This window comes from Sarcophilus harrisii, chromosome 3 (assembly GCF_902635505.1).
Source record: "Sarcophilus harrisii chromosome 3, mSarHar1.11, whole genome shotgun sequence".
Taxonomy (NCBI): domain Eukaryota; kingdom Metazoa; phylum Chordata; class Mammalia; order Dasyuromorphia; family Dasyuridae; genus Sarcophilus; species Sarcophilus harrisii.
The window spans coordinates 100,447,541-100,519,629 of NC_045428.1; positions in this window are offsets into that span (position 1 = coordinate 100,447,541).

Genomic DNA, 72,089 nt, shown 5'->3' on the forward strand with positions numbered 1-72,089 from the left:
TATTTGGAAAAATAGGGAAAGAAAAGAGTCCTACCAAATTCCTTTTATGACAGAGATATAGTGCTCATACCTAAACCAGGTAGGAATAAAACAGAGAAAGAAAATTACAGAGAAATGCAAATTAAGACAACTGCACACCTGTCAGATTGGCTAAGATGACAGAAAAAAATAATGATGAATGTATGAGGGGATGCGGGAAAACTGGGACACTGATGCATTGTTGGTGGAGTTGTGAACGAATCCAACCATTCTGGAGAGCAATCTGGAATTATGCCCAAAAAGTTATCAAACTGTGCATACCCTTTGTCCCAGCAGTGCTACTACTGGGCTTATACCCCAAGGAGATACTAAAGAAGGGAAAGGGACCTGTATGTGCCAAAATGTTTGTGGCAGCCCTGTTTGTAGTGGCTAGAAACTGGAAAATGAATGTATGCCCATCACTTGGAGAATGGTTGGGTAAATTGTGGTATATGAATGTTATGGAATATTATTGTTCTGTAAGAAATGATCAGCAGGATAAATACAGCGAGGCTTGGAGAGACTTACATGAACTGATGCTAAGTGAAATGAGCAGAACCAGGAGATCATTATATACTTCAACAATGATACTGTATGAAGATGTATTCTGATGGAAGTGGATTTCTTTGACAAAGAGACCTAATTCAGTTTCAATTGATCAAGGATTGACAGAAGCAGCTACACCCAAAGAAAGAACACTGGGAAATGAATGTAAACTGTTTGCATTTTTGTTTTTCTTCCCGGGTTATTTTTACCTTCTGAATCTAATTCTCCCTGTGCAACAAAAAAACTGTTTGGTTCTGCACACATATATTGTATCTAGAATATACTATGACATAGTCAACATAGATAGGACTGCTTGCCATCTAGGGGAGGGGATGGAGGGAGAGAGGGGAAAAATCAGAACAGAAATGAGTGCAAGGGATAATGTTGTAAAAAATTACCCTGGCATGGGTTCTGTCAATAAAAAGTTATAATAAAAAAAAAAGAAAGAAAATTACAGACCAATTTCCTTAATGAATACCGATGCAAAAATCTTACATAAAATATTAGCAAAGATATTACAGCAAGTTATCACCAGGAAAACACACCATGACCAAATAGGATTTATACCAGAAATACAAGGTTGGTTCAATTTGAGGAAAATGATTATCATGATTGACCATATCATTTACCAAATAAACAGAAATTTTATAATTATCTTAACACAGAAAAAGCATTTGACAAAATCCAACACTCTTTTCTACCAAAAACACTAGAGGGTATAGGAATTAATGGAGCTTTCCTTAAAATGACCAATAGCTTCTATTTAAAAACATCAGCAAGCATCATATGTAAGGGGGGTAAACTAGAACCATTCCCAATAAGATCAGGGGTGATACAAGGTTGTCTACTATCACCATTACTATTAAATATTGTATATCACATATTAGCTTTAGCAATAAAAGAAGAAAAATAAATTAAAATAATTAAAGTAGGTAATGGGGAAAACAAATTATCATTTTTTACAGATGATATGATAGTGTACTTAGAGCACCCTAGAGAATCAAGTAAAAACCTACTAGAAATCATTCACAACTTTAACAAACTTTCAGGATACAAAATAAATCCACATAAATCATCAGCATTTCTATTTGCTACCAACAAAGTCCAGCAGCACTTGATAGAAACAAGAATTCTATTTATAATTACTGTGGATAATATAAAATATTTGGGAGCCTACCTGACAAGACAAATTCAGGAACTCTATTACCATAATTACAAAATGCTTTCCACACAAATAAAGTCATATCTAATGAACTGGAAGAGTATCAAGTGCTTATAGGCCAAACTAATATAATAAAAGTAACAGCTCTACCTAAATTAATCTTAATCAGTGCCATAGCAATCAAATGCCAAAGAAATTATTTTACAGACATAGAAAAAATAATAACAAAGTTCATCTAGAAAAACAAAAGGTCAAGAAGTATAAGGGAATTAACGAAAAAATGCAAATGAAGGTGGTCTAACAAATAGACCTAAAACTAAAGAAGCAGTCATCGAAACCATTTGGTACTGGCTAAGAAACAGAGTGTCTGATCAGTCAATTACTATAGCAATCTAATATTTGATAAACCCAAATATGACAGCTTATAAGAACTCACTATTTGACAAAATTTACTGGGAAAACTGGAAATTTTTTGATAGAAACTAGGCATTGATCCATACCTAACAACCTAAACTAAAATAAGGTAAAAAATGAGTTCATGATTTTGATATAAAGAGTGATATTATAAACAAATTAGAAGAACAAAATATAGTCTATCTCTCAGATCTGTGGGGAAGGAAGGAACCTATGGCCAAAGAAAGTATATTATGAAATGCTAAGTGGATAATTTTGATTATATTAAGTTAAAAAGTTTTTGTACAAACAAAACTAATATAGACAAGATTAGAAAGGAAGCAGTAAACTGGGGTGGGGGGTTACCCTTAAGGGTAAATTTCTAAAATATATAGAGAATTGACTCAAATTTATAATTCAAGTCATTCTCCAATTGATACATGATCAAAGGATATGAACAATTGTCAGATGAAGAAAGTAAAACCATTTCTAGTCTTATAAAAATACTCTAAATCACTAATGATCAGAGAAATGCAAATTAAAACTATTCTGAGGTACCATTACACAGCTCTCAGATTGACTAAAATGACAGGAAAAGATAATGATGAATTTTACATGGTATGTGGTAAAACTGGAACACTAATACATTATTGGTGGAGTTGTGAACTGATCCAATCATTCTGGAGAGCAATTTGGAACTATGCCCAAAGGACCTTCAAACTGTGAACTGTGCATATTCTTTGATCCAGTTATCTCTACTGGGTCTGTATCCCAAAGAGATAATTAAAAAGGGGGAAAGGATCCACATGTGCAACAATATTTATAGCAGTCCTTATTGTAGTGGCAAGGGACTAAAAACTAAGTGGATGAGTTGTCATCAGTAGGAGAGTGGCTAAATATATTATGGTATATGACTGTTATGGAATATTATTGTTCTATAAGAAATGATTAGTAGGATGAATTTAGAGACTTATATAAACTGAAGTGAAGTGAATAGAACTAATAGATCATTGTTCATAATAATAACAAGATTATGCAATGATCAATTCTGATGAACGTGGCTCTTTTCCACAGAGAGATGAATTAGTGCAGTTCCAATGTTCTTTTGATGGAGAGAGCTGTCTGCACCAAGAGAGAGAATTGTGGGGACTGTGGATCACAACATAGTTTTTTCATTTTTTTTTTTATTGTTTGCTTGCATTTTGTTTTCTTTCTCATTTTTTTCCCTTTTTGATCTGATTTTTTTTTGTGCAGCATAATAATTATGGAAATATGCATAGAAGAATTGCACATGTTTAACATATATTGGATTACTTGGCATTTAGGGGAGAAAGTTGGGGGAAGGAATGGAGAAACAAAGTTGGAACACAAGTGTTGCAAAGGTGAATATTGAAAATTCTCTATGCCCAAGTTTTTTCTAGTGAAATCCAATCCACTGTATTTTAGTCAGCCAGGTCTGAGTAGAGGCATACCATCTTTTGTCTAGATTGCCTAGACAGGGAGATCCAGATAAGAGATAAATCTCTTGTTCCAAGGCTGAATATTATTATTATCAGAATATATTAGAATATTATTAGAATAAGCCTCACAATTTGATTTCATTCTCTGTTAATCAGAGTTGATTTTTATTTTAGGAATACCCACTCTTCCATGAGCATATATGTATTGAATGTATTCTATGAAAGGTCTTTTGACATCTTTGAAAGAGCCATTTGAAAGTAACACTGAGGGATTTTAGTAATTATCCACTATAGTAATTAAAAAAGAGAGCTTCCCAGAAACCATATCTCTTGAACTTTCTACACATCACAATACTATAGTAGATGCAATGGAATAAAAAGAAAAAAAAATCAAACAATACTTTTTTCAATGAATTTGCATGTATTAAAGTAAACAGCATTGCATACATCAATATAACCTGAAATTTTACTTTAAAGCCTTAGCTGTCTTGGTCTCATTCTTGTACCTTCCAAACATAAAGCAATAAAGTATGAAACATTTTGTTTCCCTCCTGGTTCTCTGAATAGTACTTTCTTTTATGGATATCTTCAATCAATTAAATAAGTTCCAATCAATAAACATTTATTAAGCAACTACTATGTGCCAGGCACTGTGCTAAACATTGGGGATACAGAAAGTGTCAAAAGCATCTTCTCTTCTCAATAACCTTACAATTCCCACTTCCCATTCACAACAATTTCTGCCTCTCTAAATAATCTTTATTTAATTCTCTTACCTGAAATATATTACATACATACAACATTCTTTTTGTTTTAATTTTTGTACATTTATTCTATGTATATTTAGATTCTAATGCAAGCTTCTAGGGACTAATATCCTTAGGTGACCAGTTTCCTGAGAGGAGTGAGTATGTGGATGGATAAGAAAAAGAGCATAAATTTTCTATTAAATATTTCAGGTTTACATATTCATAAAAATTAAATAAAAGCAATTTAGAATCAAGATTGAGAATCTCTGAAATAAACAACTAGAAAATTTAATGAATGGGTATAAGGAAAAAAAAACATTAAATGCTGCTATTTGGAGTCTTAGTATAAATTTCAGGGTAGGAATAAAGGAAGTTAATAAATAAAAATTAATATGAAAAAGATTTTTAGGTCTATATAGCAATTGAATAGAAACATTTTGGGGATATTAGAAACATATTTAAAATAAATTATATCTAATAAAATTTTATGGCCTCATTTTCAATTGCATCATCTTTTCCTCTGTTTCACTGAAGCTCTACTCCAATGTTTCACTGAAGTATAATGAAAAGTTGAACTATTGATATCTATGTTAGTTGAACATATTAAGTCAGTTACTTATAGAAAATTTAAAAGACAATAAGTCAAACTTACACTGTTTTAGAGCAGAAAAAAAAATCTGATCTTTGGTATGTCACTGTATACCTTAATCTTACTCAATCTTTTTGTTCTCAACATCCTACTGGTTATGATTCTTCTATTACAGGAAGAGTTATTTTTGAAGCTATCACTTCCAACTTGGTACTAGGCACATAACTCAGAAATTAAACTCTCTGAAACCATGAAATTCTGAAAATTCCATGTTTCAAGATTTCTGTTCTCTGAACTATGTTCAGAGTTACTTAGAGATGATGGGAGAATAAGTAACAAATTAAGAACCATTCAAAAGAGAAATAAATATGACTTAAAATTTTAGGAAAGAATTTCGGGCAGAAAGCAAAGTTTTCTAAGAAGAATTCAAGACACACAGAATCACATATTCTTACAAAATGTAGATTAGGTAAAATTTAACACAAGAATAATCACTCCAATAAGGTAAAAGTATGGTACTCAATCAGGAAATAATATATTTGAAATGCAAATATAATGAAATAAATAATATTATTAAAACATAATCAAAAAGAAATAAATCTAATCAAATTTAAACGCCATCCTTAAAATGAATAATTTAGGGACAGCACTTCAAAAACAACATAAGAGATCAAAACCCACAAATACTATGGTGTTGATAGTAAAAGAAACCCATTTAAGACTTCTGAGTATAGACAATAAAGATAATACATAGATTTTTGCCAGGAGAAAAAGAACAATAATGAAAATTTGTTACCAACTCCAAGTCATGTAGTAGTTAAATTTCATAATTCAAATAGGAACAATTTTTATTTTTCAAATAGTCACTAAAAATGACCTCAGTCTCCTCAATAGAAAGTAACCTACTCTTGGAAAGAGGGAAAAGGGGGAAATTTTACTACTGTGAAAAGCTTCTTACCTTGGGAAAGACTATGATTAAGTATAAAAATGCATCTGTAATGGTGTTGATAGCTTCAGGTCACAGACCCAGAGCTTTGTAGGACTTTATCCAAGACTTTGGACTACAGTATTAACAATTGATCTGCCTTAGATCCTTGAAACCTAGCTGAGATTTGATGCTGAAATTAAATGAATCACTTAGAAATTATTGCACTGTTATTCTACAGTTATTCAACACAAAGGGACGTTTACTTTCTTATACGACTGACGATATATTTTAAAAATTGCCTTCCAACACTTAGCTTGGATAAATGCAGTCCTCTCTAACTCAATATAGAAACCTCTACTCAGTATGGGAAACAGTGAAAATTTGAATGACTTTGGAAGATGTGACAATTCTCAGTAGCTTAAAATCCTGGTGAAAGTGTCTTTTTTAACCTTAGGTGACCAGGAATCCCATCAAAATGGAAAAACAATATTTGGAAGCTATTTTAAGAAATGTGCAGCATGAAGCAGTTAGGTGGCATGGTGAATAGAGTACCAGCCTTGAAGTCAGAAAGACCTGACTGTCCTCAGACATGGAACACTTGCTAGCTGTGTGACCCTGGGCAAGTCACTTAACTACAATTGCCTCAGCTAAAAAACAAAACAAAAACAAAAACATAAAACATAAACATACACACACACACACACACAACACACAGGAAATGCTCAGCTTGAGCCATGGGTTAATCAAGACTTGGGGAAATGTTTTCTGCCTGTCAGAGAAACACTAACCTAACTAATATTGCAGGTTCAGGAAGAAATCATGGTCATTATAATTCCTATCCCAGAGATTTATGATGATTACCTAATATTCCTTCCATTCAACATTTCTTTCTTTATAACTTAGTATTTCTAACTAAAATTAACTACAGAAAAAGATGAGGATAATATGAAAAAAAGTTAAATAAAATATTTATGGGAGATTGAATAATAATAAGAATTACTTCAGAAGACTAATCCTTGATAGAGAGAAAACAGGAAATAGAATAAAGATATAGTCTATGAATCAGAAACTAAAATTCAGACTATCCTTTAACAGAAGTCAATTGATGAGCAAAAAAGATGGGGAAATATTGTGAAAAGGAGTAGATTAAAGACAAATTTTAAAATTGGAATTTGGAAAGTAAAAGTGGAGGAAATATTTTGAATTATCCACAAACTGGGAAGGAAAAAAAAAAGGACAGAAAAAAAGATAAGAGGAGAAAAAAGAAAGAAACAAAAAAGAAAGGAAGGAACAAAGCAAGACAAAAAGAAAGAAAAAAGGAAGGAAGGAAGCAAAGATAAGGACAAAAGGAAGGAAAAACGAATGAAAAGAAGGAAGGTAGGAAGAATAACAAAGAAAGGAAGAAGAAAGAAATGAAAGAAAGAAGGAAAAAAGAAAGAATAGGAAGAAGAAATAAAAGAAAGAGGGAAGGAAGGAAGGAATGAAGGAAAAAAGGGAGGAAGAAAGACAGAAAGACAAAAGGAAGGAAAGGATAATGAAGAAAGGAAGAAGAAAAAGGAAGAAAATGAAGAAAGAAAAAAGATAGAAAGAAAGCAATAAAAAGAAAAGAAGAGAGGAAGAAAGGAAGAAGAAAGAAAGTAAGTAAGGAAGAAAGAAAGAAAGAAAGAAAGAAAGAAAGAAAGAAAGAAAGAAAGGAGGAAAGAAGGATAATGAAGAAAGAAAGATAGAAGCAAGAAAATGAAGAAAGAAAGGAAAAAAGAAAGAAAGGAAGAACAAAAGATGAGAGGAAGAAAGGAAGAGGAAAAAGGAAAGAAAGAAGGAAAGAAAGAAAGGAATGAATGAAGAAAGAAATAAAGGAAAAAAAGGAAGAAAGGAAAGAAGAAAAGAAAGGAATGAAGAAAGAAAGGAAGCAAGCAAGAAAGGAAGGAAGGAAAAATGAAAAGAAAGAATGTAGGAAGTATACCAAAGAAAGGGAGAAGAAAGGAAGCAAGCAAGGAAGGAAGGAAGGAAGAATGAAAAGAAGGTATGTAGGAAGTATAACAAAGAAAGGAAGTAGAAAGAAATGAAAGAAGGAAAGAAAGAAGGAAGGAAGGAAGGAAGAAAAGAAAGAAGGTAAGAAGAATAATGAAGAAAGGATGAAGAAAGAAATGAAAGAAAAAAGAAAATGAAGGAAAGTTAAGAAAGGAAGGAAGAAAGGATTCTAATGGAGGGAATTCTGCCTCTGATTTAATTAATTATAGTCACAGGAGGTCTGGAATATAATTATAAGTTATTAATGGGTTGTCCATTTAATTGTAGTACTTTTTATGGTATGAACATCCTTCTGATTGTGCCAAGTTCTGTTTTTCATCTATTTTTCAGTTGTGTCTTACTCTTTATGATTTCATTTGGGATTTTCTTGGCAATGACACTGGAATGATTTGCCTTTTCTTCTTCTAGCTCAATTTACAAAGGAACTGAGACAAATGGGGTTAAGCAACTTGTCCAGGTTCACACAGCTAGTATATACCTGAGGACACTTGAGCTAATAAAGGTGACTCTTCCTTACTCCAAGAGTAGTCCTTTGTCTACTGTGCCACTTAACTACACAGACTTTGTTAAGAAGGAAACTTGGATGAGCAAAGTTTCAAATAGTTCAATGACAAAATGTTAACACATTGATACTAGAAGAAATTCTAGGATTGAAATCATTTAACGGAGAAAATCGCTGTATGGGGCGATTACCTACTCACCTGTGCATCTGTCTACTTGTGGTCAGAATTCCAGCAACTAACTTCATATAATAGAGAAGGAAAGGAAATAAATGGAGAGAGGAATATTTTCTTCAAAAACGTTAATAGATCAAATTGCATAGCCCTTGCAAACACCCTCCTACATGTACCCTCCACATGCACACTTTGTAATGAATTACTCTTGGGAAATATGTGATAAATTGATTCATATCAAGCATCAGAGTTCTATAATGTCAATACTAATTCTCCCAATGATGGTAAAGAAGATTAACCCCATTTATATTTTTATAAAAGTATTGAACTTCTATACTCTTCTCCTTTCCTTTTCTACTTAAGTTTCTGCTTCAAAAATATTAAACTCTTTTCTTACAGATTCCTTATACCATAAATTTCACCCAGTCCCTATTTACCTTTGGGATAATTCTTTGAATAAGATTTTCTAGGTAGATGTCATGAAGGAATTATCAGTATTTTTGAATTCTGTTTTCCTTTGGAGCACAAAATTTTTTCCCATTAGACTATAGAATCACTCACCATAAGTAATATTGGTATTGTATACCAACCTGCATTCCACATGGTTTATCTATGAGGACTGTTCTGTCTGCAGACAGAAATCTGAGGTCTAGAATGACATATAGTTGATTGGGTTGTTAATTCACGGTTTATTTTGCCTGCATAAAGTAGGACATGAGGTATTAATTAACACCTATAGCCAATGAATCTCATTTCCCCTCTATAACTATAAGTCTTTTGTGTCATATATTATGAAAACTGAATTCTAACCTGATGAATTGTTGCCTCAATTCACAATCTAAAACCCATGATATATGATTTTGAATTATGCCACTCAAATATGAGTGTGAGAAAAATAAAAAATTTAGAAAGATCCAAAGGCAAAGGAGTGATGCATGATGGACATAAGTCATATATATGAATTCAGCATTAATAAATTGCATACAAGAAATAGCATAAAAATATGTAGGACATATATCAGCAAGTAAGGTGGACTAGAAATATAATAAAGATTAAAGCCAACAGATTAAGTCTAACACGGATAGCCAAAAATATAAACAAAGGCCCAAAGAAGATCTTTACTATGCTAGTTAGATAGATTCTCAATGGATCCTCTAACTGGATTTATAGAAAAATATAGTGAATATTCAAATTTCTGATTTGTATCATGTTCTGCAAGGGTGATGCTAATATCCATATCATGACATAGTTGATTTATGGGACTATACATGTATAACTATGTAAATTTTATCCCTGTATTCATTCAATGTCTTATGCAATACTTATGCCATAGCATTATATATATGAATATGTATGTGTATTGTTTACATATATGTTTACACATGTATATATGCACACAGATACACATTAATTTAAATATTTTCACCATATTTTTGTGTATGTGGGGGCATATATGTTGTTTCCCTGATAGAATAAAATATAAGCATCATGATTACAATCTTTATATAATTTTTGTCATTGAAACCCCAATGTCTAGCAGAGAATCTTACAATAATAAGGACCTGAAAAATGTTGTTGAATATTGATAGAGATAGTAACCTTAACAAAATATATTTAATCTTATTTTTAATGATCATACAAAAGTTAAATATTAATTTTATTTAATAACTATTCATAGTTATTGACTAACTAGAGTCATTAATCTCTGTTCCCACATCAACTTCTTAGAATTTATGTGCATTATGTCAGCCAGTAAGATTGGATTGAGCAAGTCATATCATAACAGTTTAAGGCTCTCTTGGGGAAAATTAGCACAACCACCTGAGATTAAGTAGGCATCAGACATAAGGGACTTTTCAAACAAAACCAAAGGAAAGTAAATCCATCTGTTACATTATTTCAGGCTTTCTCATTTTTAAAATGTAAAAATATTTCCAACTGCTTTTTGATTAAAACCCGAGGGTTTGCATATTGATTTGTATTAGACATATTTGAAATCTTTAATCAGCTTCAGTATTATCATTACACTTGCCTTCTTATTGAAAGAGTTTGTTTTAACTACTTTACACCACTTGGTGGTGCTAATGGATAACTTAAAAAGTCTTTCTTTCCAGGAACATATGCTAGCTGAGTGGTTATGGTGAGTTAAATAAAATTAAAGAAAGGACAGCTTCATTCACCTCTGTCATTCTCAATTTTTCATTTCTCCTTTTGACACAAAGAGTTTAAATTAGGCAGAATGGTTACTCTTGATAGCTTGGGTTCTTGATAACTAGCACAGGGAACACAGATCTTTAACACAAATTTCATGCCCTGGAGATTGACAATTAATGAGGCTATTATTTTCATTTTAAAATTGTCCCAGCTGAAGAATGGGAGATTGCTATAGTTACATTCTTTACTGTCGCCTTTCCCCAAGAATTAAATTACTCATCTTTTTTTAAATTTTTTAAACTATATTTTACAGCTATCTTGATGACTCCTGGATGGTTTAATATCATCCTTGATAGAAGTGCAAGTATATCAGTATATCCAGCCTTGTTTATACAGAAATAAAAAATAAATGTGATAACCAATTTTAATATCTGTTCTTTTAGTTTAGATGATGAGCTATCCTCCCAAAGAAAGACCTTTATTATTTATAAACACAATTTGAACATTCCCTTTCATAAAGTATTACATTCTCAAAAGCAACATGCATTGGAGCTCTAAACAGTTTCTTATATTATTTGTATTTTTTTAACTTAGCTCAGCATTAAGTTTTAAATTTTTAAAAATGTATATATTATGCAATTTTTATGAGACATTCATCCTGATCTCTATAACACAAACACTGGAGATGAATCATATAGGATATTGTATGTGTGTGTATTTTTTCCTACTATTATCTGTTAACTGAGGTCTCCTCCATGAATTTCTTATGCCAAAAGTCAGCCTAGATTGTCATACCCTACATGGGGTGCAAGATGGGAGAGTTACATGCACAGGATTTTTGATGACAAAATGAAAGTTTTCGGTTTTCACTTCACTTCAAAGAAATGCACTCAGCAGACACATATTCTCTGTCACATTGGTAGGCAGATACATTATTAACATCTTTGACATGGAAGAATAGGCAGCCAGAGGCCCTAAACTTTGTGTCTGTATAAATAAAAGAGGAAGAACTTAAACCATGTTCTTGAGCAACAAATTTATTTACTTATCTATTTTTATAAGGGGGAAGGATGAGTCCATAGCATATTTACTGCTGTAAGTGTTCCTTCCAACATGGGGTCTCATATTTCATTTGATTTTTTTAGTTTCATCCTAATTCTTTTATTTTACTTCAGATATATTTGATTAGAAGAGTAGATTTGGGGGCTGTAGGATATGTATGGATTACTCCAAAACACATATATAAGATACTAGACTTTACTCACTGTCCACTCATAAATTGATAACAGTCCACTATCACAAATGTAATTTAATAATGTCTTCATATTCAATACATGATAGTGAAATATATCTGCACATATATATGTGAATGTATATATCATATGTGCATGTGTATATATGTATACAATTAAAAATATCTTATTTATGACATTTTAATATTTTATTTGATGCTTTAATTAATTGAAAAGTATAGATACATATATGTACATATTTATCACACACATTTATGTACATATAATAAAGATGATTTCTCATTGCTTCACTATTGGTATACATTGAATTCCTGTTATTCTATATATCAGCCATTGTGCAAAAATAAAAATTGCTCAAAACCTAAAGAAGCATGTAATCTAATCAAGGAAACCAGATACAGAAAAACAGAGAGAAAGAGAGAGAGAGAGAGAGAGAGAGAGAGAGAGAGAGAGAGAGATTCACACACATACAAAAATACATACATATATAAATTTACATTATGCAAGTGTATATAGATTATATATTTTTATTTTTTATTTTTATTTTTATTTTTAAAAGATAAAAAGGGATAAATACAATGATTAATATCTATATATCTATGGAGAGATGGACACATACACAGACTTAGAGAGACAGAGATTCAAAAATAGACAAAAGACATAAAGAATAATTATCATGAACAACAGTTTTTGGATGGAGATGCTAATGCCACATCCACTAGTCTTCCACTGATTTGAGTGGAGAATTTTCAATTTTATTTGTAATACATTTATAAAGAATAGATTTTAAGTTATATTAAATTTCTCTAAAAATGCTCCGGAGCTTTAGGGGAAGGTTTGCATTTAGACTTTGGGGTTTTCTAGCTGAAAAAGCAATTTGACATCACCATAAAGAATTCTGTATTCTTAACTGAAAAAATATATATACATATCATTATTTGAGGGTGGGTTTGATTTTCCTTTTTAGTGATTTCACTAATCTAACTTTTCAAGTCATCTCTAAGTTAGATCTCTCTCTCTCTCTCTCTCTCTCTCTCTCTCTCTCTCTCTCTCTCTTTTTTGTTCACTGGTTGATTTGTTTTCAACTGATCAGACTAATGTAAGTAATTTGAAATTTTTGGGTATACCTGTTTTTTCCTTTTGGCCAATTATGCTTTTCAAGGAATTCTTCTCTTCATTAAAGCTTTATTCATCTTTTAACATTTGAACTATTCTATTTTTAAGGTATTTTCTTCAGTATTTTTGTGCCTTCTTTACCAAAGTGTTGACTTGTCTTTTTAGGATTTTCTTGTACCACTTTCATTTTTCTTTCCAACTGGTCCTGTAACTCTTTTACTTGATTTTTAAAATCCTTTTTTCTATCTCTTCCCTAGTCTGAAACAGTTCATATTTTCCTTTGAGGCTTTGGATGGAAGAATTTTTACTTTTTCTTTTCTTATGAGGGTGTGTTTTGATATTTTCTGTTACCATAATCAAAATTTCTTTATTCAGATTTTTTTCTGTTTTCTCATTTTTCAGTTTATTTCTTGACTTTTAACTTTATGCTAAAGTGGGATTTGCTTCCCCAGAACAGTGCACATTGTCAAAATGTTGAGTTTTTTGTGCAGTTCTTTTCACAAATATTTCTGGGTCATGTAAGTTTTGGGTTCTTCCAAGGAGGTATGATCTAGGGAGAACTTTCTCGCTACTCTTCTGTTCTCTGCATTAATTTATGAGTGACTACAAATACTCTTTACAAACCTGGAATTGTCACCTGAGTCTCTGCTCCTCTGTGGCTCCAAGCTTTGCTGTACTAGTGCTTCTCCTCACACTAGAATTAAGACCTGGTACTTCAACCAGATGCAAATATAGACAATGCAATAGAATCGTGCCCCTAGTACCAACAGAGACCCCTGTAAATGTCATTCTGACATGTTGTCCACTCACCTTACGAATATTATGCTTATGTTTACTGCATCTTGTTAAAAAGAATCATTTATATAATTCTTTCATCCATTCTATTATCCTAAAACTTTTTTGCCCTTTGTGGCTAACCTTTATGAGATGCTCTCTCTGTTTTTCTATCTCTGTCTCTCTCTGTGTGTCTCTGTTTCTGTATCTCTGTCTCTGTCTCTGTCTCTCTCTTTGTGTATCTCTATCTTTCTGTGTCTGTCTCTCTCTCTGCCTCTCTGTCTCTTTCTCTATCTCTCTCTGTCTCTGTCTTTCTGTTTCTATCTCTCTGTCTCTCTGTGTCTGTCTGTCTCTCTCTGTCTCTGTGTGTGTGTGTCTTTCTCTCTTTCTGTCCCCCATCTCCATATGTTTTCCAAAACCCATCCTTCCATTTGAACTGCTCTCTCCAAAAACACCGATAATATTTTAGTTGCCAAAGTCCAATGGCCTTTTTTTCAATCCTCAATCCTTTTTCTCTTTGACCTCTCTGCCACTTGGAAATCTTTGGCAAGCTTCTCCTCCTTAATATTCTCTTCTCTTTAGGTTTTCAGGACACTACTCTCTCCTGCTTCCCTTCTACCATTCTGACAACTTCTCAGTAATACTTTGCTGAATTCTCATTCTGATCACATTTTCCAAATTACAGAGTTCTGCCCTGACCATCTTTACTTCTCCCTATATAATAATTCACTTAGTGATCTAATCAGCTTCATATTTCTGTGCTTACAATTCCCAAATTTCTCTCTCCTATGAAAACCTCTAAGCCAGCTTTCAGTTTCATAACTCCATTTACACTTCAGACATCCTCAACTAAATATCCAAGGGCCATCTTAAAGTAAACATGTCTATGCATTATCTTTTCCCTAAACGTTCCTATCTTCTCTATTATAGTAGAAGGCACATCATCTTACCAGTCCCTCATGTTTACAAGCTAAGAATAATACTGTGTCCCTTATTTTCTCTAACGTCCCATATCTAATCTGTTGCCACAGTTTGTCCATTTCACCTTTGCAATATTTCTCACATATTTCTTTTTTTCTCTCTTTCTACTACCACTCCAGTGCAGGCCCATATCACCTCATACTAGAATTCTTCCAATAGTTTGCTGTACTGTATCTGCCTCTCTCAGGTCTTTCTCCAGATCAATTCATCCACCACTGAGCCAATAAAGTGATTTTCCTAAAGCACAGGTCTGGCCACATCATCTCCTTATTCAATAAACTGTGGGGGTTTCCTTATATAGCCAGAACAGAAACAAATACCAAAAGGCCTCTTTTTAAAATCTAAAAATAACATAGTCTCTTTTGGTTATTCCCCATGTCTAGAATCTTATTTCTTTATGCATGTTAGCTTCCCTGGCTTCTTTTAAGTCCCATATAGAAGCTCATCTTCTATGGAAACCTTTCCCAACCTTGTCAAATTCAAATATATTTTCTTTTCTAATTATTTATTTATAGTGAAAAGAACATTTGGTTATACATTTGTGTTGGTGTTGTTGCTGCTGTTGTTACTGTTATTATCTTTCTTATTTGATTGTGATGTCATTGAGGACTATATTTTGCCCCTTTTGGTGTATTCTATGCTAAGCACAATTCCTGACATGTAGAGAGTGCTTAACAAATTTTGATTGATTTTTTAGTCAAGAAAAATGTATTTTAGGCTTATTAAGTGCCAGGCACTGCTCATGTCTCTGTGGATACAAATACAAACAGAAACAGAAAATCTCTGCCCTCAAGAATCTTAAATTATTCTAGGAAAAGACAATACATAAAAGAGAGTTATGTAGGAAAAAAAATTGATAACAAGGCCAGGGGATGATTTTGATATCCAGAAAATAAAGAAGAAGGAAAAGAGGAAGGGAAAACTAAATTATTATGGCTTGTAAATTAATAGTGATTTTTTTTCTCTTGAAAACTGTTCAGTTTTTCTTTGCTTGGAGAGAACAACAATTATTAAAAAATACATATGCAATCAATGTCTTGGTTAATTTTGTCTTCATGCCTCTCTCTCTCTCTCTCTCTCTCTCTCTCTCTCTCTCTCTTTCTCTCTCTCTCTCTCATCACCAGTGATTGGCACAGTGCCTGGCATATAATGCTACATGAAATACAAAACTCCTATATGACTTTCATTACTTACTTTATCAAATTATTTTGAACAAAAAACCAAAACAAAACAATGATAAAAATCAGGGTTCTAAAGTAACATAGCAATATTATTCATTCATAAATAGATAAGGAAAGGAGAAACACTAAAGTTGATAGAAAAAGGATAGGTTTGTAGTCCTGTCTTTGTCATTTTGTGTTTATGAGCAAGTCACTATAATCTTTTATTTCTCCAAGCTTAAAACAACAAAAAATAAATTGTAGGTATTTTTTTCACTTCAAGTATTATTTCAAATATTATATTTAAATATTTTAGCTAATTTTTCTTTTATGTTTTTAGTGTATTCACCTAACTTTCATTGTGATTTATCTTTTGTTGTTCTGGTTTTGATTAAATTGTATTTACATATGCTTTCACACTTTTCTACAGGCATCATTTTTACTTAAGATCAGATTTCTTATCAGTTCATCAATGTGAATTTGCTTGTAACTATTTCCAATAAACTATATATGGTGGCTTTAATTTTTAATCTATCTAAAAGTACAGCAAGATGTAATATATTTTTTAAAGAGAAGGTCCATAAAACATACAACATTATATTTTAAGAATTAACTGCTTCACATAAACTAGTGTAGTAAGATTATTAAGACAAACCCTTAGGCATAACAGAATTACAAGGCTCATTCCTCAGCCTGCTACTTGACTTGCTGCCTTATTTAATTTTATCATATTGAGTTATAGGTTAATCCAAAGATATATCCCAAGGTATAAGTTAATCCAAAATTTATTTCCTCAGTAATTATGTAAATTTCAACATGTTCATTCAATTAAGAGGTAAGCACAAAGGCTTCACCCCATTTAATCCAATATTGTTTACTTAATAAAATTAGAAACTTCTTTTATCATAAGAAGCTTTTTACAATTCCATCTTTCTCTTATATACATGTATACATGACTTACATTTATACATGAAGACTTTATATAACTATGCATGTATATATATATGTAAAATCTCAATATTAATGATACTAGATATAAAACAACAAAAATGAAATCAATAATAAAAATAAAAAGTTATATCTAACTAATTATGATATTTTGGCTATGATAAAAATATAAGAACCATTGATTCTTTTAATGTTTGCTGTAATTGAAAATCACATTTCCCTAAGTCTGAAATAACAGTTCCACTACTGATTGCACCCTAAACATCATAGATACTTACATTTAGACGCAAGAATTTTCAAATTCTTCTCAAGATAGAAGTTAAAACAGTTCAATCAAGAAAGAAGATATCTCCACTCTCTTTCTCTTTATATTTTGTTTCTCTCAATCATTCTATAAATGCTTAAATCTACCATTCACAGCATTCTGTTTGACTCATAAAGCTACAATAGCTACAGTGACAATATGAAAGTTTATGAAATATTAGTTATACTGTGTGAAGGAGGGGGATTAATTAAGCCATTCCTCACATTTTGTTTGCGTTATTTTTGTCCTTACTACAAAGCTGTCCATTCTGTTATCATGATATGGACTTCTATAATAATTTGTGCTAGTTTAGAAATTATCATAGGCTATCCTATTTTCTTCAATAAGAGGTTGCGTTTTTAATATCAATGAATGTTTCATCTTTTATACACACCATTTAGTTCAGTGACTGGGACTTAAGAGATAATAAAACTTGTTGATTGATTAAGGGTTAAAAGCAAAGGAAAATATTTATTTATGTATGAAGAGAAAAGAATATCACAATAATCTATGCAAAGTGAGTATCTATTTTTCCTGCATTATCAGTCAACAATTTGAAATTAGAAAGACAAACTTCATTATTACTTTGAATGTGAATAGGTTAATGTGGTAATTTTTTCTTCATTCCAAGTATCCAAATATTAAGCCATAATATATATATAGACAATGAATGGCTACATTACTCTTGCCATTGCAAATGCTAATTTTCTGGTTTGTTTTTACTTATCATGTTGAGGGCAAATGCTGAACAAGAACTGGTAGCTTTTGCCCTTCCATAAATTTCCTTCCTTCTTTCTCTCTTTCCTTCCTTCCTTCTTTCTTTCCTTCCTTCCTTCCTTCTTTCCATTCTTTTATTTGATTTCCTTATAGCTGAAAATAAAACATGTTTTAATTACTGCTGTTACCAGTCTCTACTACTGAGATAGTTCTGTATCTCAGATACCATATTTGTTAAAAGTGATCAGAATAAAACTTTATTTTTTCTGAAGTTATTGGGGTAGATACAGATTTTCTTTTGAGATTCCCTTATAATTCTAATACTTGAATAGAAATAACAAGAAGTCATAGATACTTATATTTATTTTTAATTTTTATGGTGCCCACAATAAATCTCTTGTTTAGTAGATGATAAAAAAAAAAAGCCTGATTGCTAGAAAATGAAACATGGGAAAGAAATACAATGATAAAAGTAACCAAATGTCATGAAACCAGATGAAAGAAGTGCAAAGAAATAAAAATGAATGAAAATCAGCCTTAGTACAAAAAGGTGTAACTTCCATTATAAAACTACAAATGCTATCAATGATCTGAAATGGAATTTTATTTTTAAATGGAAATGTTTGAGTACTGTGTACTTCCATAAATATTATTACCTCAATTATTTGTTTATAGTTATATAGTATTTTGTGTTTTACAAATTTCTTTAAATGAATTGTCTATTTTTTTTCTTATATTACTGAGAAAGAAGTAGCACATTATTATCCCACTGTACAGATGAGGATGCTAAATTTTTTAATAAAAGTTGTAAGGTAAGCAATATTATATACCAAGGAAGAAATAGATTTACTGTAATGACTATGCTAGCACCCAGGACACCCCAGAATCAGCCGGAGTCAGGATGAGCAAAAGTCCTTAGTCTTTTTTTTTTATTATTATTTATTTATTTATTTAATAGCCTTTTATTTACAGGATATATACATGGGTAACTTTACAGCATTAACAATTGCCAAACCTCTTCTTCCAATTTTTCACCTCTTATCCTCCCCCCACCCCCTCCCCTAGATGGCAGGATGACCAGTAGATGTTAAATATATTAAAATATAAATTAGATACACAATAAGTATACCTGACCAAAACGTTATTTTGCTGTAGAAAAAGAATCAGACTCTGAAATATTGTACAATTAGCTTGTGAAGGAAATCAAAAATGCAGGTGGGCATAAATATAGGGATTGGGAATTCAATGTCCTGGTTTTTAGTCATCTCCCAGAGTTCTTTTTCTGGGCATAGCTAGTTCAGTTCATTACTGCTCCATTAGAAATGATTTGGTTGATCTCGTTGCTGAGGATGGCCTGATCCATCAGAACTGGTCATCATATAGTATTGTTGTTGAAGTATATAATGATCTCCTGGTCCTGCTCATTTCACTCAGCATCAGTTCGTGTAAGTCTCTCCAGGCCTTTCTGAAATTATCCTGTTGGTCATTTCTTACAGAACAGTAATATTCCATAATTTTCATATACCACAATTTATTCAACCATTCTCCAACTGATGGACATCCATTCAGTTTCCAGTTTTTAGCCACTACAAAAAGGGCTGCCACAAACATTCGTGTACATACAGGTCCCTTTCCCAGTCCTTAGTCTTTATTCTTGGTCCTTAGACACAAGATTGAACAGGATGGAAGCAGAATCTCCACAACCGCCTTCTCCCTCGTCTACCGCCCAAGTGTGACTCTGGCTCATCTTACTCCACCCCCAGTCCCTCCTACAATCCTCTGTATACACCAATCATTGAGCCAGCACAGGACAGTGGGAAGGACCATTGTCCAAGCATATGTTCATAGAGTATTGTTCAATCTGTAGTTAGCCTCAAGTGCTCGGCAGTCCTGATCTCAGTGCATCGACTCAATAGTTTCAGCCCTCTACAATTTTGGATTCAAAATTACTGACTCCTAATATAGTATTATTTCTAGGAAACATTAAATTTATCCCCTCTATTATATAGTCAGTTGAGGTCAACATGAGGTCAGATAAATCATAATAAGAGCTTTGAGTTACTTATCTAGGATCAAATAACCAGGGATTCAGAGGAAGAGTAGGAAAGACAGTATTCCTTACTTTAGTTCCAGGAACATGTTTACTATACTAACATAAGGGATTGTTTTTCCTCTTGATTTTTTAAAAACAAGTACTGATTTTTCTCTCCCTGTAATCCACCCCAATGAAAAACTTGGAAAAAAAAAAGTATTCAAGAAATAGCCTTCAATTGAAGAGGCCTTTATCAGAACCCTTGAATGTAAAAATATTTTCCCAGTTCATTGATTCCTTTCTAATCTTCTTTGCATTAATTTTGTTTCTCCAAAACTTTTAAATTAATATAATCAAAATTATCTATTTTGTGATCAATAATAGGCTCCAGTTCTTCTTTGGTCACAAAATTTCTTCTTCCAACTTACACGAACTGATGCCGAGTGAAAAGAGCAGGGCCAGGAGATCCTTATATACTTCAATAACAATACTATATGATGATCAATTCTGATGGACCAGGCCATATTCAGCAGTGAGATGAACCAAATCAGTTCCAATGGAGCAGTAATGAACTGAACAGCTACGCCCAGCGAAAGAACTCTGGGAAATGACTAAGAACCATACATTACATTGAATTCCCAATCCCTATATTTTTGCCTGCCTGCATTTTGGATTTCCTTCACAGGCTAATTGTACAATATTTCAGAGTCCGATTCTTTTTGTAGAGCAAAATAACTATTTGACCATGTATACTTATTGTGTATCTAATTTGTACTCTAATATAGTTAACATCTACTGGTCATTCTGCCATGTAGGGGACGGGGTGGGAGGAATGAGAGGGGAAATTGGAACAAAAGGTTTGGCAATTGTCAATGTTGTAAAATTTCCCATACATATAACTTGTAAATAAAAAGCTATGAAAGAATAATTTTTTTTTAAATTTCTTCTTCCTTCACAGATCTGAAAAGGTAAATTATCCTATGTTCTTCTCATTTGTTTATGATATCATTCTTTCTGTCTAGATCCTGAAGCATTTTGATCTAATCTTTATACACTATGTTAGGTGTTGGTCAATGTTTAGTTTCTGCCATATTAGGTTCTAATTTTCCAAACAGTTCTTGTCAAATAGTGAATTCTTAATGATTTTTTTATTGATTTCTTTGAAATTCTTGATCTTTTGCTCTTCCAGACAAATTTTGTTGTTATTTTTTCTAGGTTTGTAAAATAATTTCTTTGGAATTTGATTGGTATAGCACTAAATAAATATATTAAATTAGGCAGTATTGTCATTTTATTATATTTGCTAAACCTATCCAAGACTGTTTGATATTTTTCCAGTTATTTAGATCTGACTTTATTTGTATAGAATGTATTTTGTAATTGTGTTAATATAGTTCCTGACTTTTTCTTGGCATATAGATTACCAAACATTTTATACTATTGACAGTTATTTTAAATAAAATTTCTATTTGTATCTCTTGCTGTTTTTTTGGTGATGTATAAAAATGCTGATAGTTTATGTAGATTTATTTTTAACCTGAAACTTTGCTAAAGTTATGAATTAATTATAATAGATTTTTAGTTGATTCTCTAGGGTTCTCTATACCATCATATCATCTGCAAAGAGTAATAATTTGGTTTCCTTGTTATCTACTTTAACTCCTTTAGTTTCTGTTTCTTCTCTTTTTACCAAAGCTCATCTTTCTATACAATATTGAATAGTAATGGTAATGCTGAGCAACCTTGTTTCACCCCTGATCTTATTGGGAAAGGTTCTAGGTAATCTGCATTACATATGATGCTTGTTTGTGGTTGTAAATAGATGCCAGTGATTATTTTAAGGAAAAATCCATATATTCCTCTGCTCTAGTGTTTTTAACAGGAATGGTTTTGGGATTTTATCAAATGCTTTTTTTTGCATCTATTGAGAGAAACATATGAATTTTGTTAGTTTGGTTATTGATATAGTTAATTATGCTAATATTTTTTCTAATACTGAACCAGCCCTGCATTCTTGGTATAAATCCTACTTAGTCATGGTGTATTGTCCTGGGGATGACTTTCTGTGTTCTCTTTGCTAGTATTTTATTTGAGATTTTTGCTCCACTATCCATCAGGGAAATTGGTCTATAATTTTCTTTCTCTGTTATCATTGTACCTGGATTTGGTATCATTATCAGATCTATATACATATATATGGTGGGAGTCCTTTTTCTCTATTTTTGTAGTTAATTTTTTTTTTAATGTCTGGTAGAATTCATCTGTAAATCCATATGGCCTGGAGATTTTTTTCTTAGGCAGTTGATTAATAACTTGTTCTATTTCTTTTTCTAAAATCTGATTATTTAAGTGATTTATTTCCTCTTCTGTTAATCTGGGCAATCTATATTTTTGTAGGTATTCCACCATTTCACTTAGGTTATCAAATTTATAGCACAAAATTAGGCAAAATAACTCCTAATTATTTACTCAAATTTCCTCCTCATTGGTTTGGATGTTCTCCCTTTTCATTTTTGAGAGTAACTGTTTGATTTTCCTCTTTCCTTTTTCTAATCAAATTAACTAAAGGTTTCTCTATTTTTTTTTTTTCCATAAAAGCAACTCTCAGTGTTGTTAATTAATTCAATTTTTTTTACTTTCAATTTTATTAATTTCCCCTTTTATTTGTAGAATTTCAAGATTGGTATTTCATTGGAAGGTTTTAATTTGTTCTTTTCCTAGCATTTTTCAGGAAGTTTCCAATTAGTTTCCAATTACTTTTTCATCTATTTTAACTTGGCCTTTTATTAAATGTGATTTTTATTGCATTGTGATCTGAAAAAAAATGCATTTACTATTTCTGTCTTTCTGCATTTGATTTTGAGGTCTTTTTTTTCTTAATATTTAGTCAATTTTTGTTTAGGTTCTATGAACTGCCAAGAAGAAAGTCTACTCCTTTCTGGCTCCATTCAATTTTCTCCGAAGAGCTATCATACCTAACTTTTCTAGTGTTCTATTTACTTCTTTAACTTCTTTCTTATTTATTTTATTATTTGTTTTATCTAATTCTGACAGAGCATGGTTGAGATCTCCCACTATTATAAGTTTACTGTCTATTTCTTCTTGCAGCTCTTTTAACTTCTCTTTTAGGAATATAGACGCTATACCACTTGGTGCATATATGTTTAGTATTGATATGGCTTCATTGTCTATGCTACCCTTTAGCAAGATATAGTTTCCTTCCTTATCTCTTTTAATTATATCAATTTTTTCTTTTGCTTGATCTGAGATAAGGATGGCTACCCCTGCTTTTTTGACTTCACCTGAAGCATAATAGATTGTGCTCCAACCTTTTACCTTTACTGCACATATACCTCCCTGTTTTAAATGTATTTCCTGTAAACAACATATTGTAGGGTTCTGGCTTTTGATCCAGTTTGCTATCCACTTCTATTTTATGGGAGAGTTTATCCCATTCACATTTACAGTTAAACCCACTAATTCTATATTTCTCAACATTTTATTTACCCCAAATTATGCTTTAATTTTTCCTTTTCCCCTTTCCATCCTCCCTAGTATGTTGTTTGTGAGCACCATTTGCCTCAAGCAGCTCTTCCCCCTTATAGCCCCTCCCCCTTTCTTATACTATTTCTATTTTCTCTTCTTTTAGCCTACCTCTTCCCTTTCCTTTTTTCCCTTACCAGTTTCCTATAAGGTGAGAGAAGTTTCTTGGTGAAACCATATATGTCTGATATTCCCTCTTTAAGCTAAATGTGATGAGAGTAAGATTTACACAAGTTTATCCTTCTCTCTTCTTTCCTTCATTTATAATAGATTTTCTTTGCCTCTTTGAGAGAAAATTTCCATCATTTTATCTCCACTTTCCCCTTTTACTATTAAAATCCCCTTTCCACCTCTAGTTTATTTTTATAACAGTAAAATCAAATTATACATGCACCATGTATACCAATAAGAGAGATACAATTCTCATGTTGCACAAGAAAAATTGGATTCAGAAGGTAAAAATAACCTGAGAAGAAAAACAAAAATACAAGGAGTCCACATTCATTTCCAAGTGTTCCTTCTCTGGGTGTAGTTGATTTTGTCCATCATTGATCAATTGGAACTGAACTGGATCTTCTCTTTGTCGAAAATATCCACTTCCATCAGAATACTTCCTCATACAGTATTGTTCTTGAAGTGTATAATGATCTCCTGGTTCTGCTCATTTCACTTAGCATCAGTTCATGTAAGTCTCTCCAAGCCTCTCTGTATTCATCCTTCTGATAATTTCTCACAGAACAATAATATTCCATAACATTTATATACCAAAGTTTATCCAACCATTCTCCAATTGATGGACATCCATTCAAATTCCAGTTTCTAGGCACTACGAAAAGGGATGCCACAAACATTTTGGCCCATACAGGTCCCTCTCCCTTCTTTAATAACAGAGATACAATTCTCAAGAGTTCTTTTCTTATTACCTTTTAAGTTTCTCTTGAGTTCTATATTTGGAGGTCAAATATTTTGTTCAGCTCTGGTCTTTTCAATAGAAATAAATGGAATTCACCTGTTTTGCTGAATGGACATCTTCTATCCAGAAAGAAATGCTCAGTTTAGCAGGATAGTTTATACTTGGCTTCATTCCAAGTTCCTTTCTTTTTGGAATATGAGGTTCCAGGCCCTTCAATACTTTAAAGTGGAAGCTGATAGATCCCGGATGATCCTTATTGTGGCTCCTTCGTATTTGTATTGTTTCTTTCTGGTTGCTTGCAATATTTTTTCCTTGGTCCAATAGTTCTGAAATTCAGCCATGATACACCTTGCAGTATTCATTTTAGGGTCCCTTTCAGGAGGTGTTTAGTGAATTTTTTCAATGACTATTTTGCCTTCTGATTCTATGACATCAGGGCAGTGCTCTTTGATGATTTCCTGAAAAAAATGTGTAGGCTCTTTTTTTCATCATGTTTTTGAGGAAGTCTAGTTATCCTTAGATTGTATCTCTTAGATCTATTTTCCAAGTCAGTTGTTTTACCAAGTAGGTATTTTACATTTTCTTCTAATTTTTTTTTGGTTTGCTTTATGATTCTTGATGTCTCATTGAGTCATTCATTTCCACTTTTTCAATGAATTATTTTCTTCATTTACATTTTTAGGTTTTTTTTTTTTTTTTTTTTTTTTTTTTTTTTTTTTTTTTTTTTTTTTTTTTTTTGTATTTGCCCAATTGAATTTTTGTTCTGTGTATTTTTTCCGTTTCACTAATTTTGTTTTTAAGGAGTTATTTTCTTTTTCCATTTCACAAACTGTTTTTCAGGGGGTTGTTTTCTTTTTCCATTTTGTCAAATCTATTCTGTAAAGGAGTTATATGCTTTTTTTCTATTTCTCTAAGTCTATTTTCTAAGGAATTTTCTTCAGATTACTTCTATGTTTCCTTTTCCAAACCCTCTTGCAAAGTTCTCATTTCCTTTCCCCATTTTTTCCTAGCTCTCTTTTAAGATGCTTTATACTTTCTTCTAAGAGAGCTTTGTGTGCTGGGGACCAATTTATACCATCTTTTGGGGCTTCATTTGGAGAGGATCTGATTTTAGTCTCCTCAGGGTTGGAAGTTTCTTCTTCTCTTTCAACATAAAACTAACTATGGTCAGAGATTTTTTGATGTTTTACTCATTTTTTTATTGAGATCTGCTTTTAGGCTAAGGGAGATTGTTCATGTTTTCTTTCCAAGTGACAGAGCCAGGCACTGAGTCTGTGTTGCCTGACTTCAGGTGCTGGGTGGTGTGGCCAAGTTCCATGCAATTCTGACATTTTTGGGGTTTACTATTTACCTTTTGTGTTTGTGCTGAATGTTTTATAATTTCTCTGCTGATCTACTGGCTTGCATCCAGGGCAGAGTAGCCATCACTGTTGTATATTCCTCCCCATAGATTCTCCAGCACATGAAACCCATACCAAAGCAAACCATGGGATTGTGCACTGCCCGCACTCTGCATCCATGCTCAGCCTTTTTGAGATTGGCCTGCCTCCCTCCATGCCTAATTAAAACACACCTTTTCTGGAGATCTTCAAGATTATCTTCTGCTGGTAATTTCTTACATGTCCAATATTCATGGATTCTGTAACGCCAAAACTAATTTAGAGCCTGGTTTTGCTAGTTAGTCTGAAAGCCATGTGAAGAGGTCAGAAAAATTGTATACTCTCCACCTTCTTGGCTCCAATCCTCAAATGCTTTTTATTGTTATTTTCTGATATCTGCCTTGGGTGCTTCTCTTCACTCTTAAGACTTGATTTGAACTCCTGGTAATGTTGTATATCATCTTATTCCTTTGTGTCTTTCAGGTGACTGCAAATTATATTTGTCCTCTCTTCCCTGGAATTGATACCTGCAAGTGCCCACAGCCAGAAAGGTCAGGGGCCCTCTCTCACTGTATTCCACAGGTATATGTTGCCTCCTCCTCAGCAGCACAGCATAGCTCAGGCCAGGTTGTATCTAATCAGCACAACTGTATTTAGTGTCCATCAACAGTGAAAGAGCCTTCAATTTTCTCCTACTCAGTCTGCATACATTCAGTGAGGAAAGTTTCTAAGACTGAGGCAGTCTTCAAACCCCGGGGCCTACAGACCTTTTTGCTTGTTGTCTGCAGTGTTGGCCTAGAGGTGTTTGTACTTAACCAAGGCTGAATTTCTGCCCAAGAGGCCAGTTCTTTTCTGGGGTCTTCTTAGGTTGTCTTAAGTGAACAATTGTTTTGCCTTAAATTTTGTTTATTTCAGCTGTTCTACATTTCCGCTGAAGCCACATTCATTCTTTTTCTTTGGAGTGCCAATTTTCTAATCTACTCCACCATCTTCCCAGAATCCTCTGATAGAGAAAATTTTAAAATTCATTGAAAAGATACTAAATTAAATCCAGGTACATATTACAACCAGCTTGATCTCTGTTTTTATGGCAGTCTTTAATGTTATTTAGTTTTAACTAATCTTAATGCTAAAATGAATGGGAAAAAAATCTTGTCAATTAATCCCCAAGTTAGCTATTATTTTCTGTGTTAAGCAAAACATTTGGAAGAAAAGGGATTGATATGTTAAACAAGCTTCATTCTTAAACATTGCTAACACTTAAGCTTTGCCTAATGGCAGTGGATCGCTACTGTCCCCAAAATAATTGCATTTCAAATATATTTTTAAAAAAGGAAGACAAATCAGCTTCAAAATGCTTAAATTTTACAACTAAATTACTACAGAGGCTGTCAATAAACAAGCATGTTAGCTATGGTTTTCGTACTCTACAATGGATTTAAAAAATAAATACACATAACACTTTGTCATGCTAAAGTTTAGTTCTTTGTGAAAACAATGACATGACAGAAAATGAAAGACAAGAAAAAGAAAGGAAATGGATTAGGCTTATTTTGGTTGTTCCAATATGAGAATTTGTGAATGGATCTGTGATTTCATACTGGATTATTTTTACATCTTCAACATCATTCAATTCATGAGATTCATATATCATTTATAAATTTATTGGAGACAATAGTACATGTATTCTGGATGGAAAATATTTTATTAAGGCAAGGCACATGAAAGTATCTTAAATTCTCAGAAAAGATGGAAATATTTTACTATTTTTTTTAATCAAGGCCTTGGAAAAAACAATAATAATCACTGACATAGTCATTTCAGTCATTCCCTATAGTATCTTAACATGTATCTGTTTGGTGTCTTTTCCTTTCAAAACCTTGTCCTTTGCTCTTTTTTCTCTATAGATAAACAAATCATGCACTTTTTATGCAAAAAAAAAATCATTCAACATATTAAACACAAAATATTAATAACTTGCACTGAGTTATCATTTCTAGTGTTTAAATCATTTTCTATACACCCCCCCTGTGAAATAATCTAAAGTACAGAATATTCTCAAAATGAGAGGAAGTTCAGCAGTCATATAATCCAAGCCATATCTCAAAAAAAAAAAAAAATCAGATAAACAGTACAATATACAAGATAAGTGCATATACAAGCTCTGCATAAAGCAGTCCACTGAAGGAGAAGTATTAGTGAATAACCAATTCAAATACATAAGGATAAAATAAATTTATCAACTGCTAAATGATGTAAGGGTATGTACATTTAGATCTCCAGGGAAGAAGACCAGAGTATCTGTAGTCATATGAAGAAATGTTCCAAATAATTATTAAAGAAATAAAAATTAAAGCAATTCTTAGATTTTAACTCATGTGCATCAAAAAAGAAGAGAAAAATGATAAATATTGGATGATTTCTGGAAAAACAATTACACCAGTTCACTGTTGGTGGATTGATAAATGTGGTGACCACACTAGCACCCAGGATACCTTAGAATTAACCAGAGTCAGGATAAGTAAAAGTCCTTAGTCTTTATTCTTGGTCTTTAGGGATAGAAGTGAAGGAGGTGGAAGTAGGATCTCCGCAACCTCCTTCTTCCTCTTCCATGGCCAAAGTAACTCTGGATAGTCTTACTCCACCCCTCCAGTACCTCCTACAATTCTCTGTATACACCAATCATTGAGCCAGCACAGGATAGTGGGAAGGGTCATTTTCCAAACATATGCCCATAGAGTATTGTCCGTCCAATCAGTAGTTAGTCTCAAGGGCTCAGCTGTCCTGACCTCAGTACATCAACTCAAGAGTTTCAGCCCTCTACAGATAAATGGTATAAACATTCTTGAGAGTAATTTAGAATTATACACAATAAATTACTAAATAATGAGTGCTTTTTAAATTCCACTATATCACCATTATCCCTATACTCAAAAGAGATAAAATAAAAAGCAACAAGTCTTCTACTTAGCAAAAGTATGTATAGCATCTTTCTGTTGTGACAAAATTATATTCATTACTTATGGAACAGGTGAATAATTTGTTTCATATGAATTTTATTATTATCATTACATATAAATGAGTAAATAGATATTTAATAAAGATATGGAAATACTTTTTTATAAAATTATTAAGAATGAAATGAGCAGAACCAGTGCGGCAATTTATAAAAAATAAGAATATAAAAACAACAATTTTGAAAGTGGAAAGCAATATAATCAATACCATGAGTATTCATGATTCCAAAATAATTATAATAAAATATGCTATCCAATAGAGACATATAGATTTAGAAGTCAGAATTATGCATGTATTATTGTAAGCAAATATTGAGCTGATTCTTTGCTTAACTGAATATTTGTTATAAAATATATCTTTTATTTTTTTCACAATAGGATGATGATAGGAGGGAGAAAATTGTTATTAAAAAACACAAATGCTATGGATTTAAAATGTTACATGCATTTATAAACTATTGTTTATTTTACTTACCCATTTTCTTTATTAGAGCAGATGTCTAATAATGTAAGATTAATTTGTAAAGGCATATAGTATAAAAGCAAAACATAAACTGTAAAAACAAATTTATATATGTATTAGACACACACACACACACACACACACACACACACACTACCTTACCATTCTACTTTTTTATTGTTCTAGTTAGGATGAAAATTAACCTGATGTCAAACCTAAATTTGGCTTTTTGAAATTTACATTGTAGTTCTGTTATGTGGGACCAAATACAATCTATTAAATTTCTCATTCACACAAACAATCATTCTACTACTTCACCAGAACTATTGATTTTCCTCTGGGTCTTCTTTTCAAGAGAAAGATACATGTCTGTTTCAACTCATCCTTATATAACACAAAGTAAAGGACATCCATGCTCTAGTTTATTAATATTTATTAATTTATTTTATCTTTCATTTATAATATCCCTTTACTTATTACAGCCCCCTCATGAGGAATAGCATAGATATGTAAATTTTGTATACCTGCAAGTTACATCTCTTTTAATGAAATCTTCTGTGAAGGCCGTATATTTTTAAATCAGCAGGAGTCAGGAATTCAGGTTAGGGGAAAATCGTCAGTCTTTATTCTCAGTGAAGAAGGATCAGAGGTGGAAGATAATCAGCAATAGCAATGTGTGCAGCTGAGTCAAGAAGCTAGCTAGATCAGCAGCCACACGACTAGCAGCTAGGAGTATGGAACCAAGGTCAATCTCTCCTAGCTTCCCTTCCTGTCTCTCTGTCTCCACCCACCAAAATCATCATTTCCTATACAACACATCAGGACTTGCACAGAGAGTGGGCAGGGACCATTCTTTATCCAATCATGTATATTAATAGAGTATAGTCCAATTACTATTGAGCCTCATGTACTTGGGACCTCAGTGCATCAACTCAAACCTCAGCCCATTACAATCTTCTTCTTCTTCTTCTTTTTCTTCTTCTTCTTCTTCCTTCTTCTTCCTTCTTCTTCTTCCTCTTCTTTCTGCTGCTTCTTCATCTTCTTACTAAATTCTTCTTACTAAGTTACTAAATACTGAGTACTTTTTAAATTCTTCTTTTTCTTCTTCTTCTTCTTCCTGAAGCAATTGAAATGACTTGCCCAGAATTACAAAGCTAGGATATGTTACATGTCTGAAGCTAGATGTTAACTCAGGTCCTCCTGACTTCAGGATTGTTGTTCTATTCATTGCACTAACTAGCTGCTCCCTTGGATGAATTTCTTATTATTAATTGTTCTCTTTTTTCTCCATCTTAGACTTATCAGGGTAACTGTAATATAATAGTAAAAGCTCTGGTCTTTGAATCAAAAGGCTTGGATTCAAATTCAGGTTCATTTATCATTTATATTTCACTGTGTTAGATGGAGCACAATAGCTTCTGGGGGTAAAAATGAAAATGAGTATTAAATAGAGGACAGTGAAGAAATACATGGTACTTGTGACCAAGGTAGAGCAAAGGTGTGTCGGGGTAATGGACTTTCTAAAACAAAGAAACAAAGGATGCTTTTCATCAGAGAAATTTTTGAATAGGGGAAAATGTGCTAGCTAGGAAAGGGGGAAAGAAAAAAATCAACAGCTACAGATAACAAGTATATAATCTGTGTAATATATTAATCCTTACATAATTAAAAAAAATCCAAAACACCAATTATGGGATGCTTTGTCACAAATAAGACATGAATAAAGCAACATAAAATCACAAGCATAGATAATTTTAACTCTATAAAATTGAATGAAATAGCAAAATAAATTAACTCCTAGATCAACTTGAATATTTTATAAATATTTATGCAACTGTGGATTATTCAGCTTAACTCCCTAAATCTGAATTTAGTCATAAGTTAAAAGGAAATGATAATTATAATGTCATTTTTTGTAATCTTATTACGCATAAAATAATTTGTAAACTCAATGTCTCATTAAAATATGTAAAGATTCAATTTTATCTTTTATCATGTATCCATAATCCAAAAAGAGTTTTAATAAAGATCCAAATTACCAAAAAAAAAAAAAAAAACGAGAAAGTTTAAGAGGGAATCACATTTTTTTCTATTTACTGGTTTCAAAGAAATATGAACATATAGTAATTTTTGCATTTCTTAGAGATTGAATCAAGGTACCTGTATTATCTTCCTTTGTGACTTTTAATATTCATAATTTTGCTGAAATTTGGTAAACAAAAGTCATTCAAAAACGTATATATATATTAATCCTTCAGGTGCCTAGAGTAAATGTAAAGATTAAATGAAATTCTAGGGGAACAATTTAGGGTTAACAACAAAGAGAAGAAAACGATTAATCATAAATCTATTTGATAGAAAACTAATTTAATTAAAAACCAATGGCAAATAACACAAAGATAACTATTGAAACTAAAAAGTAATAAGGAATATTCAAAATGACCTATCCAGTAATTATTTAGAATGCTTGAAAAAAATTGGTTGTATATATGTAGAAAAATTATCATCTTTAAAAACGCCTAACGATCTATGTATATAGCAAATGAGTGAAGATTATAATCAAACATGAAATCAGATGTGTCTATGTCCACAGGAAAAAAAAGAGAAAAAGTAAAGGATTGAGTATATAATAAAGTTTGTTGTTTGTTCTTCATTCTCCAAGAGGACATGCCATCAGGGAAGTGATGCCAGGATATGCAATGATTTGGATTTAAGTGAGGGAGGGCTGTGCAATTGACCTTGACCTTAAGACTAGGTAGCAATTAAGGCAAAGAATCTCCTCTTTCTTCTAATCCAAAAAATTCTAAATACATAAATAAATCAATTAATTAATTTGGGAGGGGATTGAAGGTCAAACAACAACTTCTATGAATAAAGATGCCCCACAAATTCAAACTGATCAATTGAAAGACTCCTTCCTCCCTTCCTTCCTTCTTCCTTTCCTCCTCCTCCCTTCCTTTTTTCTTTACTTCCCCTCTCTCTCCCTTCTTCCTTCCCTTCCTTCTTGCTTTCCTTCTTTCCTTCCTTCCTTTCTATCTTCCTCCCTTATTTCCTACCTTTCTTTCTTCCTCTTTTCTTCCCTCCCACATCCCCTTTTTCCTTCTTTTTTCTTCCTTCCTTTTTCCTTGCTTCCTTTTTTCCTTCCTTCCTCTCTTCCTTCCTTCCTTCCTCCCTTCCTTCCTTCCTTCATCCCTTCCATCCTTCTTTTCTTCTTTCCTTCCTTCCTCTCTCCTTCTTTCCTTTCTCCCTGTCTTTCATCCTTTCTTCCTTCTTTTTATCTCTCCCTGTTTCCTTTGTCCACAAAGGGTATCCCACAGATGCTCTTAAAAAGCAGTTTTTTTTTTTTTTCTTCTTTTGTACCTCTGGACCTTCCTAAGATATCTTGGGACTTGCTGGCTAGATCTTAATGATCATGTCTTAAACCAAAACTAATCTGATTCTCATTGGTCACAGATAAATTCTAGATCAAACCCCATTTGATCTTTGGTTGGTTCCTGATTGACTCTGATTGAATATAAATAGCATTAAATTATCTTTTTCTCACAATATAATAAAGAAAATGAGGTTGCTAGAAAGACATGTCAACAGAATTGACATTATTTGAGTTATAAAATTTCCTGAAAATTCTAGACCTAAATTGAAATCAGTAATTGACATGGATATAACAAAATTATAAAGAATAATTTGAAATTCACTATCAATTGAAATTCTTATGATACCTTCTATGGTATTAAAAAGAGTCAAAGCTTTGTATCTAACCATTTAATAGTGATACTTCAAAAAAACAAAAACAAAATCAGGACTATGTGCTACTTGGATTTTTCAATATTATATATATATATATATATATATATATATATATATATATAATTTTAAATTCATAATGTCCAAATATGACAGAGACTTACAATATGGCAATCTGAAGATATGACCTTTATAAAAACTGCCATGCCAACATGCTCTAGTTCCATTTTCAAAGACTTTTTTTGGTATTTGTTATCAATGAAACTTGTTCTTACATGCTCCTTTTAGTCAGCCTGAATCCATTTTAAGAAGTGCTGTTCTTGTTGTTCTTGTAATGTGCCAGCATTATGACCATGAAAGATGTCTAGAGAATAAATGCCATCATTAGCTCAGCTGCCTGTTAGTATCCCTTGTATTGGAAGGCATACAATATTCAGAGGGAACAAGCAGGGATCAGTCTTATTTTGATGTCACAGGCACTGTCCTTCTAACAGAGGCAAAATGCTTAATCAACCCACAGGTTTCATTTATGAAGGGCGATATCCCAGGGGACATGAGGTTGGATCATTTTTAGACATATAACAAAATGGTCATTCAGAAGGTTGCACTCTATGTGCAAGATACAACTGATATCCCAGCAGGGATGTATTCTTTTAGAACAAGGGACCCAGTGGGTGTTTTGCAACAAACGCTATTTGCTAGTCCTTTTTCACAATGGATCACAGTGTAAGTCTTCTCACTCCAGGCTTCAAAATTGGAAACATCAGCCCTCTGAGAGTTCTTTCATGTATTCCTTCTAATCCAAGTTAGAAAAATAATGAGCAATTAGCTCTTGTAATGATGGGCTGCTGTTTAGATGAAGACTTGTGGCTATTTTGAGTAGTCCATACTGATCCAGGAGAAAAGAAAAGAAGTCAACCTGCGATGATCCTTCCTATTTAGCTTTCAAAGTCCTAGGTTACTTATCATCAAGCTGAGATTGAATAAAGTGGTTACTTTTAGCCCCCATGAAACCTGGATGTGCTATCAGAAGGATATTTTTTTCAAGTTTAGTTTCCCAGGGCCAAATTTTCATCCTATGTAACTCTATGGGAGGCCTCCAAAAAAAGCAAAAGCTTTAACATAGAGGGGGGGAAATCCTGTTAGCCTTCTCTCCCTGTCTCGTTTTTATTCTAATAACTATCAGAAATAGTTTTGCTTTGACCTTATTCAGGTCTTTCATGATAAAAACAGAGATCTCCTTCCCCTAGAAACCAGATAGGACACAGTTGTCAAGCTTTTTTTTTTTTTTTTTTTTTTTTTTTTAATTCAACCTATCAATAAAATAATAATGAAAAAAGAAATGGATTAGAGATCATATGAGATTTCCAATGCCCTGCAAAGTCTGTCCCTTGATTTCGACCCAGATTTGTGCACTCTGCCTTACTATGGCAACTGAAACTAAATCCATTTTTATTTCATTGTTTTTTATTTTTTTTAATCTGAGGCCTAGATTTCTAAGGGGTAGAAAATGTCATATTAAATGTAGATCTTTTATAGAACTCTACAACTCCTAGATCAGCATTTAACCAAACAATATTTAGGGGCTTCTCTAAAGGATAAAATGATTTTTAGGCTGAAATATTTAAATTAGTTATAAGAAAGCATATTTTCTCTTAATGACTATTAGAGAGCTATTTGATTGGATTTTTGAGATTGACTTTTTTACCAGAATTCTTTTATAAGTTGTCTAGATTCTCATCTTCTAGGGACAATATAAAGCACAGGTAGCTTTCCAAAGCTAGTCTTATGCAAAGTGGGTAAAAAGAAATACTCTTTTGCAACTCTTACTCACATTCCCACTGACTCATGGTATCAGAAACTTCTTTGTAATTTCTCAACCTTTATTATTTATTATTTTGTTTCAAAACATTAAACTATATTGTTAAATTAAAATATTAACTAAAAGAATAGAAAGGCAGCATTGCTGAGGGGATGGGAAATATTACTTGGATAGAGAAAGATCTGCTTTATGTTCTGCTTTTGATAGATAGTGGTTATGGAATTCAAGTATAAATCTCTCAGTAAGGCAGACAACTCTCCTAAAACTGTAAGTGTTTTAATGGATGATTTGATATTTAACTGCTTAAATATTTTCTTCATCTGATATCCCCTTAACCAATAAACTAATAACTTCCATTTAAGATATAGGAAGAATAGTTTTTATTTAGCATGTATACTAATTTAACAGCTAATTAAATCAATACATAGAGAACTTGAGGATTGGGATAAAGAAGAGTAGCATTTTGATAGGGAGAAAATTAAATGGAGCATACAGCTCCTGGTACCTGGAATGATGATTTAAGCATCTAGAGCAGGCAGGAAGTAAAATTTTGCTATGGACTCCATGAATAATGAAAAACAAATAGGCTGATTGATGCAAGGGTGAAATTGAGAGTGGCAAGGAGCAGTTTAGGACCAGCATTGTAAACAAATTTGTTTGAATTCACAAACTTTCTTTTGATTGTCTGAGCCTAATTTGCAAAGATTGTCCTGACCATGTTTTTATTTTTTACTTGCCCTATTACTATCACTTGCCACACCTGGACTAAAAGGATATTTTGCCACTTGCATTAGATATTATCCTAAGGTCGGTTTTGGCACACATCACTGTGACAGAGGTTAGAAATAGTTTAATTCAATTTAATCCAAAAAGCATTTATTAAAAAGTCATTATATGAAAAACATTAATAATATAAATGTTGATTTTATAGAGAAAAATGTTTTTCAAGGCCATAAATGTCTAAAATTATAGGCATCCTTATTTATTTGTTAATTGTTTCCATTAAAAAAAATAGGTATCATGTTTTGGTTGAGAATAATGCAAATTGAGGTGAAGCCATGACAGCAGACTAATAATAAGCATTAAACAGAGCAGCCCATAAAAATTTTCTCAAAGAAATTTAGAAAATGCATTAAAGTAAATCTTGATGGGGAAATCTTAAAAAGTCACAATGAATCATTTTATGAACCTTTTGATAGAGAGAAACACAAACACAAAAATAAGTCCACAAACACAAGTGCAGGAATGGATTGAGTAGCCTTCCTACACAAGATGATTCTAAGCAACAGAATAAGAGGTGGTCCAAGAGTCATAGTGGGACATGAACTCATCAAGGTGGAGGAAAGGTACCAACTGGAAGGTTTGACACCTATTGTTCAAGTTACAAATCTAAGGCTGACTAAAGATGGAACCTGCTTCTAATTAGTCTAGGCACATCAGGACAAGAATCATTTAAAGGTTTTAGATTTTTTTTCCATTGAGAGAGAATTAATTTAGTCTGTCATCTTTGAAACATGCAAGCACATGGGTGCATGTGCACCTACAGAAAAGGAGGAGGAGAAAGTTCTGCCTTATACTTTCTCACACAAGTAAGAGGTGTCCACTTGACTCATGGGTAGAATCTTCAAGTACTTCGGTCTCAGTTTTGGGTACACCTTCTTCTCCACTCACCCTGCCCCACACATCTGCTGCACTGCAAGGCCCTATAATTTCACTGAAAAACAAGAAAATGTAAAACATATTCATGAATATGTAATTGAGACATCAGAAGCAGAGCAGGAAAATTGTTTTAACATTAACCCCAGCCTGAAGACTACAGAGTAATAAACAGTGCAGTATTCCTTGACCGATGGTGAGCCAGAGATTTGATCACTCTAAAAGAGCAAACAGTTTTCTAGCTATCTGATAGCATTTTAGTTCAGCAGTAGTCTGTCATTGCTCAGACCAAAATTAGGTCAGAGTTTAGACTAAGTGGTAGAATAACCATCAGACTTTGTCCTCATTCAAACCACTTTGGGAGAACTAAAAAATTGCAGGTCATTATCCTGAGTTATCCTGAAATCCTAGAATAAAACAGTACTAAATAATCCAAGAAAAAAGCAAGACCTTTCCTCCAACATTACATAGAGTCCTGTTCCAATATCAAGCTAGAAGTTAAGAAGTAAGCTGCAAAAATGAACAAATAAATAAAAGAGTCCCACCATTAAAAACTATTATGGTGATAGGAGTGCTCAATATGCAAACTCAGAAGAAGAGAATGATTGTAAAACATGAACAAGCAATGTCTCTGAATAAAATATAACTATCTAACTTGGATTCAAATTCAATTTGAATGGGAAAAGATGAAGTAATATTTTTTTCAAGTGGTAAAAATGTTTTATAAATGAGGTTAAAGTTTGAGTGAAAATAGGAAAGAATGGAAACTAAATAAGAAAGGGAATTAACAGTTTGGCAGAAGAAGTACAAAATCTTACCTAAACAACAACAACAACAACAACAACAACAACAACAACAACAAAAAAAAAAAGGACTCAATAGCGACTTACAATTCTGTAAGCCAAAAAATATTAAAATGAATTAAAAGACTAATAACACAGAAAATATTACAAGGATCTCATGATTTAAAAAAGACGTGGAAAAAATAAAGAGTAAAATAAATAAGAATTATTAGACCACTTGAATGTCATGACAAGATAAATGAAAAATCTAGCCATCATATGTAAAGGAATGTTAAAAAATAAATACTAGAGATTTCTGAAAATTTAAAGGCAATATAGAAAAATAAAAATTCCACCAAGCATTTTCTGAAAGACATCATAAGATGAAAACATTCATGAACATTGTGTCCAAAATCCAGAACTTCAAGATTAAATTAAAAATAGTGTAAATAGCAACAAAGAAATTATTTCACTAATTAGGAGTCACAATTAGGATCACACGATCAGCAGCCCACTTCTATTTTGTAATGTCATAATCTAGAAGGCAAAAATATAGACTTAAAACAAAAAAGATAACCAGTAAAATTGAGTATAATTCTACAAGAGCATGTAACAAAGCCTTCAGATGACTTGTAGCTGTTTCTTAAGCATAACATGTCTGATGTGGACACAGCTAAAATCACAAACATAATTAATCAAATAAAAGGGGGCTACTAGTACTCTTTTTATGCAAGGTCTTTAATATTAGAAGTTTACCTAAGTGTATATGAAAACCAAAGGCTTCTTGAATTACTTCAAGTGTTAATCACACATACCCAATAAGTCTAGAAAGCTAATAGATCATAATATCTACACTTTGCAAATAATCTTCTTGGTTCCATACAGCCTTTCCAAAGCAAAAATTCTTTTTTAAAATTTATTTTTATTATTATAGCTTTTTTTTTTTTATTACAAGATATATACATAGGTAATTTTTCAGTATTGACAGTTGCAAATCCTTTTGTTCCAACTTTTGCCCTCCTTCTCCCCACCTCTTACCCCAGATGGCAAGTTAACAAATACATGTTAAATATGTTAAAGTATAAGTTAAATACAATATATGTATACATGTACAAACAGTTATTTTGCTGTATAAAAAGAGTCGGACTTTGAAATAGTGTACAATTAGCCTGTGAAGGAAATCAAAAATGCAGGCGGACAAAAATAGAGGGATTGGGAATTCTATGTAGTGGTTCATAGTCATCTTGTAGAATTCTTTCTTTGGGTGTAGTTTGTTCAGTTCATTACTGATATATTGGAACTTATTTGGTTCATCTCATTGTTGAAGAGGGCCACGTTCATCAGAATTGATCATCATATAGTATTGTTGTTGAAGTATATAATGATCTTCTGGTCCTGCTCATTTCACTCACCATCAGTTCATGTAAGTCTTTCCAGGCCTTTCTGAAATCATCCTGCTGGTCATTTCTTACAGAACAATAATATACCATGACATTCATATACCACAATTTATTCAGTCATTCTCCAATTGACGGGCATCAACTCAGTTTCCAGTTTTTGGCAACTACAAAGAGAGCTGCCACAAACATTCTTACACATACAGGTCCCTTTCCCTTCTTTATGATATCTTTGAGATATAAGCCCAATAGTAACACTTTTGGATCAAAAGGTATACATAGTTTGGTAAGTTTTTGAGCATAGTTCCAAATTGCTCTCCAGAATGGCTGGATGTATTCACAATTCCATCAACAATGTATCAGTGTCCCAGTTTTCCTACCACCCCTCCAGCATTCCGCATTATCTTTCCCTCTTACTCTAGTCAATCTGACAGGTGTGTAGTGGTATCTCAGAGTTGTCTTAATTTGCATTTCTCAGGTTAATAATGACTTGGAGCATCTATTCATATGGCTAGAAATAGTTTCAATTTCTTCATCTGAGAATTGTCTGTTCATATCCTTTGACCATTTATCAATTGAAGAATGGTTTGATTTCTTATAAATTAGAGTCAATTCTCTATATATTTTGGAAATGAGTCCTGTTTCAGAACCTTTGACTGTAAAAAATGTTTTCCCAGTTTATTGCTTCCCTTTTAATCTTGTCTGCATTAGTTTTGTTTGTACAAAAACTTTTCAATTTGATATAATCAAATTTTTCTATTTTGTGATCAATAATGATCTCTATTTCTTCTTTGGTCATAAATTCCTTCCTTTTCCATAGGACTGAGAGGTAGACTATCCTATGTTCTTCCAATTTATTTATAATCTCATTCTTTATGTCTAAGTCATGACCCTACTTTTTTTGGTGTATGGTGTTACGTATGGGTCAATGCCTAGTTTCTGCCATACTATTTTCCAATTTTCCCAGCAATTTTTGTCAAACAGTGAGTTCTTATCCCAAAAACTGGGGTCTTTGAATTTGTCAAACACTAGATTATTAAAGTTATTGGCTGTTTTGTCCTCTGAACCTAACCTATTCTACTGATCAACTAATCTATTACTTAGCCAATTCCAAGTGGTTTTGGTAACTGCAGCTTTATAATATAATTCTAGATCTGGTACAGCTAAGCCACTTCATTTGATTATTTTTTCATTAATTCTTTTGAAATTCTTGACCTTTTGTTTTTCCATATGAACTTTGTTGTTATTTTTTCTAGGTCATTAAAATAGTTTTTTGGGAGTCTGATTGGTATAGCACCAAATAAATAGATTAGTTTAGGTAGTATTGTCATCTTTATTATATGTGCTTGCCCAATCCAAGAGCATTTAATATTTTCCCAATTGCTTAGATCAGATTTAATTTGGGTGAAAAGTGGTTTGTAGTTTTGCTCATATACTTTCTGATTTTCCTTTGGCAGATAGATTCCTGAGTATTTTATACTGTCACTAGTTATTTTAAATTGAATTTTTCTTTGTAACTCTAACTGTTGGATTTTGTTAGTGATATATAAGAATGTTGATGGCTTATGTGGGTTTATTTTGTGTTCTGCAACTTTGCTAAAAGTGTGGATTTTTTCTAATAGCTTTTTAGTAGACTCTCTGGGGGTCTTTAAGTATACCATCATATCATCAGCAAAGAATGATAATTTGGTATCCTCATTACCTACTCTAATTCCTTTAATCACTTTCTCAGTTCTTATTGCCAAAGCTAGCATTTCTAATACAATATTGAAAAGAAATGGTGATAGAGGGCAACCTTGTTTTACTCCTGATCTTATTGGGAATGGTTGCAGTTTATCCCCATTATATCTGATGCTTGCTGATGGTTTTAAATAGATGCTACTGATTATTTTAAGGAAAGACCATTTATTCCTTTTTTTTTATTTAATAGCCTTTTATTTACAGGATATATGCATGGGTAACTTTACATCATTAACAATTGCCAAACCTCTTGTTCCAAATTTTCACCTTTTACCCCCCCACCCCTTCCCCCAGATGGCAGGATGACCAGTAGATGTTAAGTACATTAAAATATAAATTAGATACACAATAAGTATACATGACCAAAATGTTATTTTGCTGCACAAAAAGAATCAGACTCTGAAATATTGTACAATTAGCTTGTGAAGGAAATCAAAAATGCAGGTGGGCATAAATATAGGGATTGGGAATTCAATGTGATGGTTTTTAGTCATCTCCCAGAGTTCTTTCTCTGGGCATAGCTGGTTCAGTTCATTATTGCTCCACTGGAAATGATTTGGTTGATCTCGTTGCTGAGGATGGCCAGGTCCATCAGAACTGAAGACCATTTATTCCTATACTCTCAAGTGTTTTTAATAGGAATGGATGTTGGATTTTATCAAATGCTTTTTCTGCATCTATTGAGATGATCATACGGTTTTTGTTAGTTTGGTTATTAATATGGCCAATTATACTAATAGTTTTCCTAATATTGAACGAGCCTTGCATTTTCGGTATAAATCCTATTTGATCATGGTGTATTATCCTGGGGATGATTTTCTGTAGTCTTTTTGCTAATATCTTGTTTAAGATTTTAGCATCAATATTCATTAGGGAGATTGATCTATAATTTTCTTTCTCTGTTTTCAACCTACCTGGTTTAGGTATCAGTACTATATCTGTGTCATAAAAGGAATTTTGTAGGACTCTTTCATTCCATATTTTTTCAAATAGTTTATATAGCATTGGGGCTAATTATTCTTAAATGTTTAGTAGAATTCACATGTAAATCCATCTGGTCCTGGGGATTTTTTCTTAGGGAGTTGATTAATAGCTTGTTCTATTTCTTTTTCTGAAATGAGAATATTTAAGCAATTTACTTCCTCCTCTGTTAATTTGAGAAGCCTATATTTTTGGAGGTAGTTATCCATTTCACTTAGGTTATCAAATTTATTGCCATAAAGTTGGGCAAAGTAACTCCTTATTATTTCTCTAATTTCTTCTTCATTGGTAGAAAGTTCCCCCTTTTCATTTTTAAGACTAACAATTTGATTTTCCTCTTTCCTTTTTCTAATCAAACTTACCAAAGGTTTATCTATTTTATTGTTTTTTTTCATAAAACCAACTCTTAGTTTATTTATTAATTCAATAGTTATTTTTTTACTTTCAATATTATTAATTTCTTCTTTTAATTTTAGAATTTCAAGTTTAATATTTGATTGGGAGTTTTTAATTTGGTCTTTTTCTAGCTTTTTAAGTTGTAAGCCCAATGCATTGATCTTCTCTTTCTCTATTTTATTCAAGTAAGCCTCTAAAGATATAAAATCTCCCCTTATTACTTCTTTGGCTGTATCCCACAAATTTTGGTGTGATGTCTCATCATTGTCATTATCTTGAGTGAAATTATTAATTTTGTCTATAATTTACTGTTTCATCCAAACATTATTTAAGATGAGATTATTTAGTTTCCAATTACTTTTTGGTCTATTTACCCCTAACTTTTTTTTGAGTGTAGTTTTTATTGCATCATGATCTGAAAAGAAAGCTTTTACTATTTCTGCCTTCCTGCATTTAATTTTGAGGTCTTTATGTCCTAATATATGGTCAATTTTTGTATAGGTTCCATGAACTGCAAAGCAAAAATTCTTGAATTAACTAGATGGTAGTCTGGGTACATTTGTTAACATCACTTAGATGATTGTAATATTTAAGAGTAAATCATATAAGGATTTTTTTTTGTTTTTATCTTAGAAAATATATCTTCTTCAGTGTACTATAATTTTCTAAAAATAGCAGAAAAAATGTTATTTATATTGTGAGCACCATGAATATTTTTTTTAGAACTCCACATTATGCTTCTCAAAACTTGGAGTGCCAGCTTTTGATTTCCCAAGAGATGCAGGCAAAGATTCCACCTTATTCTTTTTACAACTTGCTACTTTTTATGAATAATTTTAATGTCTTATGTGACTCTCAGAATTTTTTCTTCAAATATATTCTTTCTATTTTATCACTTTTTGCTTTCCACTTATTTTATACTCCTTTCTTACTCAATAAGAAACTTGTATACTTCCTAAATAATAGAAAACAAAGTTGAAATATTCTTTCCATAAGAATTATCATTTGAACTTATGAATTTGATATCCTCTGTTAATATTAATATTCCTTAAATTAACACCAATTTTCCTTCAATCTTCATACCAGTAATCTTTTGAAAGAGTTCTCTATTGCTATTGATAGGACTAACACTTGAAGCAAACATACTTGTCAAATAGTAAACTTAGAGAACATGAGTCAATGAGGGCATCATCTCCAATTAAGTAACTTTTATGTAATTATGTTTTTCATTATAAAAGCCTTCATTTTTGCCTATGTAAGTTTACAAGATGAGGACAAAAATATTTTTTCATTATCCCTAATTATGACTAAAACCCTTGCATTAATGAATCAGCTCTACATAGGACAATATAGGATAGATTAGAGAATGGTAAGTAATGCCATTTGACCGCAAGATATAATAGAAAAAAAGTTATAGACTGCAATTTGACTATGATAGATTAAGCACATCTTTATTTTATCTTATGTTAAAAATAAAAACACTGCCAATTTTTTTTATCACAGCAGTGATATGGTCAGATTTCCTTAACAGGAAAATAACTGGCAATAATATGACTGGATTGCAAAAGGGAAAGACTGGAGGCAGGTATATAAGTTAAGAAATATTAAAATAGTTAAGGTATGAAGAAAGAAAGCGTTTCAAATAAAATTGTGACTGTGGTAATAGAAAAGATTGGGCAGATTTATGTGAATTAATATTAATATTATATTAGACAAATTATTATATCATTATTTATAATTTATTAAATTATTATATTACATATATAAATTTTAGCATGATTTTTTTAAAATTTGATGCAAGAAGTTAGGCTCTATAACTTCAAGCAGTTGAAGTCTATTTGTTGCTAAGGGAAAGAAAATCATTTTCCAATAAAATAATTCTCATTTGAAAGGGTAAATTAGAAAAAAAAAAAAGCAATAATTTTATATTCTTAACTGAAAACAAAGGGAATTATTCAATCAAGATGAAATCTAAAGATAACTTTCTGTTGCTGATCTAGTCCTTGGGAGCGGACGCTAGGAATGAGACCAATGCAAGGTAGAACAACATAGTCTTGTCAGGACAAGCTGGGATGTCTAGAAGAATCAGTAGAGTAATGCATTTCATCAGTTCTCCATCTACCAACTCTTCCATGGCTTTTCAAGTATCCAAAAATCTCTATTACTGGAAACTTCATTACCCTTAGCATCCACTGAGAGAAAAACTCCTTTCCAGCCTTAAATTCTGCAGGATAATGAATAAAGTAGAGATCCCAGGATAATGAATAAAGTAAAGATCCATGTGGCAACTTTCTCCTTATGCTTTTCTCAAAAAGCCCTCACCTACCTGATTTTCAGCAAGAAATAAAAGTACACAGCCAATGTGATAGTATCTAACATTGACTGAAGTCTTCACTCTATCAGTCCCTTTATCTAGTAGGATTTCCAAGTGTGAGATTCATGATTTTCCCCTTGTAATTCAATATATCTAAAAGATAGTTGTGATATTCCAGCCTTGCAGATATTGACTTTGGTTGATCCAGACACAACTTAACATCTAAAACTGATAAGATATTAACAGGGTGGCAACAAAAATAGAAGGAAGACTTGAATATGATACTAAGATTTTGAATCTTGATGACAGAAAAAAGAAATAAGAGTTGTTAGATGGAAACTGGGTTTTACAAGGCAGAAATTGAACATAGTTTTTGACATATTTAGCTTGAGGTGTTAATGAGACAGAAATAAGAATACTTTATAGGCAGTTAGAAATGTGAATCAGGAGAGACACTAAAACTAAAATGCCCTTCTTCCTCTTTGCCTTCTAAATATGCTCCTACTTTCAAGGTCCCACTTCATCATTTCCCCTCCTCTTCTCAACTTGACATATCACTTATTGCTTTCTCAACATGTGTGATACATAGTAATATGCTACCCTTTATTGCCCATAAATAGATGCATCATTTATATGAAGTGTCTTCCTTGTAGTTGTGAAAAAAAGGAACCTATAAAGGATGTAATCAAGCTAAAATTAGATCACACTGGACACCTACAGTTGAAATCTGAGCCCAATTCATTGACTATTTGTAATATCTTTAATATAATTTTTTGGTACATTTAACTAAATATTGCAAAATAGCCAAGAGGCATTCTTCATCCATTTGATTTTTTCACAAATGGATTACTAGGCTAAACTCTTCTGAATGACTTCAGGAAATGAAGGCTAAAAAAGCTTAAATAAGTTTTTTCAGGATAACACAACTGAGGCAGAATTTGAACTCAAATTTTCTTGATTCAACATGCAACACTTACTCTACTGGTAACAAGTTCAACTTGTTACTTCTCAAATGGGAGGTTCTAATGTATTCTGTGGCCTAAATCAATAAAAAATATATCCATGATCAGGAATATTTGGGATGCACAAAGAATTATAATATAAGCTCTATCAGTCTATCTTTCAAATAATATTGTATAATTTGGTCATTTACTGGTGAAAAATCTTGCTAAAGGAGACTTCAAGTTAAGTGTTTCTCTGTCATTTAAAATACTTTTTTTTTTCAGTAAAAGAAATAAACAGCATGAGATTTTACTTCATTTTCATTTTTCCCAGTCTCTTGTGTGATATTAAAGATATAGTTTGCTCTGGTTTATCATTTACAAATGTTTTGTTCTATTCCTAATATTCTTTGTCATATAGTTAGGTAGTTACTGATGTTCCCTTGATCATTTATTAAGTTATAATAAGGTCTCAGGTTTTAAAAAATGCATTTAATAACATTAACACTTTTTTTACCCCCATTCATTTAAATAATAATATTCTTCTCATGATGTTATGTGATTCTGTCAGGGAACTCAGTAATTTAGAAATAAGAGTAGTACATAGTTGGTGTGAGTAGGCTACAACAATTATAAACAATGGAATATGAAGTGACAAAGTATCAAAAATTTGTTTTCAGAAAAGAGGGTCAGATGCTAAAATGGATAGTCTTCTGTGCAACATTAGTATCCTCGGAATATCAACAGAAATCTATGAAAACTCCCAATATTCTGGGTGAATATGGAGTATTAACTTTAAAGGAGAATATAAACAATAATTGAAAGTATTGTGTAACACTTAACACCATATACCAAGATAAGATCAAAATGGGTCCATGATTTAGACATAAAGAACGAGATTATAAACAAATTGGAGGAACATAGGATAGTTTCTCTCTCAGACTTGTGGAGGAGAAAGACATTTATGACTAAAGACAAACTAGAGACCATTATTGATCACAAAATAGAAAATTTTGTTTACATCAAATTAAAAAGCTTCTGTACAAACAAAACTAATGTAAACAAGATTAGAAGGGAAGCAACAAACTGGGAAAACATCTTCACAGTTAAAGGTTCTGATAAAGGCCTCATTTCCAAAATATATAGAGAACTGACTCTAATTTATAAGAAACCAAGCCATTCCCCAATTGATAAATGGTCAAAGGATATGAACAGACAATTTTCAGATGATGAAATTGAAATTATTACCACTCATATGAAAGAGTGTTCCAAATCATTATTAATCAGAGAAATGCAAATTAAGACAACTCTGAGATACCACTACACACCTGTCAGATTCTAAGATGACAGGAAAAATAATGGTGATTGTTGAGGGATGTGGGAAAACTGGGACACTGACATTGTTGGTGGAGTTGTGAATGAATCCAACCATTCTGAGAGCAACTGAATTATGCCCAAAAGTTATCAAACTGTGTATACCCTTTGATCCAGCAGTGTTTCTACTGGGCTTATACCCCAAGGAGATACTAAAGAAGGGAAAGGGACCAGTATGTGCCAAAATGTTTGTGGCAGCCCTGTTTGTAGTGGCTAAAAGCTAGAAACTGAGTGGATGCCCATCAATTGGAGAATGGTTGGGTAAATTGTGGTATATGAATGTTGTGGAATATTATTGTTCTGCAAGAAATGACCAGCAGGATGAATACAGAGAGGCTTGGAGAGAATTACCTGAACTGATGCTAAGTGAAATGAGCAGAACCAAGAGATCATTATATACGTCAACAACGATACTGTATGAAGATGCAATCTGATGGAAGTGGATTTCTTTGACAAAGAGACCTAATTCAGTTTCAATTGATCAATGATGGACAGAAGCAGCTATACCCAAAGAAAAAACACTGGGAAATGAATGTAAATTGTTTGCATTTTTGTTTTTCTTCCCGGGTTATTTTTACCTTCTGAATCCAATTCTCCCTGAGCAACAAGAAAACTGTTTGGATCTGCATACATACATTGTATCTAGGATATACTAGGACATATTCAACATATATAGGACTGCTTGCTATCTAGGGGAGGGGGTGGAGGCCGGGAGGGAAAAATCAGAACAAAAGTGAGTGCAAGGGATAATGTTGTAAAAAAAATTACCCTGGCATGGATTCTGTCAATAAAAAGTTACTATAATAATAATAATAATAATAAAAAAGAAAGTATTGTGTAACCATAATGAAAGGTGATTTGTACCATTAGAACACCCACATGCATGAGATCACAGAATCATTGAACCACTGGAATGCTGGAGTATTTCTGTATTTAAAAGGTTTGTAGGTCTTTCTTTGGAATATAAAGTTGATGGAAAAAATAATATATTAAATCACTATCCACTAGTATTTTATTAGTATATAAGATTTTTTTAAAAACTCACTATCAGTAAAGAGATGAACAGAAAGGAACAAGAACAAGAACAAGATAAATGCATTTGTGGTAAGTGAGAGTAGGAATTTGGATTATGAGATTTTGACAATATATATAAGGAATTGAGGGATTGGTGTAAAGATATTTTAGGAACCTGGGCATTTTTGAGACCACAAAAGTATACTTGTTTAAAGCATTGTAGATATCATATGAATAGGGCTGCAGCCTGTGAACGGAATATAGAATGGCCACAAACAACAAAATTAATTAATTGTGTGTGCTGGCATTTAGGGAAAATCTGATCTAGGATTAAACATTTCCCAATGCTCATTGAAAAGACAAACAATTTACATATCAATACCATGAAATGATCGATTTTAGCTAAGATATTTTTGGTTGACTGGATATATTCATGATTTCTTTGCAAAATTCTCAGAAAAATAATGGCTCTTTGTTATTTTAACTTGTAGAAACTTGAACACAAACATTACTTTTCTTTTCTCCCACTTCTTCCTTCTTTCTTCTTGTGTTTCCCAACTTTCCTTAAAAAAAAAAAAAAAAAAAACTAATATATATGTATATACATATATATCATATAATATAAATCTCATAAAATATGATATAATATAGTTATCCTTTCCATATCATGGGGTTGGTAGCATGGTGTCCCTGGAAAATTTATAGAAACATTTTTATTCTCCCCTCATACCAGAGAAGATTAAATTATTATGATATTAAAAGATAAATATGTTAATATTATATGATGCTAATTTACATTTATGCAGTTTTGAGTTTCTGAACATTTTCTGTGACATCTGCTGGCCTTTGTGTGTCATTAGCAGCTTCCACAAAACTCCCTCTTAAATAACTCTTAATATATTTTATTATGCTGACCACAATACATCAAAAGTACATTGAAGAAATTTATGATTTGCAAAGGAAAATTGCAAGCAGTATTGAGAGAGGCAGAGAAAATTGCTACTTCCGGCTACAGAAGTCTCTTAGATAAACTGTAATTGTCTTAACAGATTTTTTTTCTTCAAATTCAACCTTTCTCTTCTAAACTTAATTCTATATACCCAAAGAAATCATAAAAAATTTAAATATATGTAACACAAAAATGTATTTCTGAAGTCAAAGTTTTGTTATTGAGATGAATGCTCTTTCCAGATTGCCATTTAACCACAGGCTTTAATGGTGGACAAAGGGAAAAGTAGTCTAAGTCTTGTCCATTCATAGTATTTTAAAAGGAAAAAATATAAAGCATATTTCCTCATTTCTAGTGGAATACTATTTTTGTTTAGTTCTCTTTTGCATTTTAGTATTTTTGTTAATAAAGGGGAAAGAGATGTAAAGAATAGTAACACATAAAGAAGAATTATAATGTAGGGGATAGAAGGGCATCTTTAAAGTTACGAAAGCCAGATTTCAAATTTTGCTGCTGACATATTGGCTATATTACCTTGGAAAAGTCACTCAGTCTCCCAATAACCCTCTAAAATTTGTTAAAGATGACTTTGTATTCCTGAAGGGCTCAGGGAGATCACTATAATGATGAAACCATGGTGAGGGAAGGGGGAAGACAAATGGACACTGTATCCCTACCTATCATATTATCACCTATCAAGGGCTTCAAGTTTATCTAGTTACTTTACCTTTCTTTCTATTCAGACTCTTGGGGAGAAAATCCTATTTCAGTTCCTGTCAGTCTATAGCAAGAGAAGGCAATGAAGAATTTTGCAAAGCTTCCTTTGCCCTGAGAAACAAATGAAACATTGCAAAGAAATGCAGTGCTTAAGACTGGCCATGTAACAGCTCAGATGTAATTTCTGTGAATGGTCCCATTTGCTCTCTCTAGGAGATGTCACTGCAGACATGGGTAAATCTTTGTTTCACCTGTTTATGGGGAAAATATAATGAGCATGGAGGTGGGGTTAGAAGGAGGAGGAGTGGGAAAGTCATAAAGCCTCTCTCATGCTAAAAATACCTTTATCTATTTTATCTGGATTCCTCCTCTGAGTAAAAATACGGGGTTGCAGAAAGCGTGTCATACTTTCTCTTCCACCCATTTTTATTTGTACCTGTCCATTTAGAAAGGCCAGGGCAAGTTGCTCTCCTAAAGTCACTGCGAATACCTAACAGCAGTATGGTCTTCCACTCTAAATTGATGCCTAAGGATCAGCTCTTCCTTCCTACAGCTTCTACTTTTTACATGAAGCCCTCACTTGGAGTCAGCTATAGCAGTGAAGTAACTCCCTCCCCACTCCTATGAACTTTGAGTAAGAAAATCACCTTCTCTCTCATGAAAGCATTTAACATTAAGTACCTACTTAAAGCACAAGTTAAAAGAAAAAGAAAAAAAAAAAGAAAGAAAGAAAGAAACAATCCTTGGCTTGTTCATTACCATACAATCTAAAGTGAGATTTCAAGCTATATCTTTCTCTGCCTTATCATGTTAAAGGGCCCATAGTACTGATATTGCTACTTCTACTTTGCTATTTCTATCGCTGGTCCACTATTAATTTCTTAAAAGTTTTCTGTAGACTTCTTTGATTACTATTTGCACTGGATATAATTAGTAGAATTAGATAGGGTTTTATCCCATGTTGAGAGATAGAGACAGAGAGACAAAGACAAAAAGAGACAGGGACAAACACAGAGACAGACAAAAACACACAGTAAGAAAAAGACAGAGACAGAGCAAAAACAAAAAGCTGAAATGGGAGCAGGGCACCAAGGATTAAGCTGTAACAAGTAGAGGAGCAGATAGAAGAATTAGCATGAAATTTCTATACTATCAACAAAAGAAGCTTAGGGATGAGGGAATTAAATCCTTCAATTCTAAAAAAACAGAAGTAGAGGAGGAGAATTTGTATATCAAAAGCTGAGTCAATCAGTTTGGTGATAAGATTTCAAGTGATCTGCTTATCCTTTAGATCTTTCAAGTTCTGCATTCAAAATCATGCAAAACTGCTGATTTCCACTTCTTTACCTTTTCCTATTCCTTCCTATGGGTTTTACTACTTGCAAAGCTATTCTCTCTAACTGATTTATATGTACAATTGAACTATGACTGTACTAAGTATAAATATGACACTAATAAAACTTCCTGTAATGACTCCTATCTTTGTCTCTTCCTGTCAGAATCTAATCAAACCAGCTGATCAAACCTCTAGTACTTCTCTTTACCTCATAAACCAGTGACCATGGCTATAAGCAGAACAATTGGATCCAATACTAATGACAGTTATAGTCTATAAGACTATATAATGGATTGACAGAAGTTCCTCACCAAAAGAAAATTACAACAATGAAATGACATACAGACAAAAGTAGAGAAAAAATACATCCTCCCCCCCATATAAACACATATCAATATTACATATGTTTATATATGCATATGCATATACATATACACTGACACATTGCACATTTAAACTCTGAACTCTTTTATAAGTATTTTACATATAAAGGAAAGAAAGAGCCTCTCCCTTATATGACATAATACTGAGATCATTCATCATCTTGGTTTTCTTCCTTTGAAAATGATCTTTAATATCCTATTTTTAGACATTGAGACTTGAACCTACTTAGCAATAGAAAATCATAAATGTAATTCAGTTGGTAGAAATTTGGAATATGACCTGGGGGAACGGGGGTGGGGGGTGGGGGGTGAGGGGGAGGGAACTTAGCAACAACTGTGAAAGAGAAAGAAAAGAGATTCTATATAGTTCCAAAGGTCTGAATTCAGAGCACTGAATTATTGGGATGAAAATTTTGGTACAACATAATGCACACTTTACTAAAAATGTGAACAATTTCAAAATAAAAGAGCCTTCCTTGTAGGATCAAAAGATCTTTTTTCTTGAAAGTGATCAATCAGAAACTAGATGACAACTTGTCAAGGATTTTAAGAGAGAACTGATGTATCTGTCAAGTATTCTATAAATGTATAATTTAATTTCAAATTTACATAATAACAAAACGATATATAAGTATTCCCTTTGAATGTTTCCTAGAGTATGCCCTATGACCTAGGCATGGTAGTCCAAATGATCATGCCGATGATCTGTACATCCTGTCTTTTGGTGATCCATCAGCTTCCTAGGATGTAACAATTGTCTCTATGAAAATGATACCAAGATTTATATATCCTGCCAAAATGTCTCCTGAAATTTTATGTACAACTGTCAGTTGGACATCCCAAATAGTTACTAACATGAAGGATTTTTTATTCTATTATAGCAAATATGTAACTAAGCAAAGAAATTTGGAATCTATATGTAGTCACATACATATGCATATATACATACACAAGTCCATGTGTATATGTATAGTCATACCCACACATGTCAGATGTAGGATTGTATTTGATCTACGTTTTATGCAGTCTATTAAAAGACTTCTTTCTTTATCATCTTGCCTATTGTCACATCAGAAACTTATATTGAGTCAACTATGTTCTCTCTTTCATTTCCCCTTTTGATGACTTCAACACATTTATCTGTAAGATACCTGGTAAGAGATGGGGTGCAATGAAAGGCCAGAAAATTGAATTTCATTTAGTATGAATCTATATATACATTAGCTATGAACTGCATTAACCTTGGTTCTTCCTGTTAAGGAAATCTCCTCAAACAAGGCAAGTTACCCATCTTATAGTAATAAGGAATTTCCTGGTTCACTAAGTAGCTGAATGACTTGGCTAGGGGAATAAAACCTCAGTCATAACATATTTTATGTAATATTGCCTAATAATATATATATATGATATAATATGTATAACAATTTTAAGAGTCAGTACATGATGTATATATCATAAATAAAGGAATATTTATTTTCTAGAATTTTGCAACTTTTAGTTAAGTTTTTTAAGTGTTGTAACATATTAAACATTTTTTTCAGACAATATAGAGGAATATTAATTGAAAAATTAATGGGGGGAAATCTGCATAGTGATTTCCAATGTGCATAGCATGATGTTGGCACAGAACTTTGTCATTCTATCTAGAATTCTAAAGCTTAGCAACATTTATGCCACTATAAATTTTAATTTATTTAGATTAGTTTCATTACTCTTTGTCCATGAAGAAGATGCCAAAACATAACAAACAACAAAATCAAGCAAACTCAAAACAGTAAAATCCTCTGGAGAGGCAATTATCAAGTATGACAGACTAGCTTGGCAAGGTACAAAGGGAAAAGTAAAGTTTAAGCCTGTGTAGTTACCCTTTTCTACAATGCAAGTCAAACTATGGGCTCTCATAATAATAACCATTTAGTTGAAATCCCTGAATGCATACTTGCTAGTCATATATTTATAATAATGTTAAGGATGGTAGCCATTGCAAATAATAAATAAAACAAAACCAAACCAAACAGTTTATTGGAAGTCAGTAAATGAAAAATAAATCTAGGGAACACTCTTATAGGAAAGAAATGTATTAGATGTAAGCTCCTTGAAGGTAGGAACAGTCTTTTTAAAATTTGTTTCCCATGCTCTTAACATAATATCTGACATATAGTAGATATCTAATAAATGTTAATCATATTGTATTATTGTAGCCACACAACTATTTTCTTTAAATTTTATTTTTCTGTGTTATAAGTTTAAAGAAAAGATAGGATATTTCATCTGTGCATATGTGTAGGTATTATTTGCTGAGATTGGAATTGCATTCAATAGTTGAAAATCTAAACTGTTTGGCATCATCAAGATATAAGGTATTGTGCAAAATTAAGGATTTTTTAAAAGCTCATTTTGTTTAAGATTCATTTTTTTCTCATTTTAAATATATGAGGAATAGTTTAAAGTTTCAGTGAACCTATCAGCTCATTCATATAGATGCTTTTTCAGTGATGCTGACCACAACCCAAAAATCCTCAGCTTTTTTTTTTTTTTTTTTTTTTTTGCTGAGGCAATTGGAGTTAAATGACTTTGCCCAGGGTCACATAGCTAGGAAATGTTAAATGTCTGAAGTCAGATTTGAATTCAAGTCCTCCTGAATTCAGGGCTGGTGCTCTATCCACTGTATTACCTAGCTGCCCCCAATTCCAGCTTTTTAAAAAATTATGTGTTTTTTTTTTTTTTTTAATACTCTTGCTCACATTCCTACATGTGCACCTTTCAGATCCTCCCCAACACTGAGCTAGCTTTTGTAATGTGTGTGCTAGTCTCATCATCTGTATGTACATCTCTGGAGAGAATACTGCCAAGGTAAATGAACTTATGCATAACATCCAAAATCTCTCCATTTTGCTATAGCCCATAGTATGTATGGCACAGTGATGGCTGGTGGAGATTCTCTTTTTTCATGGTGGTAATTAGCAGGTCAAAATTAGGACAAGCAACTAAAAGTCAATCCATATTTTGATACATTTCAGTCTCAGAGATTCCATTGATCACCCAACAATCTGTGAAGAAAAAATCATACAAAAACTCTTTCCTTCACTTTATTTTGGGCTTGGAGCTTTCTCTGTTAAATAGTTTACCATCAGTGTGGGAGCTGACCTGTTGTCATTTTCATGCTTATTGAAGCTGGCCAAAATCATTGTTGAAAATATAATAATAAAAAACATGGGTGCAAGCATGCATCCCTGCTTCAAAGAGTGAAAGCATCATCCATTGTCAGAATCCATGCAGACATGCTATAGTGAAACTGGCATATAATGATGAAAAATTTATAAAATATATAGAGAATAAATCGGAGATAATCATTGGAGGGAAAGCACCAGCATCAAGGAGGATCCTGAATGACTTCTTATAAAATTTTCATTGAAAATTAAAGGAAAGCAGGAAAACTAAGAGGTAGAGATAAGAAAGGAGAGCATTCCAGGGTGGGACAGTGAGTGAAATTCCATGGAGGTTGAAGATGTGATATACACAAAAGAGACAAATGTCATGTATTATAGAGTATGTCAGTGTAAATAAGGTACAAAAAGTAAGTAAGGTCAGGCTATCAAACATTCTGAATACCAATCAGTGGATTTTATACTTGTCTCTAGAGATGAAAGGAAGTGACTGAAGCTTACTGAATAAGGAATTTGATAGTTGGATCAATAGAAACATGTAGGTTTTCCATTTACCATTCCCTGTTTTTGTTTTATTACCACCCTTCTCTTATTCTAATTATATAACTTTAATGATAACTTCTCTGTCCCATTTTTTGCAATTAGTCATTGATAATATTCTGTGGTCTGTTTACATTTAGCATTAGTGTTTTCATGGAGGTAGTAATTATATAAAATGTGCAAATATTTCTAAGTTTTAAATTCTTCCCAGAGATCATTAAAGGCTAGGATTCAGAGAAAATCATATCTTCTTATAACTGAGTAATGTTGAAGAGATCAGTTCAGTTATATGGAGCAAAAAAAAAAAAAATGATTATTTGAAATACTCAATTGGAAATTGGAAATACAGTATTGCCTGAGGAGAATTAAGAAGGGTAGATTTGTAGAGAAAGAAAATATAATTGTTTTCTCAATACAAATTACAATCTACCCATGCCTATTAATTTTGTTGTAGTTATTTATTGTCTTGAGGAAAAAATGCACTCTCTGAGGTGTCATTCATCATCAATTACCCTGTAGTATAGAATAGAAATACTTAATGACACTCATGTTAATAAGAAAATGTGAGAGAATGGGAATGTTCAGGTATGGGGTTACTACAAAAAAGTAAACTTTCCAATTCCAGCTTCATTAGGTTTCTCAGTTTTCATTACATTTTAACATCACTACCAAAGCAGAGCTAGAGATCATTACTGATCACAAAATAGAAAATTTCGATTATACCAAACTGAAAAGTTTTTGTACAAACAAAACTAATGCAGACAAGATTAGAAGGGAAGCAATAAGCTGGGAAAATATTTTTACAGTCAAAGGTTCTGATAAAGGCCTCATTTCCAAAATATATAGAGAATTAACTCTAATTTATAAAAAATCAAGCCATTCTCCAATTGAAAAATGGTCAAAGGATATGAACAGACAATTCTCAGATGAAGAAATTGAAACTATTTCTAGTCATATGAAAAGATGCTCCAAGTCATTATTAATCAGAAAAATGCAAATTAAGACAACTCTAAGATACCACTACACACCTGTCACATTGTCTAAGATGACAGGAAAAAATAATGATGATTGTTAGAGGGGATGCGGGAAAACTGGGACATTGATGCATTGTTGGTGGAGTTGTGAACGGGTCCAGCCATTTTGGAGAGTAGTTTGGAACTATGCTCAAAAAGTTATCAAACTGTGCATACCCTTTGATCCAGCAGTGTTACTACTGGGATTATATCCCAAAGAGATTATAAAGAAGGGAAAGGGACCTGTATGTGCACGAATGTTTGTGGCAGCCCTTTTTGTAGTGGCTAGAAACTGGAAACTGAATGGATGTCCATCAGTTGGAGAATGGCTGAATAAATTGTGGTATATGAAAATTATGGAATATTACTGTTCTGTAAGAAATGACCAACAGGATGATTTCAGAAAGGCCTGGAGAGACTTACACGAACTGATGCTGAGTGAAATGAGCAGGACCAGGAGATCATTATATACTTCAACAACAATACTAGTATGATGACCAGTTCTGATGGATCAGGCCATCCTCAGCAACGAGATCAACCAAATCATTTCTAATGGAGCAGTAATGAACTGAACTAGCTATGCCCAGAAAAATAACTCTGGGAGATGACTAAAAACCATTACATTAAATTCCCAATCCCTATATTTATGCACACATGCATTTTTGATTTCCTTCACAAGCTAATTGTACAATAATTCAGAGTCTGATTCTTTTTGTACAGCAAAATAATGTTTTGGTCATGTATACTTATTGTGTATCTAAGTTATATTTTAATATATTTAACATCTACTGGTCATCCTGCCATCTAGGGGAGGGGGAGGGGGGGGTAAAGAGGTGAAAAATTGGAACAAGAGGTTTGGCAATTGTTAATGCTGTAAAGTTACCCATGTATATATCCTGTAAATAAAAGGCTATTAAATAAAAAAACAAAACAAAACAAAAAAAAAAAAAAAAAAACATTTTAACATCACTGAGAGGGTTCTCTTTGAGATGAAAGACACGGGATGTATTAAAAAGTCAAATTGTTGATCTATAAGAACACATGATTATTTAATTGTGCTGAAAACAGCTTACAATTGCCTATAACAGAGCCCTAGTGGATGAGACATAATTACCTAACAACTCACCATTTATTCATACACATCCTTTGGGATCATAGATTGAAGGGACCTTATAAATTCCCACTTCAGAATTGGGTACTATGGCTCACAAAAATCCTATTGTATATAAATAGCTTCTCAATATAGATGACTTTAACATTTTAATCTAATTGGGAATTGATTTTGATCTTTCATCTAAAGTGTCATTTGTCTAACTTTACATAGATTGATAATATAGAAATCACAGCCTTTTGGGCATTCAATCTTTTCCTGTTCTTTAAGACACAGAAACTAATTTTTTTTCTGTTTTTTGGGGTGATTTTGAACATCTCCCTACATTTAGTGCCTTTTGGTTCCCTTCTTAAGAAAACATTCATAATAGATAGTCTTGAGCTTTCTCTATTGTCTACAAGCCTTTTGTTTCTTTTTAAATTAAATTTTTCAACACATTTTTTCTCCTCCCTCCCTTATGTCCACCTTTTCAGTGCACTCATCAGATACCAAAATATATCCTGATCAAATGTGAGGGTCTTATTGAGTTTTTTATAGCATTTTACCACCTCTTTGTCATATATAATAGATATTGATACATAATTTTCAATTAGTCTTTAATGAAACTTTGCTTACTTTCTTCATGAATGGTGATGTTCAATCATTTCTTTTTTTCAGTTATATCTTACTCATTGTAACTTCTTTTTTTTTTTTTTTTTTTTTTTTAGCAAAGACACTGGAGTAGTTTGCAGTTTAATTCTCTACTTCATTTTACAGATGAGGAACTGAGGTGAAAAAAAAAAAAATTAAGTGATTTCCCCGGGGTCATGCAAGTTAATTAATATCTGAGGCTACATTTGCACTCAGGAAGATAAAAGTTTCCTGACTTCAGAACTGGCATTCTATCTGCTGAGCCATCTTGCTATCCAAATAAACTTCTCTCTGCTGTTGTCCAGTCATGCCCGACTCTTTGTAACACTATGGACCCCATATTTTCTTGGCAAGAAGCTTGAGATAGTTTTGCACTTCCTTCTTCAGTAGACTAAAGCAAACAAAGCTTAAATTTAAACTAGTAAATGTCTGAGACTGGATTTGAACTTAGATTTTTCTCACATCTGATACAGAGTTCTATCCATTGAATTATCTAGCTGTTGCCTTAGGACTATTGAAATGATAAATGACCAAATTTACTTCAAAAGGATGAAGATATTTTTGTTCATTTTTCTGCCTCATGTTTTCTTACCTCATATTTAAAATACAAATAATTGTTAAAGTTTAGGAATATTCTAAAAAGTATGTGATTCTTGTTCTCTGCTCTGTGTCTCCTTGTCCATTACTCCATCAACAACTGTAGAAGCTGAAAGGAGCCTGGTTTGGGCTGGAGACCATTTTGCATGGTTCTTATGTGTTTCTCAATTGTCTCATTGCAATTCTTTTCTTCTTGAGGGCCATGAGGTTGATTATGAGTTTTCTATATTTACTCTTTATCACATTCTGACAATATTTTTCTAGTATAGCAATATCTCCCATAGCCTATGTTCTGTCATAACCTAACACATAAAGACATCAGAATAAAATATTTGCACATTCTATCCTAAAATTAATTGCTCCTTTTCCTTACCATATTGAACAATGTTAACAACATCATTTAATATTCTCCTAAATTCCCTGGAAAATTTTAAATTATGAAAAGCCACTACTCTGCATAGCAAATGATCTGCATAGCTTCTTTTAGTTAATTCAGTTGACTCAGTTACCAAATCAGAAAATCTGAGATTTGGAAAGGAATTCAGCAATCCTACATATACATTGACTAAATAGCATGTTTAACATTTGGTCATTCAACCTCTGCTCAAAGAGTTATATAAAAGGATACCCCATTACCTCACAAGGCAGCTTTCTTCACTTTTGGATGATTCCAAAACATTGGGAAGATTTTACTCCAGACATGTTCATTTTGAACTGATTACAATGACTTTTCAGTTTGATCATTCAACCCCTTCTGAATCTACCACATTGTGTTATAACCTAATTTTTATTTCTTGAGCCTAAATGGTGCATGGATAAAGTACTGTTCCTGGAATCATGATGACCTGAATTCAAATCTGGCCTCAGACATTTTATAGCTGTGTAACCCTGGACAAGTTACATAACTTTATTTGCTTCAATTCTTCATCTGTAAAATGGGGATTCCAGAAAAGAAAATGGTATAGAATTGTGATGTTTGGCAAGAAAACCCCACTGAGGTCATGAGGAGTTAGACATGACTAAAACATACTTAACCACAAAATAAGGGATTCAAAGGAATCTGATATTCAACCAGACTGAATCTTGTTTGTAAAAATTTGTCACTTTGCAAATAGTCTCTCATTCTCTTCTCAAAGACCTTTCTTTTAAAGAGAACTCTACAGGTTTAATAGAAATTGAAAGAGTCCTCAGATTATCTCCTGAAAGAGATCACAAAACGAAAATTCCCAGAAATATTATAGCCAAAATTTGGAACTTCCTGGTTAAGGAGAAAATATTGCAAGCATCCAGAAAGAAACAATTCAGTTGTAGTAGAACTATAGTCAGGATGACATAAGATTTAGCAGCTTCTACATTAAAGGATTCGAGGGCTTGATATATGATATTCTGGAGAGCTTGGTTCTCAACCAAGAATCACTTACCCAGCAAAACGGAATATAATCCTTCAGAGGAGAAAATGGATATTCAGTAAAATCAAGGACGTTCAAGCATTCATGATAAAAAATCATAGCTGAATAGAAAATTGGACTTTCAAACATGAGTCTCAGAAAAAGCATAAGGGAATAATCAAAAAGGGGAAATCATAAGAGACTTAATAAAGTCAATCTGTTTATATTCCCAAATGGCAGGATTATTCCTGTAATTCATAAGAATTTTCTCATTATTAAGACAGTTAGAAAGAATATATATACAGGGGGCAGAGGTATGAGTTGAATACAAAGAGATAGTATCTAAAAAAATAAATTTAAAAGTTAGAGAGAAATGTATTTGAAGAAAGTCAAATTGAAAGGTGGAATGGCATAAGATATCTGTCATAAAAGAGACCAAAAAAAGATTCTACAGTGGAGGGGAAAACCTTACTCTCATCAGAATTAGCTCAAAGTGGAAAAAATACATACTCAATAGGGGTATAGAAATTTATCTTACCCTTCACAAAAGTAGGAGAGGAAGGAGATACAAGAAGGGAAGAGGTGATAGAAGAGGGTTTTTTTGTTGGAAAAGCAAAATACTTTTGAGAAGGGATAAGGTAAAGGGAGAGAAAATAGAAAATGAGAGGAAATACAATTATCAATAGTAATTGTGAAAAGAATTTTGAAGCAAATTTCTCTGATGAAGTCCTCATTTCATTTTGGGACAATCTAATTGTTAGAAAATCTTTCCTTATGTCAAACAAACTATATTTGAAATTTTCTTGCAAAAAGTATGTAGTAGTTTCATTCTCTAGCTGATTTTACAGATTAAGAAGTATGTAACTTATCTAGCACACAGTTATTAAATCTTTGCAGATGAACTTATACTCAGGAGAATCAATACTTAAAATCAGGAAAGATATCCTGATTCTAAGCCCATTTTTCTAACCACTCTGTCCTACCTGTCCAAAATTGACATATTGCATACCTAAAACCTCTGTAATTCCTACACATAGTATTTCTGGTAACAGGCCTGGAGACTGAGATAATTTTTGCTTGCTTTATTATCACAGTGACATATATATATAACTTGTAGACTAATGAAAATGCAGATCCTTTTCTCAAGAACTGTTACCTAATAACTTCTTTTTTATTCTGCTCTTGAACTCCAAGTAAAGGATCTTGTCCATGAATAAATCTCACAGAACACTTTATTCTTTAACTCTTTTAGGTAATTTTCATCTAATATTGCACATTATAAACAAATGTATTCATATAATTTTCCTTTGAGTACACAGATAATGCCTTGTTTAAACTTTCTCTCCTGATAGCTCCTGTCACAGTGTACTTCATACAATAAGTATATAATATGTATTTTTCTCTTTATTTCATTTATCTTTATTAATTGTAAACATTTAATATTAATAGATAAGCTTTATGACATTAAATTTCTAGACATCTGGTAAACTAATTCCTGGGTCTTTGATAGCTCTATTTCAAGGTTATTTTGAAGTAACAAAAATTAATAACCACAAATATTTATATTAATGAAATTATAATATACCATAATAACTACATATTTATATATATATATATTATATTATAATTATTATACTAACATAATTTATTTTTTATTTAATTATTTATTAATTTTTCTTCATTATTTTGTTTTTCCAGTAACCAGACTTTTGTTCCACTAGTATAATCTATAAGAAATTAGGTCATTTTCATACTATCTAGAAGCCATATATGCATATACATCTATGGGTATAGCTATAAATCTATGCATATCTACCTACTTTTTATATCTATATTTCTCTACATATAATATTATTAATATTTTAGTGTTTATGGTTTAATCCAAATATTTGTATTATTTCTCTATTATATCTTATATTCTTAATATCTGAAATAATTGACAAGGTCATGACTTCAGCGGATTTAGAATCAATCTCACTTCAAATTTTCTTTTTGGAGATTTAATTTCTTTATAATTTGTCTGGAAAAAGCAGAATTGCATATACAGTATTGTTAATTGCAAATAAGATAACTCAGATACTCTGAGTAATACAAATGATCTTTAAGTGCCATAGGCTAGCTTCATTAGTTTAATGAGCCAATGATTCCCACTTTGATGCTTTTTCTAATTATGCATGATGTGCCATTTCCTTCAAAAGAAAGGCAACTAATTAATTAGGTAAAAAATGTCATCCATAGGTCATTGACACTCAGGAAGATCACTGCTGATACACTCTAATCTTTGGGGAAAAATATTACTCCTTTGGGATTTCCACCAAATGTTATTAAGTAAAAAAGATCTTCTATGGCTAAAGGATTGCTGGAAAGGGATAAGTCCTATTCCATACCTTGCTTGTACACAGTTACCTTTGTTTGACTGGAACTCAATAAATATATCTCTTCAGAAATTCATATATTTCCAGATTTCCTATTACTTACATTGAAAGGAATTTCAAAAGCCAAAATATATAGTAAAGGATGTATTTATATAAGAAAGACTCTTTAATGGGTACAAGTTTAAAATGTGACTTTTTTTCAACAAAAGAAATTTAACAATAAAACTAATAACAAGAAGTAGCTTTTGAAAACTTAGGAGTTCACCATCAATTATTCTTTTTTACCTGTGGACATTATCCCTATGCAAACATCTTATAAATAGCATAAAAAACACATTTGTAAATCTGTGTTTAAACCTATTATAGGAAAGTTGCTTCAATGCATGCTTTTTTTCCCCCAGTCTATTATTAAAATAATCTAAAATGTTCAAGTGAGAGAGATTTCAAGTAGTGTATGATTATATCCAATCTGAAAGTAATTTTTCAACTCCAATTATTAACTATGAATCATAAACATATCATGTGCATTGTTTTTCATTTTAAATGATGGTAATATTTGAATCAATTGGCGAGAAATAAACACATATGGCATTCTATGATTCAATAATCAAAGTAAATTCCCTAATAATTTTGTGTATAGTCATTGTCCAAACCCCACCATCTCAAATAATCAGTATAAGGTTTAAATAATTAGTTTTTCACTTCACTAGCCTAGTTAGGAAAACCATTGCAGCATTTTTTCAGTCTTGAAGTATACATGTATTATCATTTCCTGAATGTCAGTACACATAAGTTTCCTTTTTATGAAAGTTAAGAATTTGGGAAGGGGAATGTTGTAAACCTATAGAGACATCTATTTTATGGAAGTCCAAAAAGCATAGATTTATATTTTACTATAATGGAAAAGAAAGAGACCTTAGGGATCATATAGTCCAATTCTTTTTCTATCACTTTATTATAGTCACTTTGTATATAAGAAAATTAAAGTTCAAAGTAATTAGTCCAAGGTCAAGCTTTCATATGTAAACTAATTTAAAGGTATATTAAAAAGAGGAAGAAGTGAAAAGATGACAAGGCCAGACCTGTAATTTCAAAAATTAAAAAAAAAAAGGATTTTTAATATGAAAATTCTCTACTGACATATTGACACTTGACTAAGTTATAAAATATTTTCAGACCCTAATGGTATAGATTATTTATTCACAATGATGAATAGGTATGATATATTAGAGGCAAGTCTTCCTGATTTCAACTATGGCCCACAAACACTATTCCAAGTGATATCCTTTTTAAAAGAAAATATAATAATAGCTAATAAAAAAGGTAACAACTATATAGAGCTTATTATATCCCAGACACTATGCTAAGTGCTTTGTGATTACTATCACATGTGATAATTACAAAAGTCCTGAGATATAGATACCATCATTATCTTCATTTTACAGATGAATAAATAAAGATAAATGGAAATTAAATACTTGCCCTATGGCAAAGACCTATTAATGTCTTACGCTGAATGTGAGCTAAAATGCAAGATTTATATGAAGATTTAATAATATAATCATCTAATTTCTCCACTTTCAAATATATTATAATGGGAGTTTTGTTCTGATAAATAAATTTGGGACTTAATTATGCACTCCAAACAAACTAAATTACTAATTATCCTCAAACATATTCTATATTTCCCCATTTCTATACCTTTCATTATTCATTTCCTAATTCTTGGAATAAGCATTCATCTCATCTCTTCTTGTACTGCTTAGAAGAAGTTATTAATTTTTTTACTCAGGTTTTTTTTTTTTTTTTTATTCTTTGGGCTTTCCTCATTAAATCAGCAAGTTTTAACAAGTAAAAGGATAATTTTGTCTCCTTTTCACCAAGTAAATGATTTTGATTTCATTCTCTTAAGTCATTTCTGTTCCTGGAACTTTCAGAATTATGTGAAATCAGAGGGAAGTAATCCTTTCAGTCTCTATTAACTTCCTGCTCACAATACTAAATCCTATCCTAATTCTAAGTGATCAATGAAACCAATCTGTAGTATTACCTCTAGAATATATAGTATTCATGAATATAACAATTTAATTTTAATAAATGCACGTAATGGGCTAAAACTGAGTTGATGTACAGAAATCCAAGCACTTAAGGCCAATTACCAATTGGACAATACTCTATTAGCATATGCTTGGAGAAAGAGTAGCCCTACTCACTACTCTGTGCAGGCTTGATCTGTTGGCATATGGAGAGACTGGGCAGAGGATTTAGAGGGTGTAGTGAGAAAGCCAGAGTCATTCCTGGCAGGATTGGTGTTGTGATTCCTCTCACTTCTTGTGGCCATTCCATTCACATCCACAAAGAATAAAGATCAAGGACTTTTGCTGATCCTGACTCCGCCTGATTCTAAAGTATCCAGGGTGTTAATGCAGTCTTCACAAATGCATGTAATTGTATACTTCTAAAGGGCAATTTTATCTTTATATATCCAATATCTAAAACAATGTTGTTGTATTGTTTTTAATAAAAGAAATGGAGTAAATGCTTATGTAGTTGAATTGTTGTTATTTAAAAACATGTGTTGTCTCTTATGATCTAATAAAGATAACTAAAAAGCAGAAACCATGTGTCATTTAATTCTCTTTCTCAAAGAGCTCAATACAGTGTTGTATATACTAAGATGTAAATAGGCATTTATAGGAGGAATTAATTTAAAATAATATCAAAAAGAAAGGCTCATCAAATATATACCATCAGTTCTCCAAATTGAGTACTATTATTAAGCAATGAAAATGAATTTTTTCATTATGGATAATGTTTGCTAACAATATTAGTATTTTCCCACCTTCCATATTTCACTGTGAGGAGGATAGATGGAGAGGAAAAGAATACATAGTTATTCCAAAAAGTTGTTTTTTCCATTTTTTATATTTGTCTTTGTCTGCATTTGATTATTCAGAAGACACTACAGATTTATTCTTTTAAGTAGATATATCAAGGGTTGGTTATTTTCCATTTAATTAAACAAATTTTAATAATTATCCCTACATAGAGTCCAGATCTAAATATGCATGCTTGGGGATAAGAAGAAACACTTATATTTTAAAAGATAATTACCTTTGTAAAAATGCTATTGTCAAGGAGATAGACATGTCAAGAATGTGTACAACCTGTTCTCAACATTTAATAAGTCTCAATCTGGGATGAATTTGGAGTAGACAAAGTGATCTAGAAATAAGCAAAGTGAGAAGAAAAATTAATCGGTATTCACAAATGATAGTGAATAAAAAACAACTCTGTGGTTAAGGATAATTATAATTTATATAATCTGAGATGGTATATTTTTATTAAATCAACAATAAAAGGATATAATTTCACAATATCTTTTAAATTTGTATACTTATATGAATATATATTTACCTATCTTTCTATATATCTATGTGTTTCTATCTATCTAAACATACACATAAATACATTTAATAGCAGGTAATTAATTCATTCTTTCATATGCTTACTTTTAAAATTCAGATTCTGGATTTTGCATAGTTTTTTTTGAGATGTATTAATTAATATTCATTTTTCTTTGAAGTAAATTCTGCTGCATATTCATTTTCCACTTTCAGGAGTTTGTACAAGCTTTAAAATAGAGTGCATACAGTAAATTATAAGATTTCTTCAAATTTAAATTAAATTTAAATGTTTGGAATTGAAATCTTATTTCAAACAGTGATATTTTCCCTCAATAATACTATGTTCTCTCCATTTTATTCAAATTGTTAACTATATCAATATGTCATGCATATTATTTGCATTATGAATACTGAACAATATTTTAATTGTTGAGAAATCATAATCTCTAACATTTGAAGATTCTATTCATATTACACCCTCTATGAAGAACTAAAATTTTCAAATAACACCATATCACAATATTATGATAAAAAAAGAAAGAAACAGAATGAAAAAAAGAAAATTAAGTCTTTTCTCTATATAAAACAAACATAAGAAAAAGTTGAAGTCATTAAAGCATTGTGAATTGCTAAAGGTAAATATGCAGTTAGTACCATGCAGGGGAAAAAAAGGCCCATTTCCGTTAGATACTTCAAGATATTGAAAATTTCATTCAAAATAAGTTTAGATATTCTACTTTGATTAATTCTGTTTTATTTACTTGCATAGATACATGTCAATTAATCTGAGAAGACTCTGCATATACATATATGAATATATAAATTTATCATTTCTTTTTCCATTGTAATTCTTCCATGTTTGGGATAACTGAAAAGTAGAGACAGAACTTAGTGTTTTCCTTTAAAAGTTCAGATAGGGATAAAAATCTAGTTTTCTCTCTGCAGTTATGCAGAGGGAAAGGATCATATTAATGTATAAAAATGCAACACTGAGTAGTTATTGTAACTATATGGAGAAGCAGCTATTTATCCATCCTTTCAAGTTGTAGGAAAAGAAGAGGATTAAAAAAGAAGCAAGAGGGAAAATACACATTTTCCCTTTATTCATTGGTATATACTCCAAAGAAGCGTTTTATAGCTAGGGGAGAAAAAAGCTTATTTCTCCTTCCCCATACTCTTGCACGTTCTGAAAATGTATAGCTGAGTTGGCATTGTGCTCATATTTTACTTCCAAAAGGAATGATAAACTCTGAAATGAAATGTGGATAATAAACCATTATCGATATGTAGACTGACCAGTAAACAAATGAAATTCTCCAAGCTACAATAATGTTGAGTCCATCTTAGACAATTTGCTCCTCCATTTGGAAAAGGTAAAATATAACCAATGCAATGGAATGCATAATATGAATCCATTGCTTAAAAATCTAAGGATTTGGTTACAAGAAATGAAAAGTAATCTAAAAAAAATGAAACTTGCAAATAGTTTTCAAAAATCAGTAGATCAGCAAAAATTTTCCATGATTACCCGAAGAATTTTCTTTTTAAATTTACCAGTGCAATTCTTTCATCATAACTTTTAAACATCTACTTTCCCCTTATCACTAACTTAACAGTAACAACATGCTTCCTCAAAATAAATTGAGAAAAAAAAGTATCTAAGAGCCAAACATTCCAAAATTTTTCTAATAATCTTACTTTCTTTTCTGTCTTTCTGTCCCTTTGCCTCCTTCTCTGATCTAATTTATTTAGAGAAAAAAAGGAAATTAAAATTCTATTAGATTTTAATAGTTATTTAAATTTTAAAAATGCATTTCTATATGTTATTGAATTTTAGCCTTGCTACAATCCTGTGGGGTGAGTACATTATAATATCTCTTACGCATCCTTTGTAAACTAAAAACACATGGAGAATAAGATGCACTTGAACGCTACTCTCCTAACTCCATTTTCAGTCTTTTTTTCTATTGATCTAAGAGAGATATGGAGAGTAATGAGGATTGGTGACAAGGTGGATGGAACACCAACCCTGCAGTCAGGAAGACCTCATTTCAAATGTAGTCTCAAAAATTACTGTGATCCTGGGAAAATCACTTAATATTGCTTGCCAGAGTTCCTGATCTGTAAAATGAACTGGAAAAGGAAATGGCAAACTATTCCAATATCTTTGTTAAGAAAGCTTCTGAAATGGGGTCACAGAGAATTGAATATTATTAAAACAACTCAACAATAACAGTAACATAAGTCTGAAAAGGAAAGTGAGTGCTAGAGATGTTGAAGGTATTTATATTTTATTTGCATTATATAAAAAAATTTAGACAGGTAAGAAACTGAGGACAGAGAGAGCTGTTACAAAGATTTCTAAACATCCTAAATTAGAGGTAACAAGACCTGTACTAGCACTGTGGTACTGGGTAAACAAGGAAGGGGATAGATAAGAAATATATTGAAGATGTAGAATTTAAAGTGAACTGTGGGATAATTAAGAAGAATTACAGGTTATGAATAAAAGTGACTAGAAGAATAGTGCTGCTATTGGCTAAGATAGGGAAGTCAAGAAAAAATGATAGATCCATTTCACATATGGTGAATTTGGGGCAATAACGGCAACTATATATATATATATATATATATATATATATATATATATATTAAAGAAGCTACAAGAAAAACCTCATTTGGATCTACACAAGGAGAACTGGAATGGAGTTGTACATTTACTGTTTTGAGAAAGGCTTCAATTAGAGTGGAAGTAGCTGGAGGAACCCACTAGGAAATGGGAAGAGAGCATGATATTAGAATAACTGATAGCATAAAGACTATAAAGAAACAGAGGGATTAAAATACATTAAACTGCAGATTTGGCAGCAGTTTCAGCAGATTTGAATATGGAAATGAAGAACATATAATTAGTGGTTAAAGAAAGGGATGAATAAAGAGATGCATTCTTAGAAGTAAGAAAATGGAATTGTTTAAAGTGTGTGTGTATTTGTGTGGTGTGTGTGTGTGTGTGTGTGTGTGCGTGTGTGTGTGTATGTGTGTGTGTATGTGTGTGTGTGTGTTGGCAGCTGGAAAGGGATCTTAACCTTGACCAAATAATTCACATCTCCCTAGAGACAGAGAGAAAATGAAACTGCAGGCAAGTTGGTGAAAGATACAAAGGCATTTTGAGTTGATCAAGAAGGGAGTGTGTTCCATTCATAGAAAAAAGCTTAGGCAAAGGTACCGAGTTAAGAAATAAATGGGAAAAGTCAAATAGCAGTTCAGACTTATTGGACAAATTGTTTAAATGCCAACCATACTCGTGCCAAAAAGCTTCTTTATTGGAGAATTCACACAGCAAAACAGCTTATCTGGTAGTCATAAAATACCATATAAGGACACTCAGGGTCTCTCCAGAACTTTGGGATTTCATGTCATGGAAGACACTGGGACAGGATCACCCAGAATGGCATGCCCTCATTAGAGAAGGTGCTGTGCTCTATGAGCAAAGCAGAATTGTACTAGCTTAGAAGAAATGTGAGATGCACAAAATTAGAGAATCCACTCCAAAAGTTCATATGGACTATTTGTGCCAAGCCTATGGCAGCATATTCTGAGCTCATATTGGTCTGATCAGTCATAGTCAAACAAACTATAATTTAACTCTAACCTAGTTATTTAATTTTGGTCCTCTTTGAAAAATGAAATCAACAAACAAATCATAAAGTTATTGTACCCAGGGAAAAGCAAAAAAGACAGGTTAAGCTTAAATATAGGATGTATAAAAGGAAGTAATGGCTAATTATTCTGGAAATTTTAGCTGGAGATAGATTGTGATGGCCATAGTTTATCCTAGAGGTGAGAGGAAATTTCTAGAGAATTTTGAATATGGAAGTGAAACAGACTTTTGTTCTCCCACTATGGGAGTGATATATTGGAGAAAGAATTGACTAGATGTTGGAAACCAAGTAGAAAATTATCAAAATATTTAATATATCAAAACCAGAACTCATTTTATCCCCTACTAACTACCCCGTTTTAAAACTATTAATTTTAAGAGTACTAAAATTCTTATAGTCTCATAGATTCATAACCTCAAAGTCATCTTCTATATAAAATTAGTCATTGACCTTTGTCAATTTATTTCCACAACATCTCATGGATTACCAACTTTTCTTTTTGTACTCACAGGAACTCACAATTCAAATTAAGGTTCTTATAATCTTTTGCATCATTCTTTTAATTAGGATCTCAACTTCTATCTCTCCCATCTATTATTCCCTAAATTTTAGCCAAAAAAAAATTTCTCTAAAATTAAAAAAGAAAACCCTTGCTATTTCACATCCCCATTCAAGGTCTTCATAGTCAAGCCTCTTACCTCTTGAACAGCAACAGCAACAATAGCAGAAGCAATAGCATCAACAGCAACAGTTTCAGAGTAACAATGACAGAAGCAGAACCAAAAAGTACAATAAAAGTAGTAGCAAAATCAGTAACAATACCAAAAACAACAGATAGCATTTATTGAGTTCTTCAAAGTCTGAAAAATGCTACCATCTGTTACTTAAATTTATTCTTCAACTGTTCCTTTTTTGTCAGTTGTCACAAAAATGCTTGAACTTCTACAGACTTTAAAAATTTATTAATACTTCTATATGTTCTGAAATAATAGGTTAAATGTACTCCTAGATATTAGCATGATTAATGCTACTTCATAACCTTACATAATAGGTGATAATAAATGCCTATTGATTTAATTAAGTCATGGTCTACCATCACCATCTTTCCTGTTTCCTGTTGATGCTGGTTTTAAAATATAAATATATCATATAAATATAAAATATGTTGTATATCTTTATATATATATAAATATTTATGTATATTTGCTATAATTATGCATTGAGTTCATATAAATATATCATTTATATAAAACTTATGATAGTCATATGCATATATTTAAATATTATATATGTATACTATATATAGATACATGCATAAACACATTGTATACATGGAGAGAGAGAGAGAAAACAAATAAAAGATATGTATTATTTCTTTGTCTGAAAAATGTACATTATTGTTTTATTTTTTAAATTCCCATTGCTGGAATACTTTTTTTTCCTTTAAGACTAAATTTTTTCCCTCTTCATGCATTGATGGATAATATAAACTTCAGTAATTCTTTTCATCTCTCCTGGTCTCTCTATGTTTACTTCTTTGGGTTGCTATGATTTTCTTTGGAGTCTCAGAAGAAAATACAATGTGAAAGAGGCTCTGGTATTGTTTTATAAATACACTTTGATGATACAAAGTTGAAGTACTTAATCTAGACATAAGAGTGGTTCTGTTCAGCACTGTGACATTTCTAAGAATGGAATCTTTTTATAGAACTTATCGATTGAGTTCAAGTGAGATCAGTGAATTTTCTGTAAAAAGTGCACTTCATATTTCATAATCTTTAAAATGAATGCACTGACCAATTTCAAGGTTTAAAAGAAAATAATCAGAAATGATTTTGCATTTGTTTAGAAATGTACAAAACAGGTTAGATAAACCAATCAATACCTAATTACCAGTCTATCTTTGCAAGTACAGCTTTCTCTTATTTAATGCCTACACTTTCACAGAGATAAACCACCTGCTGGGTGACCTGACACATTTGTTTTGACAGTATTTTTTAAAGGCATAACTCAAAAAATGGCAATAAGTATCTTGTTTCAAAAGCAATCCTTTTTTGGGATACTTGACTCCTTGATCAGATTCATACATATTCATAGAAAATGAAACTGTAATCTCTTAATTTGTAAGTAACAAATAATACGTACATAAAAGTGCATATTTTTGGAGAACAGGAGAGCTCCTGAAGGATATATCAATTGACATGTATATATTTTTTTACTCTGATCAAATAGTTCATGGAAGAAGTTTTAAATATTATTATAACCCTATCTTTTGCTCAGCTCTGTGTTGTCTTCGCATACAATATTATAATTAGAATGATTAATAAAACTAGATTTTTGCTAATCTCCATAGAATTATTTGCTTGAAATCTATATGTGGAATAACCTCAGAATACTATCATGCCAAGTATGCCTATTTCATTCAAATAGAACAAACAAGAATATAAATGTGATCTATATAAATAGTAAATATTTTTCCTAGCAAAATTTTCATTTATCCTCTTCTCATTCTTTTTTTTGTCATAGAAGTTAACTATTAATTCCTTAGAATATTGATATATTATGTAATTCTAGAGACTTGAAAAAGTGTTATGACTACAAAAGGAAAATAAAGTCTACCCCTACTCTCAAGGAGATTATGATCTATAGAGATAAAAAAAAATATAATTTAAAAATAAGTTTAAAAAAGATATAATGACATACCTGTATTTATATTATGTATATCAAATATAGCACAATGTAGGGATTACCAAAACCAAACCAAACCAAACCAAAACAAACAAACAAACAAACAAAAAAACAAACCTGAGGGAAAGCAATGGGGAAAGCCACATTTAGTAAGGACATGATATGTTATAAAAGTTGCTTGGAATACTAATAAGTGGAGGTTAAAAAAAAGTATATTACAGCCATGAGGGATGTTTTATTTGAAGGGGCAGTGTAATAGGCCAGAATTCTAAATAAATATACTTGAAACAAGGATTCTAGCAACAACGTACATGGAAGATTCCTTTAGAATCAAAGAGAAGATTATGCATTTCTCTTCCACATGACAGTTATTCAAAAGTGGGAGACAAATCTTTTTTTTTTTACACCAAATGTCTCTAGTTACTTTAACTTGTCTTCATATAATAGGAACTCAAGGTCATTTTTCATTATGAAATCTTTTCTTGATATACTTTTAAAATTACCAATATATTTCCTTGAATACAGTGCCTAGAATTGAATCAAAAACATAATATATGAGCAGAAATGAACAGAGAACAGCAGAAATACCATTTTCCTAGTCTTTCACATTCAATTGTTCCTAATGCCAATTAAAAGTTGAAATAGTTTTCTTAGCTGCCAT